This window comes from Amia ocellicauda, assembly GCF_036373705.1.
Source record: "Amia ocellicauda isolate fAmiCal2 chromosome 11 unlocalized genomic scaffold, fAmiCal2.hap1 SUPER_11_unloc_6, whole genome shotgun sequence".
In the NCBI taxonomy this organism is placed as follows: Eukaryota; Metazoa; Chordata; class Actinopteri; order Amiiformes; family Amiidae; genus Amia; species Amia ocellicauda.
Window position 1 is genome coordinate 125229 of NW_027102664.1, and position 72089 is coordinate 197317.

Consider the following 72089-nt stretch of genomic DNA (forward strand, 5'->3'; position numbering starts at 1 on the left):
GCGGTGGAGAAAGGTTACAGAGTCGGTAAGGTGTATGAGGTTTGGCATTTTTCTGAAAAATCTGATACTCTTTTTGCTGATTACATTATGACCCATCTGAAAGGGAAACAGGAGGCATCGGGCTATCCCTCATGGTGTGTTGTCTCCGCGGCCAAAGAGCGATACGTTCAGCAATATTTTGAAAAGGAAGGGATCCGTCTAGAGCTGGGGAACATAACTGTAAACCCCGCCAAGAGACAAATGTCCAAACTGATTTTAAACAGTCTGTGGGGTAAGTTTGGGGAAAGAAATTACCGTCTAAACACAACCTTGATTAAAACCCCTGAACAGTTTATAGAATTTATGTTTTCCAAACAACATGCAGTATCACACTTTCAATTCTTAAATGACCATGTGGCACAGGTCCAGTGGAGGGCCCCTAAAGATTTCCCCACCAAACAGGGGAACGTTAATGTTTTCATAGCGGTTTTTACCACGGCTTACGCCCGGCTTGAACTGTACAACTTAATGGATCAGTTGCAGGAACGCACGCTCTATCATGATACTGACTCTGTAATCTTTGTCACCAGGCCAGGGGATTGGGTCCCTCCCCTCGGGGACTACCTTGGGGAGTTAACGAGCGAACTAGATCCTCAGGACCACATAGTGGAGTTTGTTTCAGGGGGTCCTAAGACTTACGCATACAGAACGGCTGCGGGTAAGACCTGTATGAAAGTTAAGGGTTTCACTCTGAACCATTGTAACAACAAGCTCATTAACATCAAGTCTCTGACGACCCTGGTAGAAAGTTTTGTAACCGAGAAAGACGCGCCTCCTCGTGAGATTATTACAGCCGGAAATCAGATCTATCGCAATAAAAAGGGGTACACGTTGGAAAATAGATCACTAAACAAACGGTTCAGGGTGGTGTACAATAAAAGAGTGTTGAAGACTGATTATACCACTCTGCCTTATGGATATTAGCGGTGGTTTTGAAAACAAACTTCAACACCCATTCTCCTGTATTATAGCCGGTCCCTCCAATTCGGGGAAGAGCTATCTTATAAAGAACATCATAGAAGATGTGGACGCAACCGTGTCCCAAGCTCTTGACAACATAGTGTGGTGTTTCACTTGCTGGCAACCTCTCTACGATGATTTGGCTTCGAAAAAAAATAATCTGAAATTTGTGCAAGGTCTCCCCGCCTCGTTGTGTGACGATGACTTGTTCCCGCCCGGTCAAACTAATCTAGTGATCCTTGATGACCTGATGGAGCAGGCCGGTGACAACAGTGAAGTGGAAAAAGCTTTCACAAAGTACACTCATCATAGGAATTTAAGTATTATTTATTTAGTTCAAAATCTATTTTTTCAAGGTAAAAAAAGCCGCACTATTAATTTAAATGCCAATTATATAATTCTTTTTAAAAACCCCAGAGATAAACTACAGGTCACCGTCTTGGCTCGTCAAATGTACCCTAACCAGACCAAGTTCTTTTTGGAGGCATTTGAGGATGCCACCAAAAAACCCTACGGGTACTTGATTGCGGACTTAAAAGCACAAACCCCAGAAGACTTTCGCCTCAGAACAGGTTTGTGCCCGCCCGATTGGCCGGCAGTGTATGTGCTAAAGAAAAGGAAATAAATAAGAATGTCTGTTCGGATTAAAAGAAATCTGCCGCTTTTGCAAATGTTATTTGAGGGGAGCCCGCGCCATAGGAAAGCTGTGCTGGCAGGGGCCCCCTCGGATTTGATCGAGACCCTGTGTGAAATAGCTTTTAACATCTTACGCGGTAATATACCCCTAACCCCTTCTCAACATTCTAAACTCAAAAAACAAAAAGCGGTTATCAAGATCATCGCTAATAAGAAGTATTCTATTAAAAGAAAAAGAAAGAAGATTAATCAAACCGGGGGTTTTATAGGACCGCTGTTGAGCCAATCCGTGCCTTTCCTAACCAGTCTTCTAGCTTCCAGAGTGGGTTAATAATGGAATATGCTCAGAAAATGTTCTTGATCCCTCAGGAGCAGCTTGAGAAACTGAGAAAAAATGTTGTCGGGCCAGAGCCCATTAGACAAACGGCCGAAAACAACCTGGACTCTGAAATGAAAGCTATACAGGCCAGGGCCGATTTAAATCAGTATTCCAAAGCCCAGTTGTATACCAACACGTTACAGCGCTACCTCCGTCTGGTTAGACAGGGTGAAAAAGATCAAAACATTTTAACTTTAACCATGGCCTCTCAAGAAAATGGTTCTGGGGCTGATGCGGGGGGTACGGTTGATAAAGATGTTGCGGTGACCGAACCTGTTGAGAGTTCAGAGGGAGATGTTGTAACGGATGTTTTGAGAAACATGCCGGCCAGAAGCAAAAGACATGCACAATATATCCTGCACAAAATGGTTCAGAAACCGCGGGTAACGGCTTGGAATGAACAGGGTGAATTTGTTTTTAAAGGACAACTGATCAAAGGTTCACACATGTTTGATTTGTTGAAGAGTGTCACTAGCACTAATAAGGTACCCGATAGTCGCCGACCTGTAGGCTGGAATGCTTTCCTACAGGCGATGGCCTGTCTGAACATGCCCCAATCCACAGTTCCTAACCAGGTAACGCGACAAAAAATCTGTCTGTGTAAAGAGGTGGAGCCTGATCTGACTCCGATATCTCATTACTCTGACCGTGCTGAGCGACCATCCTCAGGATCTATCCATCGTTGGGAAGCTTATTAATCTCATGTTTTTATTTGTCTCCCCTGTAAATAATGACCCGACAAACAATTTTATTTTTTATTTTTTTTATTTTCAAATGTTGTACATTTATTTATAACATAACCTCTGCTTTGTATAAGAATTGTGTTGAATAAAAACAAAACTAATGATTCAAAGGCTGTTTTCATTATTTTTTCACCTTAACATGCATGACATCTTTTAAAATCCTCACAAGAACACCCCATCTGTATACATGGCTGGCTAGGGTTGTAAGTCATTGTGTTATAAGGGGGGGTCCACAGTGTCCTGACAAACTCTGCCACTTTTTTATCATTTTGGCCTAAATCCTCACTGTACAAGGCCATAATATCGGGGTATGACCTTCCTTTAGATCTATGATATAAGAAAAACACACAGTGCTGACCACAAGTGAAGGTCTGAAGACTTTGTATTTGACGACCGCTGTAAATGGTTTCTTGACAGTTGTTGAGCAGAAAGTTATTGATCTTCCGAGGGAAAGGTCTGAAATCCGGGGGGTTTGCATAGGAATCAAAAAATTCACCACGGTGGTCCTCCCTTAGATAAATAGCCAGCCAATGTTCTCCGGGCATATTTTTAGGGTGTGTGTTGATTATGTACATTGCAGGTAAATTCTTGATCTTAAATTTAGGCAGCTGATCGCAGGCGTAGACTCCTTGAAACAGTTTCCGTGAGCCGGCCAGGGCATTCATGATGTGGTTGAGCTCTCTGGTGTTCATTTTAATAATAATCATACGGAACGTTTCTCCTCTGATTCACCTCAATAATGTTGTCAAACACAGCATACACGACCATATTTACAGTGTGTGGTAGAGGCTGCTTGAAACGCATCTCCAAACGCATATTGCCCGTCATCATCAGTGAAATATGTTGTCCACACTCTTCGTCAGGGGTCAGGTTGAAACCGTACAGGGTGTAACCGCTGCAGTATTCCCGGCGATCGATCAGCAGAGTTTGATCCTTGAGATGGCGACCCGTAGCCAGTACTAGACTGTAATATTCACGAACCGCATTGCCGTTTTCAAAGTCAGGTTGAAAAGGTCTGGATGGAACCTGCACACCATCGACGTACAACGCTATAAATTCCGCGTTATAATGTTTAAAGTTAAAGGGGTTCTTGTTGTAAACCCCGGTAAATGCATCATTATCCACGAGACCTATAATAACCTGTTTTGGGAGCTGTCCTAGAAACAGATTTTCCTGGTTCATCACCCGTGTCACTGCGGGGATACTGTGGACTTTCATATAGACTCTTTCGATCGGGTACTTGGCGTTTGCCGTCATTAACGCCTGCGCGTATCCTAGTTTAACCGCCGGGGAGACGGACACTTTTTTCACAAACAGCGAGGCCGATAATATGGTCAGTTTATATTGTTCAGTATCAGGGGTCATCAGACAAAAAGCACTTTTACTACGGATCATTTTAATTTTAATGTCTACCCCGTTGAGCATGAGTTTTTCTTGGAAAAATATGTCTGCATGGATATGCCCCATTAGCTCAAAGGTCCTCCCTTCTGTTGAAGAGGCCGTTCTTTTTTGCAAACCCTTATTGAGTCCCTCTGGATCCTTGTCGTCCATAGCTTCCGGGATGTCTTTGACGAAAGGCTGAACTGTTTGCTTAGGGTCTCCTCATTATAATTAAGGATACACTCCATCATGGCTCTATAGGGGTAAGTATTGCTGCTTTGACTAATGAGCCGATCTCCCAGGGTCACATCCACCTGTGAAAATTGATGACCCCAGCGTTGGCCGTCTTCTCGACTGCATCGCCATCCTAATCAGTCACTTTACAGTTCATTAAAATAAATGTGTTATTCAAATCAATATAATCCTCGCCATTGCCAGCTATAAAAAACTCCAGAGGGGCCGTGTCTGAAATTGCAGAAAGAGGGGGAATCTCTACATATATGATCTTATCTATACTCGTTTGAGTGTATGGAACTGTAAACAGATCCAGTTCTGATTTGACGCATTCTTCCGATAGACTGTGGACAAAAGACATGTTTAAAAGATGTATCCTGAGGCTCTATTTTTCTTTCTTTGAGACTTTCTTTTTGCAGGTTTTTTCTTGTGCTGCTTCCTTCTCCGAGTGTTTCCACGATATGTTGGAGAATGAGAGATTCTTCGTTTTTTGTTAGCCACGGATCTTCGTCGCCCTGGTGGACACATGCTGTTTCTTCTTTTACCCCCCCTCCTCGCCATTACCATGAGACCCGAACCCTCCTGATGCTCATGGCTAGCTGCCCGGTTCATAACATTGGTGAACACGTCACTAACAATATTTTTAGCCGCTGATTTCAAGTGGGGTCTGGCTATAGCAAAGCCTCTCTTAAGCAGGGGTACGGCCATTCTAAAGAGACCATGAAAGAGTCCTCCTAGACCGGCGCCATACATTGTGGGGGCTCCTACAAAACCGGGCAAGCCGTTCCCGGCTTGCATCTTGTAATAATCCACATAGGCGCTAGGATCTACATAACCCCTCGAGGTAGCCATTTTAATAATGTACAAACTGTTTCAGGGGTCGAAAATGTAGTTTGACAATAACTTTACTGAAGCGGAAGGGTACGTTGATATTCTGATCCGATTTTACTTCGATCGTGATGTTGTCAAATTGGGTCTTTGAGACTGGTACGTAGTGTGGCTTGTCATAAGTAATTGTGACCATGTCATTGCTTTTACCTTTAATAAGTACATTTCTCAAAAGGGGGACATAACTATCCCCGACCCTCTGGTGGGTTATGATATCCGTATACACATAAAGAGTGTAAAAGCCGCCCCACCACTTCTGAGAACCTGCTCTCTGTGTCAGAATAGATCCCAAATATACGCCCCAGTTGGCCGCTGGTTTGAATGCTAATACCTGGTTTTGACACCTTGTACACTCTGTTTTTAATAGGGTTGTAATATAGCTTGATGTTGGGGGTGCCTTCTGAGAACTGTTTATGCATCTCATCTAATATTTTATCCACATTGTCATAATAACCTCCTTGTATCGTGAATGTCCATTGACTCTTTTTAACATCATCAAAAATGGCGAAGGTGGCATCCTTATCTTGTAATACAGCCCAAGTGTAAGGATACTGTATTTCCGCCAACCCCACTTCCCACGACCCCCTTAGATCTATAGATTTTCCAAATTGTACCGTGTAACTGGATATTTCATTTTTAGGGTATATATCGAGAGAGGCGTTACTGGGTAGAGTCACGTAGAAGCCTCCTGATTCCATCTTGAGTATCGAAAGTAATGCCCACAACACACCCGCGGGCAAGTTGTTATAAGGATTGAATATCGCAAACCTGTTGTTCCGGGACCCAACTATTGAACTTTTCAGGCCATCCAAGCCATTTCATCAACACATATTTTTTCCGGTTCTGGGTTTTTTCAGCTAATATCTTTTCAACTCTGTATACACTGTCTTTACCCACAATAATTTTTTGTAACTCGGCTTCGTAAAACGTTCCTTCTATATCCTCCCCGTCATAGTCTTTTAACCGGTACACGGGTGGGTCTCTAGCCAACTGTTCGGTAACTGTAAAATATTCGTCAGAAAATGTTTCTTCATAACCTTTGGCAAAAGTACTCCTTAGCTTTGAAACGCGAACCACATCACCGATGTTGAACTTATAAGTAGTTTTTCCCTTCTTAATAAATGGTCCGTATAATTTTTTATAGACCTTAAAAGAATTACTTTGATCAACATCTATAGGCTTCATTTTAATACTGGTGTGATACCCTTGGTTGTAAGCATCGATAAAATCCTGAACTTTATCAAAATACTTGAACGTGTTGACCGCTGTAAAATATCTCCACATTTTGGTCTTTATGGTGCGGTTAAACCTCTCCACTACCGATGCCCTAAGCTCATTACCGGTGGTGAAATGATGTATTTTGTGTCTCTTCAGTAGATTCTGAAATTCTCTGTTGAGAAACTCTTTTCCTTTATCAGTCTGCAGTTTTTTAGGACATCGACCCTGGGACAATATATCCTCAAAGGCCCTTGTCACCGCCCGACCTGTTTTATTATGTAGAATGCGAGCCCAGGCATATTTTGATAACACATCGATACACATCAACATCAATTTGTGACCATTGTTATGTTTTGATAAATTTGACATATCGACTAGATCCATTTGCCATTGTGAGTCTATGTCAGTTGCATATACGCGGTTTCTTTTAAAGTTAATCCTGAGAGGTTTATGTAAGGTATAGGCGTCTTGTTCCCGTAACCATTCTGAAACAACCACATCATTAACCTTCACTCCGGCCTCAGCGAGTCCTCTTTGAAAACCCTTCTTACCCGCCAAACCCCCAATCTTGGCTGGGTTGTAGTATAGTTCCTGCATTTGGGGAGCTTGCCGAGTCATTCTGTCAAATAACCACACAGACCCACACTATGCGCAAAGTTTTTATACAAGGTTTTTTATTCAACTTCAGGAGAGCAGATACCCCTTTTAAGACATTTGAGAAAAGTATAACATACACAACAATTTTTTCTACGGTCCAGACAAAATGAAATCAGATGATTGGTTACTTGATCTATATCAACAAATATACCTGTTTCTTTATCTTGTAGGCACACACCTCAGTTACATATGTAAATAAAACAACATTATGACCTATTTTAAAATTAAACAGAGGTGTATTAAACAGGCTCAGTAAAAGGTCATACAGATGTTGATGAAATGGCCTAATATCATTCTTGGCCCCCTTGAGCCCTTCATCCCAGTGTTCGTACCCCCCGGTCTTTGTTACAGCAGCCATTCACTTTTCCAGGTTTGAAAGTTGATCCTCATCGATGGTTAAATCTGTAGAGAAAAGGCTCGCGTTGGCTACTTTTCTGTCAAGCACATGGTGTAATAGCGCTCTCAGGTTAGCTGCAGAGTGTTGATGACAGAACCAGTTGCAGAAGCAGTCCAGAACATTCCCCATGTTCAAAGTCCCTTAGTTCAGGTCAGAGTCTGAATCAGTGGCGTAGATGTCGAATTCTTCGTCGCTGCCCCCAGCTTTAACTTCTTTACGGAAGAAATAAGCTTTTAGCTTGCCAGCGGTTTTTCTACTCGGCTCATCCAGGTCATTGAGCAGCTGCCCAAGTTTCTCTATTATAAACGGCTCCTTTTTCAGCTCCAGCAAAATCTCATCTATGATTTTCTGGACTTGTCCCACAGTGACATGTATGTGGGAGTAAGAGAGCGCCTTGATTAGTGCCGGTTTCAGCCACGGTTTGTTCAGTCTTCTGTAAAACACGTTGAAATAGAACAGGAAATAGTAACGGTCTGGTTCAAACAAACAACTGTGTCTCAACTGACTGGGGTGATTCACTTCACACCCCCGACAGACTTCTTTCAGAGCTCGGTCGATGAGAGCACTCAGAATATACACCAGGGTGCTTTTAACCACTCTGCTTACTTGGTCACATACCCCGGGCATAAATCCTGCGTCTTCATCACGCCCCCGGGACAGTCCGATGCTCATTGGGTCGCCTGGTGGTTTGTGGGGTGTTTCTCCATCCATTGGACTGACCCCCTCCTGAGACGCACAGACGGTAGACAGTTCGGCAAAATCGAGGCCCTCCATGAGCTCCAGAGGCTGGGGATCCCCGAGACTCATTTGGACATCCATCGCACCGCATGTTGTTTCGTCCTGAGGGACCGGGGTCTGAGGTCTTGGAGAGTAACCACAGTCAAAGGGTTCCAGAGTGTATACAAAATCTGGGGAATAGAACCAGGGGTGATCCCGGGTTTGAAGAGGCCTGTAGAGCCTGTCGACGTCCGCAGCTTTCGGGTAAGACATTCTCTTTAATTTTAAACCATGAATGAATTGTTGCACCTTTTATCCTATCTCTTCACTACGTCACGACACACCGCCCTCTTAGAAGAGAGTAGCCCCTGAGCCGTCAGACCCCCCTCCAAAACCCCACACGTCGTCTGTCGTAGTTCTGCAAGCTTTCCCATTCACACCTTTCAAAACCCTGAGTCGGAGACTCCATTTCGCATTCTCTTGGACCCTCTTGCAAGCCTTCTAGAGTCTTATCCACAAGCCCCAGATCTCTCCAGGCCATCACCTTCAACCAGTCCTCATAAGAGTATTCAATTACCGTCTCAAAAGGTTCCAACGTACCCTCCTTCTCTCCCAAAGCAAGAAGCTCCACTCCAACATAGCTGGGATCCCTTTTAAAGCGGTAACCCCGTCGAGCCCCCCAGAACAACACCCAGGAGCGTTCAATCTTCAAATTGGTGAGTACAGGAACCCTTGCCCGGGATTGTTTCTTGCGGGGTTTCATGTTGATGTCGCTGGACATGTTGAAGAAGCGGGATGTTTCAGAAGCTGAGAATTAAAGAGGTATTGCCTAAAAGAAGCGCGGGTTCTTAAATAGAGAGGAGAGTTTCGGGGCGTTGCCTTCAGAGGGGTGGGGGTATTTATGGGTGGCCTTGTTGTTCAGGGTTTTATGGGTGCACACTTTCTGACGGATATGACGTAGGAATAATTAAGGAAATAACTCTACCTAAAATCACGCCCCCCAATTATGACGTAGGAATATTAATAAGCTTAGGGCATACGTCATAACAAAATAGGCCGCGCCCAAAAAACCCTACTATCTACTCTTATGTAGTTGAAGGCGCAGTATAGCTCTCATAGTCTGGTGGTGACGGAAGACCACCAGCCGTTTGAACAAGCCATTCAGCATCACCTTGTTGGGTTAAGTGCAGGCACTGTCAGAGCGCAGGGCGTCCTGCCTTTGAAAGAGTTTCCGAAGTGTCCTGATGTGCCCTTTAGCAATGCCAAACAGGTCTGTGAAAATGGCATCCTTTCGCGGCACTTCAGACGCCATCTCACAGTCTAGCCGACCTGAAACGCCTGAGCCCGTTTTACCAGCAGGTTCCAACGGTAACCGTTTGAAGCAAGAGGCGGCGTTGTCAGTTTCTGTAGTGTAGCGGTTATCACATTTGCCTAACGCGCGAAAGGTCCCCGGTTCGAAACCGGGCGGAAACAGCCTGCTTTGGGCCGGCCCTTTTCGTCCTGCTTGCCCTCGTGGTTCCCTGCAGGCGGTGGGTGGCTTTTCTTCATTGGAGTGCCCGAAATCGGTGCTCTCAGAGCGTCCGTCCGTCGACAGGTTGAAATTGTAAACGCTGGTGTAGCCACTTTTAATTAAAATCTGATGATGATGATGATGATGATGTTGTTGTTGTTCTTGTTGTTCTTGTTGTCGTCGTAGTCGCTGTCATTATTATTGTTAAAGTAAAGCAGTAGTTAGATTTGTTGCTACCGTAAGGTGTAGAAGGCACAATAGCTCTGATAGTCTGGTGGTGAAGGAAGACCACCAGACGTTTGAACAAGCCATTCAGCATCACCTTGTTGGGCTAAGTGCAGGCACTGTCAGAGCGCAGGGCGTCCTGCCTTTGAAAGAGTTTCCAAAGTGTCCTGATGTGCCCTTTAGCAATGCAAAATAGGTCAGTGAAAATAGAAACCTTTATCTCACAGGCTGGCCCACGGGAAACGCCTGTGCGTGTTTTATCAGCCTGCTTCGATGGGAGCCATTCGAAACGCCAGGACGGGTCGTTTTCCGTAGTGTAGTGGCTATCACGTTTGCCTCACACGCGAAAAGTCCCCGGTTCGAAACCGGGCGGAAACAACCTGCGGTGCACTCGTGCCAGTGCCATGTTACCCGTCGCCATCTCTCTGCCCCAAGGCCGGCCGTCGTTTTCTCTTCCTCGGAGTGGCAAGAAATCCTGACCTTGAGAACAAACGATCGCAGAAGGGTAGCTTTGCGAGGCGCTGGAACTCACACTTTTAAAATCGATACATGTTGTAGCTGTTACAATACGACCGTAGCAGGATCAGCGACATTGCTGTTACTCTTATGTAGTCGAAGGCGCAGTATAGCTCTGATAGTCTGGTGGTGACGGAGGACCTCCAGCCGTTTGAACAAGCCATTCAGCATCACCTTGTTGGGCTAAGTGCAGGCACTGTCAGAGCGCAGGGCGACCTGCCTTTGATAGAGTTTCCTAAGTGTCCCGAAATCGGTGCACTCAGAGCGTCCGTCCGTCGACAGGTTGAAATTGTAAACGCTGGTGTAGCCACTTTTAATTAAAATATGATGATGATGTTGTTGTTCTTGTTCTTGTTGTTGTTGTTGTTCTTGTTTTTCTTGTTGTCGTCGTGGTCGCCGTCATTATTATTGTTAAAGTAAAGCAGTAGTTAGATTTGTTGCTACCGTCAGGTGTAGAAGGTACAATAGCTCAGTGATTGTCTGATGGTGGCACAAGACGAGCAGCAGCTGTTTGAACAAGCCATTGAGCATCACCTTGTTGGGGTAAGTGTAAGTCTTGTCATAGCTCAGGGCGTTCTTCCTTTGAAAGAGTTTCCAAAGTGTCCTGATGTGCCCTTGAGCAATGCAAAATAGGTCAGTGAAAATAGAAACCTTTATCTCACAGGCTGGCCCACGGGAAACCCCTGTGCGCGTTTTACCAGCCGGCTTCGATGGGAGCCATTCGAAACGCCAGGACGGGTCGGTTTTACCAGCAGTCTCCAACGGTAACCGTTCTAAGCAAGAGGTGACGGTGTCAGTTTCCGAAGTGTAGCGGTTATCATGTTCGCCTAACGCACGAAAGGTCCCCGGTTTGAAACCGGGCGGAAACAGCCTGCTGTGGGCCGGCCCTTTTCGTCCTGCTTACCCTCGTGGTTCCCCGGAGGCGGTAGGTGGCTTTTCTTCATTGGAGTGCCCGAAATTGGTGCACTCAGAGCGTCCGTCAATCGACAGGTTGAAATTGTAAATGCTGGTGTAGTCACTTTTAATTAAAATCTGATGATGATGTTATTGTTGTTGTTGTTGTTGTTCTTGTTGTCGTCGTGGTCGCCGTCATTATTATTGTTAAAGTAAAGCTACCGTAAGGTGTAGAAGGCACAATAGCTCTGTGATTGTCTGATGGTGGCACAAGACAAGCAGCAGCTGTTTGAACAAGCCATTGAGCATCACCTTGTTGGGGTAAGTGTAAGTCTTGTCATAGCTCAGGGCGTTCTTCCTTTGAAAGAGTTTCCAAAGTGTCCTGATGTGCCCTTGAGCAATGCAAAATAGGTCAGTGAAAATAGAAACCTTTATCTCACAGGCTGGCCCACGGGAAACGCCTGTGTGCGTTTTACCAGCCGGCTTCGATAGGAGTTATTCGAAACACCAGGACGGGTCGGTTTCCGTAGTGTAGTGGCTATCACGTTTGCCTCACACGCGAAAGGTCCCCGGTTCGAAACCGGGCGGAAACAACCCGTCCCCCATCTCTCTGCCCCAAGGGTGGCTGTCGTTTTCTCTTCCTCGGAGTGGCAAGAAATCCTGACCTTGAGAACAAACGATGTAAGAAGGGTAGCTTTGCGAGGCGCTGGAACTGACACTTTTAAAATCGATACATGTTGTTGCTGTTACAATACGACCGTAGCAGGATCGGCGACATTGCTGTTACTCTTATGTAGTTGAAGGCGCAAAATAGCTCTGATAGTCTGGTGGTGACGGAAGACCACCAGCCGTTTGAACAAGCCATTCAGCATCACCTTGTTGGGCTAAGTGCAGGCACTGTCTGATCGCAGGGCGTCCTGCCTTTGAAAGAGTTTCCGAAGTATCCCGAAATCGGTGCACTCAGAGCGTCCGTCCGTCGACAGGATGAAATTGTAAACGCTGGTGTAGCCACTTTTAATTAAAATCTGATGATGATGATGATGATGATGTTGTTGTTCTTGTTGTTGTTGTTGTTGTTCTTGTTGTCGTCGTGGTCGCCGTCATTATCATTGTTAAAGTAAAGCAGTAGTTAGATTTGTTGCTACCGTAAGGTGTAGAAGGCACAATAGCTCTGATAGTCTGGTGGTGAAGGAAGACCACCAGCCGTTTGAACAAGCCATTCAGCATCACCTTGTTGGGCTAAGTGCACGCACTGTCTGATCGCAGGGCGTCCTGCCTTTGAAAGAGTTTCCGAAGTATCCCGAAATCGGTGCACTCAGAGCGTCCGTCCGTCGACAGGTTGAAATTGTAAACGCTGGTGTAGCCACTTTTAATAAAAATCTGATGATGATGTTATTGTTCTTGTTGTTGTTGTTGTTCTTGTTTTTCTTTTTGTCGTCGAGGTCGCCGTCATTATTATTGTTAAAGTAAAGCTACCGTAAGGTGTAGAAGGCACAATAGCTCTGTGATTGTCTGATGGTGGCACAAGACGAGCAGCAGCTGTTTGAACAAGCCAGTGAGCATCACCTTGTTGGGGTAAGTGTAAGTCTTGTCATAGCTCAGGGCGTTCTTCCTTTGAAAGAGTTTCCAAAGTGTCCTGATGTGTCCTTGAGCAATGCAAAATAGGTCAGTGAAAATAGAAGCCTTTATCTCACAGGCTGGCCCACGGGAAACGCCTGTGCGCGTTTTACCAGCCGGCTTCGATGGGAGCCATTCGAAACACCACGACAGGTCGGTTTCCGTAGTGTAGTGGCTATCACGTTCGCCTCACACGCGAAAGGTCCCTGGTTCGAAACCGGGCGGAAACAACCCGCGGTGCACGCGTGCTAGTGCTTTGTTATCTGTCCCTGTAACGCGGCCGGCCATCGTTTTCTCTTCCTCGGAGTGTCAAGAAATCCTGACCTTGAGAACAAACGATCACAGAAGGGTAGCTTTGCGAGGCGCTGGAACTGACAGTTTTAAAATCGATACATGTTGTTGCTGTTACAATACGACCGTAGCAGGATCGGCGACATTGCTGTTACTCTTATGAGTAGATAGTAGGGTTTTATGGGCGCGGCCTATTTTCTTATGACGTATGCCCTAAGCTTATTAATATTCCTACGTCATAATTGGGGGGCGTGATTTTAGGTAGAGTTATTTCCTTAATTATTCCTACGTCATATCCGTCAGAAAGTGTACACCCATAAAACCCTGAACAACAAGGCCGCCCATAACCTGTTGTTCTTGTTGTTCTTGTTGGTCAACTGTAGAGTGTGAATGGGTCGGCTCTTCCTGTAGTGTTTGGGGGTCTTTTTTAAATATACATGTAATGGTTTAGTAAATCTAAACCGTTATAAGATCAACAAGTTCTGTTGTCTGTAATGGTCCCAGGTCTTAACAATGCCAGTTTTGAATAGTGCGTTTATCATATTCACACTGTCTCTGTCTGTCTCTCTCTCTCTCTCGCCCAATCATTTTATAAGATCAACAAGTTCTATTGTCTGTTATGATCCCAGGTCCTAACAATGCCTGTTTTGCATAGGGTACTTATGTTATCCACACTGTATCTGGCTCTGTCTCTCCCCTCAAATTTAATTAAAAATAAAATTAAAAAAGAGGGTGTGTGTGTGGGTGTTTGTGTGTATAGGTTAATTGTTTTTGTAAAAAAAAAAAAAAAAAGCTGTGGTTATATTTTATCTCTCACATAATGTGTTCAGTCGTTTTACTTAAATACATTCTAGGGTCTTAAAGCTCATAAGAGTTAGACTTAAGATAAGGATATGCTTTTAAGGTATTTTAGCAGTCTCAATCCCTGATGATAAGGAATCGTTTAAAAAATAAAAACAACTGATCACTCAATGCTAAATAGATCACAACACTCAAGGCTAAATCACTCACACCATGGGTGGCGGGGGTGGGCTCAGACAACAGTACGTATGGCATGTGGTATCAAAACATTCAGAATACTTTTAACCTATATAATTTATAAGCTTTGTAAAATAAACCCAAATATCTCTTTTGCGGGGATAAACGCTGTTCTGAGTAGTTTGTGACTTGTTTAATACCAAACAAAGCATCGCTATTAAAAAAAAAAAAAAAAACACTGTAAAAGCGCTAGTTATTTTAGATCTTTATAGTTATTTTCTTGGCTCAGGTTGTTTTTTAGCGCTTATAAAGGCCTGAAATATTCTTAGTGGTTTGTTGACTATAGGTCTTGATGCACAAAGGCCAGACCAGAACAATGCCTTACACGCAGATCCGGCATGTGGCCATCAGTATAAGTATGAAGGTCTGGTCTTCAGCTCGACAGACTCTTACTGACCTTTCGATTTAAGACTAAAGATCAACAATGTCCGGAAACAACATCAGCGACTTCGATTTAAATGAGTTTTTAGGCAAGTCTTCAGATTATTTTCATTGACTCAGAGCGTGTTGTGTGCATGTATTGTAAATAAGGCTATAACATCTGTTTTAAGTTCTGTAAAATTATTTTTCAGCCAGTCAACAGGAGTTAATTCCCAACGCTGAGGAGATCATCTGGAACAACGACGGTAAGATTTTTGTGTTTGCGCTCATGGGTTCTTATGTATGGGTGTGTGTGGTTTTGAAGCGGCTCATTAGAGTTATGAAAACGTTTTAATATATATTAATGCCGGTCTCTTTAATTACACAGAAACTATCGAAAGGCCTGTGATTAATGTCTCCGAGGATCGACCAAGAGAAGTGGTTGTCCCTAGACAGACTGTCTGCCGACCGGGTAAGAACTAAACCCCTGTTTGTTTGTATAACGTTTCTGTAAGATGTTTGAGTCCAGTTTTGTTAATTTTAAAAAATTATCCTGTCTAACAGTATTAAGAAACGTGGTTCGAGACAACGAAAGGCCTTCCACATCGAGGGCTTGTTTCGTTTTACCTTCGAGAACCGTAACCTTTCAAGAATCTGAAAGGCCGTCAGCCCCGGTATCTGATAGCTGTGAGTATATGTCTGCAGCCTGTAAGAGGATAAAGCTTTTTATAAAGCGGTGTGGTTAAAGGTTAAACATGTCTCTTACCTTCACAGCGGTGCAAAAAGCTAAACCAGCCGAAAAAAATAAGAAACGATTATTCTGTGGAGGTAAGTAAGATCTTTCAAACTTTAATGTTTTTAAAAGGGCTTTGTTTGCCCGTTGAGGGCTAATATTTAAGCGATGGGTGACCGTTTCCTGTAGGGCGGGGGGTTCTGGGAAAGATCTTTAGAAGTCCGGACAGGTCTAGGCTTGTTTCTGGGGAATGTGTTTAGAAATGACCGATTGCCGTACCGTCTGGTTAGGAAGTAAAGCCGTCCGAAAGGGTTTAGTAAGTTGTTTGACTTATCTCCCGCTATTATACTTCTGTTTTAAAGTGGTTGTAGGAAAAGGCTTGAAGGTGTTCATTGTATTTAATATTTAAACAGATCGTGAAAACGTTTGTGAAACAGGAAGTCCCGGGATCAGGAATCGTTTACACTTGGAAGGTTCGTTTAAAAATGAAATGTTGTTGTGTGTGTGTGTGTTTTATTAACAATATTACAGTTTTTAAAGAAACATTTAAGAAACAGTTTATTTACAGCGGCTTCTCTGTTTTACATTTATTATCAAGTCCTAATAAATATATTGTCTGTAAATAATATTGCGTTGTAGTGAATGTCTAAGGCTATTTTCAAAGGTCTAAAAAAGCTAAAGGTTTTGAATGTCCTGGACATGTTGTTTTAAGTTTGATTTCTGTCGCCGTTTAAAGATGTAAATGTAATGTATATTTTTATTCTTCCCAAGACTATTGGGATAGTCATTCTGTGGATGAGCTATTGAGAACAATTACCCCGTCTAAGTGGGATCAAACATCTTCCCCGGTGAGATCACCGAGAGGATCCCCCACGGTGGTCTTGGAGACCCCCCAACATCTACTCAGGCCACAGCCTTCTGGGGGTAATTCAACACCCCAGATTCAGCCCGCCGCATTGTCGGGCGGAACAAATACAGGCATCCAACAACCTCATGGGTCGCCGTCAGTCAGGGCTGACACACCACCCAACGACGGCCTGGTTTCAACATCGTTCCCCCAGACCCATTTCTTGGCTACAGAAACGCGGAACAGTTCCCCGCGCTTGGCCAGGGTGTCACCGCAAAGGCCTTCTTGGTCTCCGTCCATGAGTATACGCTCGCTCCCTGCCTCCTTCGACCGAGATTTACCGGAGCGACCATCCTTTGAAGCTGAGCCAGGCCACCAGCCCCCGGAGCCACTTCCTGAAGGTCGGCATGAGTTGCTACATACTTTGTTACAAAATCAAAGACTTGTGTTAGTGGGGCAAAACCTGGTGATAGAGAGCCAAAACACCCTTATTAATACCCTTACTAACGAATTGTACAGTATTTAATGTTTTAATAGACACAAAACGCCTTACTATTGTGGGTTGTTGGAAAAATAAAAAATAAATTAAAAAATGTCCTGACTTGGTAAAAGAACTCACAAACTAAAGGATTATGAACAAGCTAGGGCCCCAAAAAGACCTTCCCGAGAGAACATCCCCGGCCCTGTTGTGAACTCCTCTGATGTCCCAATGAACCTGGAACTATTACAAATGATAAATGATTTAAATAACCCCCAATTACCACCGATAGAATGTGAATTAACAGACTTACCGGTGAACCCCGACCTGTTACAGATGGTCAATGATCTAAATAACCACCTCCCACCGGTAGCGCTTATAGAGGCTCACCCCCTAGTTCACCCCGATTTGTTTGAAATGGTGGAGGCTTTGGAGGAGCTACCCCGACCAAATTCTGCCCCTATTATAAATGATTTGAGACAATTAGAACACAGGATGGCGGCAGAAGCAGCCATCACTATAGAGGAGGGTCTTGACATTAACCGGTTGGATATCTTTGAAGGACTTTTACAGGCTTTAAATGAGCCTCCTCAAAAAGGGGGTTTTGTAGATGTCAGCAGTGGGGGTGTTCGGAATGTGGAGGGTTCTGAGACTGATAAGGCTGTGGAGGACATGCTCTGTGAGAATGTAGGGGGTGAAGGCTTTGTTCAAAATGATGATGTGTCCAAGAGTACCAGTGATCCCGTGATTATAGATAGACCGGCCTATAACAATTTTGAAATGATTCAGCGTTTTAATTTTGCAGAACTTTTAAATTGTGACAATTATGCAGAAATATTTGTCAACATACACGAGGCCTTGCAGAAAATGCTTGAACAGGTTGCTGAAAGTGTCAGACCTCGAGATGTTGTACAGTTAGAAATCAGAGGGGATGATTTGTTTAGCAACCTATCTGTAATGCTGAGTGGAGATAATTTAGATGTCTGGCTAAAATCGAAGCGTTATTGCAAAGTAACGCAGCCATCTTAGCTGATGAAAGTCTGTCTCTGGTAATGAATGTGGTTCGTAACCCTGAGGGTGGGGCGCTTAGAAGACTGTCGAAATGCTTGAAGAACGACATAATTAGGACCAAGCTCAGGCAATTAGTGGTGAGTTCCAGTGGGGACAATAAGCTCTGTTTTGCTTACAGTTTAATAAAACTACTCACCCCCGACATGCCTGAACCCCAAGCTCTGCAAGAGGCTTTAATGCTTCATCAGAGGGCCGGCTTAAACTCTCAACAGATGGTTGCCTTTTCAGACATCACCAAGTTTGAGGAGTTGTTGTCTTTAAAAATTGTTGTGTGGTACCGTTGTGAGGTAAAGGAAGTATTTGTGAAATTTCAGATACATCCTGAAACCCATACACAGACACTGTTTCTCTTCCTAAGTGATCGTCATTACTTTGGAATAAAGAGTTTGACGGCTTTTTTGGGTTGTTCGTATGTTTGTCATTGGTGTTATAAGGCCTTCAATGATAAGCTTAAGCACCGCTGTGACGGTTACTGTAACGTCTGTTTCAATCCGCAATGTCGTAAGGGTTTGGCCCCTACCATCCGATGTAAAGATTGCTTAAGGATTTGTCTCTCAGCGTTCTGTTTTTCCGAGCATAAGGTACAGAGGGCCGCTGCTGAGGGGGTTAAAAAACTGAGTTATTGTCATCAAACTAAATATTGCCCGCAGTGTTGCCTCCAGTACCGTTTTCATGAGGTTAAACCACACAAATGTCTGGAGCCGAGATGCAGGATCTGTAATGCTGATTTAACCCCGGGGTCCGAACACCAGTGCTTTATTCAGCCGGTTAAAAAGGAGCCGCCGCACAACCGGTATGTCTTTTTTGATTTTGAATGCCGGCAAGAAAACGGGGTCCACGTTGCTAATTATATACACTGTATTGACATGTTGGATCGTGAGTGGTCAGCTAGCGGTGAGAGTTGTGTCAGGGATTTCTTTACGCGGTATCGCGGTCCAAAATACCTCAATTACACATTTGTTGCCCACAATGCTAAGGGTTATGATTCTTACATTTTGATGAAGTATCTGGTGGAAAATGGGGTGACCCCAAAAATAATAGCTCAGGGTAGCAAGATCATGTGTTTCACCGACGAAGCTTTCAACTAACGTTACATAGACTCGTTAAATTTCCTCCCCATGAAATTGAGCGCTTTGCCTAAGGCTCTGGGTTTTGAGGCTCAGAAGAAAGGTTGGTTCTGCCATTTTTTTAATACTAAGGACACTCAAAATTATCGAGGGTCCTACCCGCCCGCCTCTTATTATGGGGTTGATACTATGATGTCTCATGAGAGGGAGGAATTCTTTAAATGGTACAATACGGTTAAGGGAGGTGTTTTTGATTTCCGAGAAGAGATGGCCGCTTATTGTAAAAATGATGTGGTGATCCTTAAAGAAGCCTGTGTGCGTTTCCGCGCCGAGGTTATCAACACATCGGGTCTCGACCCTTTGCAAAGTGTGACCATAACGTCTCTCTGCATGAAAATGTATCGGTCCAATTTCTTGCAGAAAAACACTATAGCGGTCACCACTTCTGACAACTATCGTGCTAGACAAAAGAACTTTTCGACTGTCTCCATACAGTGGCTGGAATACCTGAGTGCCCGGGATAACATCTTCATCAGACATGCTTTAAATCAAGGGGAAGTCAAAATGGGGCCTTACTACTTAGACGGTTTTAGCGACGTGTTCGGGCGGCGTACCGCTTATGAGTTTGCAGGTTGTATTTACCATGGCTGTCCTCAGTGCTTCGACCCAAACACCTTTAACCCCGTAACACAAAAACTCTGCGGTGATATGTACTATGATTTCCAGGAACGAATTGATACTTTAAAAAACACCTATGGTTTGAACGTGCTGGTGATTTGGAAACACGAGTGGACGACCCTGAAGCAACAGGAAGCGGGGGTACAACGGTTTATGGAAACCTTGGACTTTCCTGAACGTCTAGAGCCCCGGGATGCGTTATTTGGGGGTCGAACCAACGCCCTCTGTTTACATTATGAGGTAAAGGAGGGTGAGAGAGTAGATTACTATGATTTCACCAGTCTGTACCCTTATGTCAACAAGACCAAAATGTACCCGGTGGGGCGTCCAACCATTGTTTATCGTGACTTTCTCGAAATTGGACATTACTTTGGTTTGATCAAAGTCACCATGTACCCTCCTCGCGAGCTGTTCTTACCCGTGTTGCCTTACAGGTGTTCGGGAAAATTGATGTTCCCTCTGTGTAGAACGTGTGTGGAAACTGAAAATCAAACTACCTCTTGTCTGCACAGTGATGAAGATAGAGCGCTGACGGGTGTCTGGTGTAGCATTGAGCTTGACAAGGCGGTGTAGAAAGGTTACAGAGTCGGTAAGGTGTATGAGGTTTGGCATTTTTCTGAAAAATCTGATACTCTTTTTGCTGATTACATTATGACCCATCTGAAAGGGAAACAGGAGGCATCGGGCTATCCCTCATGGTGTGTTGACTCCGCGGCCAAAGAGCGATACGTTCAGCAATATTTTGAAAAGGAAGGGATCCGTCTAGAGCCGGGGAACATAACTGTAAACCCCGCCAAGAGACAAATGTCCAAACTGATTTTAAACAGTCTGTGGGGTAAGTTTGGGGAAAGAAATTACCGTCTAAACACAACCTTGATTAAAACCCCTGAACAGTTTATAGAATTTACGTTTTCCAAACAACATGCAGTATCACACTTTCAATTCTTAAATGACCACGTGGCACAGGTCCAGTGGAGGGCCCCTAAAGATTTCCCCACCAAACAGGGGAACGTTAATGTTTTCATAGCGGTTTTTACCACGGCTTACGCCCGGCTTGAATTGTACAACTTAATGGATCAGTTGCAGGAACGCACGCTCTATCATGATACTGACTCTGTAATCTTTGTCACCAGGCCAGGGGATTGGGTCCCTCCCCTCGGGGACTACCTTGGGGAGTTAACGAGCGAACTAGATCCTCAGGACCACATAGTGGAGTTTGTTTCAGGGGGTCCTAAGACGCATACAGAACGGCTGCGGGTAAGACCTGTATGAAAGTTAAGGGTTTCACTCTGAACCATTGTAACAACAAGCTCATTAACATCAAGTCTCTGACGACCCTGGTAGAAAGTTTTGTAACCGAGAAAGACGCGCCTCCTCGTGAGATTATTACAGCCGGAAATCATATCTATCGCAATAAAAAGGGGTACACGTTGGAAAATAGATCACTAAACAAACGGTTCAGGGTGGTGTACAATAAAAGAGTCTTGAAGACTGATTATACCACTCTGCCTTATGGATATTAGTGGTGGTTTTGATAACAGACTTCAACACCCTTTCTCCTGTATTATAGCCGGTCCCTCCAATTCGGGGAAGAGCTATCTTATAAAGAACATCATAGAAGATGTGGACGCAACCGTGTCCCAAGCTCTTGACAACATAGTGTGGTGTTACTCTTGCTGGCAACCTCTCTACGATGATTTGGCTTCGAAAAAAAATAATCTGTAATTTGTGCAAGGTCTCCCCGCCTCGTTGTGTGACGATGACTTGTTCCCGCCCGGTCAAACTAATCTAGTGATCCTTGATGACCTGATGGAGCAGGCCGGTGACAACAGTGAAGTGGAAAAAGCTTTCACAAAGTACACTCATCATAGGAATTTAAGTATTATTTATTTAGTTCAAAATCTATTTTTTCAAGGTAAAAAAAGCCGCACTATTAATTTATATGCCAATTATATAATTCTTTTTAAAAACCCCAGAGATAAACTACAGGTCACCGTCTTGGCTCGTCAAATGTACCCTAACCAGACCAAGTTCTTTTTGGAGGCATTTGAGGATGCCACCAAAAAACCCTACGGGTACTTGATTGCGGACTTAAAAGCACAAACCCCAGAAGACTTTCGCCTCAGAACAGGTTTGTGCCCGCCCGATTGGCCGGCAGTGTATGTGCTAAAGAAAAGGAAATAAATAGGAATGTCTGTTCGGATTAAAAGAAATCTGCCACTTTTGCAAATGTTATTTGAGGGGAGCCCGCGCCATAGGAAAGCTGTGCTGGCAGGGGCCCCCTCGGATTTGATCGAGACCCTGTGTGAAATAGCTTTTAACATCTTACGCGGTAATATACCCCTAACCCCTTCTCAACAATCTAAACTCAAAAAACAAAAAGCGGTTATCAAGATCATCGCTAATAAGAAGTATTCTATTAAAAGAAAAAGAAAGAAGATTAATCAAACCGGGGGTTTTATAGGACCGCTGTTGAGCATAGCCGTGCCTTTCCTAACCAGTCTTCTAGCTTCCAGAGTGGGTTAATAATGGAATATGCTCAGAAAATGTTTTTGATCCCTAAGGAGCAGCTTGAGAAACTGAGAAAAAATGTTGTCGGGCCAGAGCCCATTAGACAAATGGCCGAAAACAACCTGGACTCTGAAATGAAAGCTATACAGGCCAGGGCCGATTTAAATCAGTATTCCAAAGCCCAGTTGTATACCAACATGTTACAGCGCTACCTCCGTCTGGTTAGACAGGGTGAAAAAGATCAATACATTTTAACTTTAACCATGGCCTCTCAAGAAAATGGTTCTGGGGCTGATGCGGGGGGTTCGGTTGATAAAGATGTTGCGGTGACCGAACCTGTTGAGAGTTCAGAGGGAGATGTTGTAACGGATGTTTTGAGAAACATGCCGGCCAGAAGCAAAAGACATGCACAATATATCCTGCACAAAATGGTTCAGAAACCGCGGGTAACGGCTTGGAATGAACAGGGTGAATTTGTTTTTAAGGGACAACTGATCAAAGGTTCACACGTTTGATTTGTTGAAGAGTGTCACTAGCACTAATAAGGTACCCGATAGTCGCCGACCTGTAGGCTGGAATGCTTTCCTACAGGCGATGGCCTGTCTGAACATGCCCCAATCAACAGTTCCTAACCAGGAAACGCGATAAAAAATCCATCTGTGTAAAGAGGTGGAGCCTGATCTGACTCCGATATCTCATTACTCTGACCGTGCTGAGCGACCATCCTCAGGATCTATCCATCGTTGGGAAGCTTATTAATCTCATGTTTTTATTTGTCTCCCCTGTAAATAATGACCCGACAAACAATTTTTTTTTTTTTTTTTTTTTTTTTTCAAATGTTGTACATTTATTTATACCATAACCCCTGCTTTGTATAAGAATTGTGTTGAATAAAAACAAAACTAATGATTCAAAGGCTGTTTTCATTATTTTTTCACCTTAACACGCATGACATCTTTTAAAATCCTCACAAGAACACCCCATCTGTATACATGGCTGGCTAGGGTCGTAAGTCATTGTGTTATAAGGGGGGTCCACAGTGTACTGACAAACTCTGCCACTTTTTTATCATTTTGGCCTAAATCCTCACTGTACAAGGCCATAATATCGGGGTATGACCTTCCTTTAGATCTATGATATAAGAAAAACACACAGTGCTGACCACAAGTGAAGGTCTGAAGACTTTGTACTTGACGACCGCTGTAAATGGTTTCTTGACAGTTGTTGAGCAGAAAGTTATTGATCTTCCGAGGGAAAGGTCTGAAATCCGGGGGGTTTCCATAGGAATCAAAAAATTCACCACGGTGGTCCTACCTTAGATAAATAGCCAGCCAATGTTCTCCGGGCATATTTTTAGGGTGTGTGTTGATTATGTACATTGCAGGTAAATTCTTGATCTTAAATTTAGGTAGCTGATCGCAGGCGTAGACTCCTTGAAACAGTTTCCGTGAGCCGGCCAGGGCATTCATGATGTGGTTGAGCTCTCTGGTGTTCATTTTAATAATAATCATACAGAACGTTTCTCCTCTGATTCACCTCAATAATGTTGTCAAACACAGCATACACGACCATATTTACAGTGCGTGGTAGAGGCTGCTTGAAACGCATCTCCAAACGCATATTGCCCGTCTTCATCAGTGAAAAATGTTGTCCACACTCTTCGTCAGGGGTCAGGTTGAAACCGTACAGGGTGTAACCGCTGCAGTATTCCCGGCGATCGATCAGCAGAGTTTGATCCTTGAGATGGCGACCCGTAGCCAGTACTACACTGTAATATTCACGAACCGCATTGCCGTTTTCAAAGTCAGGTTGAAAAGGTCTGGATGGAACCTGCACACCATCGACGTACAACGCTATAAATTCCGCGTTATAATGTTTAAAGTTAAAGGGGTTCTTGTTGTAAACCCCGGTAAATGCATCATTATCCACGAGACCAATAATAACCTGTTTTGGGAGCTGTCCTAGAAACAGATTTTCCTGGTTCATCACCCGTGTCCCTGCAGTCATATAGACTCTTTCGATCGGGTACTTAACGCCTGCGCGTGTCCTAGTTTAACCGCCGGGGAGACGGACACTTTTTTCACAAACAGCGAGGCCGATAATATGGTCAGTTTATATTTTTCAGTATCAGGGGTCATCAGATAAAAAGCACTTTTACTACGGATCATTTTAATTTTAATGTCTACCCCGTTGAGCATGAGTTTTTCTTGGAAAAATATGTCTGCATTGATATGCCCCATTAGCTCAAAGGTCCTCCCTTCTGTTGAAGAGGCCGTTCTTTTTTGCAAACCCTTATTGAGTCCCTCTGGATCCTTGTCGTCCATAGCTTCCGGGTTGTCTTTGAAGAAAAGGCCGGGGCTGAACTGTTTGCTTAGGGTCTCCTCACTATAATTAAGTTTACACTCCATCATGGCTCTATAGGGGTAAGTATTGCTGCTTTGACTAATGAGCCGATCTCCCAGGGTCACATCCACCTGTGAAAACATGGTGGCCACCGGGTAATTGATGACCCCAGCGTTGGCCGTCTTCTCGATTGCATCGCCATCCTCATTAGTCACTTTACAGTTCATTAAAATAAATGTGTTATTCAAATCATTATAATCCTCGCCATTGCCAGCTATAAAAAACTCCAGAGGGGCCATGTCTGAAATTGCAGAAAGAGGGGGAATCTCTACATATATGCTCTTATCTATACTCGTTTGAGTGTATGGAACTGTAAACAGATCCAGTTCTGATTTGACGCATTCTTCCAATAGACTGTGGACAAAAGACATGTTTAAAAGATATATCCTGAGGCTCTATTTTTCTTTCTTTGAGACTTTCTTTTTGCAGGTTTTTTCTTGTGCTGCTTCCTTCTCCGAGTGTTTCCACGATATGTTGGAGAATGAGAGATTCTTCGTTTTTTGTTAGCCACGGATCTTCGTCGCCCTGGTGGACACATGCTGTTTCTTCTTTTACCCCCCCTCCTCGCCATTACCATGAGACCCGAACCCTCCTGATGCTCATGGCTAGCTGCCCGGTTCATAACATTGGTGAACACGTCACTAACAATATTTTTAGCCGCTGATTTCAAGTGGGGTCTGGCTATAGCAAAGCCTCTCTTAAGCAGGGGTACGGCCATTCTAAAGAGACCACGAAAGAGTCCTCCTAGACCGGCGCCATACATTGTGGGGGCTCCTACAAAACCGGGCAAGCCGTTCCATCTTGCATCTTGTAATAATCCACATTGGCGCTAGGATCTACATAACCCCTCGAGGTAGCCATTTTAATAATGTACACACTGTTTCAGGGGTCGAAAATGTAGTTTGACAACTTAACTTTACCGAAGCGGAAGGGTACGTTGATATTCTGATCCGATTTGTCTTCGATCGTGATGTTGTCAAAGTGGGTCTTTGAGACTGGTACGTAGTGTGGCTTGTCATAAATAATTGTGACCATGTCATTGCTTTTACCTTTAATAAGTACATTTCTCAAAAGGGGGACATAACTATCCCCGACCCTCTGGTGGGTTATGATATCCGTATACACATAAAGAGTGTAAAAGCCGCCCCACCACTTCTGAGAACCTGCTCTCTGTGTCAGAATAGAACCCTAATATACGCCCCAGTTGGCCGCTGGTTTGAATGCTAATACCTGGTTTTGACACCTTGTACACTCTGTTGTTAATAGGGTTGTAATATAGCTTGATGTTGGGGGTGCCTTCTGAGAACTGTTTATGCATCTCATCTAATATTTTATCTACATTGTCATAATAACCTCCTTGTATCGTGAATGTCCATTGACTCTTTTTAACATCATCAAAAATGGCGAAGGTGGCATCCTTATCTTGTAAAACAGCCCAAGTGTAAGGATACTGTATTTCCGCCAACCCCACTTCCCACGACCCTCTTAGATCTATAGATTTTCCAAATTGTACCGTGTAACTGGATATTTCATTTTTAGGGTATATATCGAGAGAGGCGTTACTGGGTAGAGTCACGTAGAAGCCTCCTGATTCCATCTTGAGTATCGAGAGTAATGCCCCCAACACACCCGCGGGCATGTTGTTATAAGGATTGAATATCGCAAACCTGTTGTTCCGGGACCCAACTATTGAACTTTTCAGGCCATCCAAGCCATTTCACCAACACATATTTTTTCCGGTTCTGGGTTTTTTCAGCTAATATCTTTTCAACTCTGTATACACTGTCTTTACCCACAATAATTTTTTGTAACTCGGCTTCGTAAAACGTTCCTTCTATATCCTCCCCGTCATAGTCTTTTAACCGGTACACGGGGGGGGCTCTAGCCAACTGTTCGGTAACTGTAAAATATTCGTCAGAAAATGTTTGTTCATAACCTTTGGCAAAAGTACTCCTTAGCTTTGAAACGCGAACCACATCACCGATGTTGAACTTATAAGTAGTTTTTCCCTTCTTAATAAATGGTCCGTATAATTTTGTATAGACCTGAAAAGAATTACTTTGATCAACATCTATAGACTTCATTTTAATACTGGTGTGATACCCTTGGTTGTAAGCATCAATAAAATCCTGAACTTTATCAAAATACTTGAACGTGTTGACCGCTGTAAAATATCTCCACATTTTGGTCTTTATGGTGCGGTTAAACCTCTCCACTACCGATGCTTTAAGCTCATTTCCGGTGGTGAAATGATGTATTTTGTGTCTCTTCAGTAGATTCTGAAATTCTCTGTTGAGAAACTTTTTTCCTTAATCAGTCTGCAGTTTTTTAGGACATCGACCCTGGGACAATATATCCTCAAAGACCCTCGTCACCGCTCAACCTGTTTTATTATGTAGAATTCGAGCCCAGGCATATTTTGATTAAACATCGATACACATCAACATCAATTTGTGACCATTGTTATGTTTTGATAAATTTGACATATCGACTAGATCCATTTGCCATTGTGAGTCTATGTCAGTTGCATATACGCGGTTTCTTTTAAAGTTAATCCTGAGAGGTTTATGTAAGGTATAGGCGTCTTGTTCCCGTAACCATTCTGAAACAACCACATCATTAACCTTCACTCCGGCCTCAGCGAGTCCTCTTTGAAAACCCTTCTTACCCGCCAAACCCCCAATCTTGGCTGGGTTGTAGTATAGTTCCTGCATTTGGGGAGCTTGCCGAGTCATTCTGTCAAATAACCACACAGACCCACACTATGCGCAAAGTTTTTATACAAGGTTTTTTATTCAACTTCAGGAGAGCAGATACCCCTTTTTAGACATTTGAGAAAAGTATAACATACACAACAATTTTTTCTACGGTCCAGACAAAAAGAAATCAGATGATTGGTTACTTGATCTATATCAACAAATATACCTGTTTCTTTATCTTGTAGGCACACACCTCAGTTACATATGTAAATAAAACAACAATATGACCTATTTTAAAATTAAACAGAGGTGTATTAAACTTGCTCAGTAAAAGGTCATACAGATGTTGATGAAATGGCCTAATATCATTCTTGGCCCCCTTGAGCGCTTCATCCCAGTGTTCGTACCCCCCGATCTTTGTTACAGCAGCCATTAACTTTTCCAGGTTTGAAAGTTGATCCTCATCGATGGTTAAATCTGTAGAGAAAAGGCTCGCGTTGGCTACTTTTCTGTCAAGCACATGGTGTAATAGCGCTCTCAGGTTAGCTGCAGAGTGTTGATGACAGAACCAGTTGCAGAAGCAGTCCAGAACATTCCCCATGTTCAAAGTCCCTTAGTTCAGGTCAGAGTCTGAATCAGTGGCGTAGATGTCGAATTCTTCGTCGCTGTCCCCAGCTTTAACTTCTTTACGGAAGAAATAAGCTTTTAGCTTGCCAGCGGTTTTTCTACTCGGCTCATCCAGGTCATTGAGCAGCTGCCCAAGTTTCTCTATTATAAACGGCTCCTTTTTCAGCTCCAGCAAAATCTCATCTATGATTTTCTGGACTTGTCCCGCAGTGACATGTATGTGGGAGTAAGACAGCGCCTTGATTAGTGCCGGTTTCAGCCACGGTTTGTTCAGTCTTCTGTAAAACACGTTGAAATAGAACAGGAAATAGTAACGGTCTGGTTCAAACAAACAACTGTGTCTCAACTGACTGGGGTGATTCACTTCACACCCCCGACAGACTTCTTTCAGAGCTCGGTCGATGAGAGCACTCAGAATATACACCAGGGTGCTTTTAACCACTCTGCTTACTTGGTCACATACCCCGGGCATAAATCCTTCATCTTCATCACGCCCCCGGGACTGTCCGATGCTCATTGGTTCGCCTGGTGGTTTGTGGGGTGTTTCTACATCCATTGGACTGACCCCCTCCTGAGACGCACAGACGGTAGACAGTTCGGGAAAATCGAGGCCCTCCATGAGCTCCAGAGGCTGGGGATCCCCGAGACTCATTTGGACATCCATCGCACCGCATGTTGTTTCGTCCTGAGGGACCGGGGTCTGAGGTCTTGGAGAGTAACCGCAGTCAAAGGGTTCCAGAGTGTATACAAAATCTGGGGAATAGAACCAGGGGTGATCCCGGGTTTGAAGAGGCCTGTAGAGCCTGTCGACGTCCGCAGCTTTCGGGTAAGACATTCTCTTTAATTTTAAACCATGATTGAATTGTTGCGCCTTTTATCCTATCTCTTCACTACGTCATGACACACCGCCCTCTTAGAAGAGAGTAGCCCCTGAGCCGTCAGACCCCCCTCCAAAACCCCACACGTCGTCTGTTTTATCATCGTCGTCGTCATTCAAGGGGGATATATAATCCATAATCCAGCATATTCTCCTTCTAACCAAATCCAGTTGCGAACATTTGGTCAAGATGTCAAATCCATCATTTATACAGTTTATGACCTCTTTCAAGAACGGCCAGTCCACGGCGTCAAACATCATTTCAGTAACCTGTTTTTCTGGATCCTCTTGCCCTTGAGCAATGCAAAATAGGTCAGTGAAAATAGAAACCTTTATCTCACAGGCTGGCCCACGGGAAACACCTGTGCGCGTTTTACCAGCCTGCTTCGATGGGAGCCATTCGAAACGCTAGGACAGGTCGGTTTCCGTAGTGTAGTGGCTATCACGTTCGCCTCACACGCGACAGGTCCCCGGTTCGAAACTGGGTGGAAACAACCCGCGGTGCACATATGCCAGTGCCGTGTTACCCGTCCTCATCTCTCTGCCCCAAGGCCGGCCGTTGTTTTCTCTTCCTCGGAGTGGCAAGAAATCCTGACCTTGAGAACTAATGATCGAAGAAGGGTAGCTTTGCGAGGCGCTGGAACTGACACTTTTAAAATCGATACATGTTGTTGCTGTTACAATACGACCGTAGCAGGATCGGCGACATTGCTGTTACTCTTATGTAGTTGAAGGCGCAGTATAGCTCTGATAGTCTGGTGGTGAAGGAAGACCACCAGCCGTTTGAACAAGCCATTCAGCATCACCTTGTTGGGCTAAGTGCAGGCACTGTCAGAGCGCAGGGCGTCCTGCCTTTGAAAGAGTTTCCAAAGTGTCCTGATGTGCCCTTGAGCATTGCAAAATAGGTCAGTGAAATTAGAAACCTTTATCTCACAGGCTGGCCCAAGGGAAACGCCTGTGCACGTTTTACCAGCCTGCTTCGATGGGAGCCATTCGAAACACCAGGACAGGTTGGTTTCCGTAGTGTAGTGGCTATCACGTTCGCCTCACACGCGAAAGGTCCCTGGTTCGAAACCGGGCGGAAACAACCCGCGGTGCATGTGTGCTAGTGCTGTGTTACCTGTCCCTGTAACGCGGCCGGCCATCGTTTTCTCTTCCTCGGAGTGTCAAGAAAGCCTGACCTAGAGAACAAACGATCACAGAAGGGTAGCTTTGCGAGGCGCTGGAACTGACACTTTTAAAATCGATACATGTTGTTGCTGTTACAATACGACCGTAGCAGGATCGGCGACATTGCTGTTACTCTTATGAGTAGATAGTTGGGTTTTTTGGGCGCGGCCTATTTTGTTATGACGTATGCCCTAAGCTTATTAATATTCCTACGTCATAATTGGGGGGCGTGATTTTAGGTAGAGTTATTTCCTTAATTATTCCTACGTCATATCCGTCAGAAAGTGTACACCCATAAAACCCTGAACAACAAGGCCGCCCATAACCTGTTGTTCTTGTTGTTCTTGTTGGTCAACTGTAGAGTGTGAATGGGTCGGCTCTTCCTGTAGTGGTTGGGGGTCTTTTTTAAATATACATTTAATGGTTTAGTAAATCTAAACCGTTATAAGATCAACAAGTTCTGTTGTCTGTAATGGTCCCAGGTCTTAACAATGCCAATTTTGAATTGTGCGTTTATCATATTCACACTGTCTCTGTCTGTCTTTCTCTCTCTCTCGCCCAATCATTTTATAAAATTCAACAAGTTCTGTTGTCTGTTATGATCCCAGGTCCTAACAATGCCTGTTTTGCATAGGGTACTTATGTTATCCACACTGTATCTGGCTCTGTCTCTCTCCTCAAATTTAATTAAAAATTAAATTAAAAAAGAGGGTGTGTGTGTGGGTGTTTGTGTGTATAGGTTAATTGTTTTTGTAAAAAAAAAAAAAAAAAGCTGTGGTTATATTTTATCTCTCACATAATGTGTTCAGTCGTTTTACTTAAATACATTCTAGGGTCTTAAAGCTCATAAGAGTTAGACTTAAGATAAGGATATGCTTTTAAGGTATTTTAGCAGTCTCAATCCCTGATGATAAGGAATCGTTTAAAAAATGAAAACAACTGATCACTCAATGCTAAATAGATCACAACACTCAAGGCTAAATCACTCACACCATGGGGGGCGGGGGTGTGCTCAGACAACAATAGGTATGGCGTGTGGTATCAAAACATTCAGAATACTTTTAACCTATATAATTTATAAGCTTTGTAAAATAAACCCAAATATCTCTTTTGCGGGGATAAACGCTGTTCTGAGTAGTTTGTGACTTGTTTAATACCAAACAAAGCATCGCTATAAAAAAAAAAAAAAAAATCACTGTAAAAGCGCTAGTTATTTTTGATCTTTATAGTTATTTTCTAGGCTCAGGTTGTTTTTTAGCGCTTATAAAGGCCTGAAATATTCTTAGTGGTTGTTGACTATAGGTCTTGATGCTTAAAAATGTTTTTTTGAGAGACCAAAAGGTTCTAATAAAAGTTTAGAGTAGAGAGGAGAGAGATCGTCTCCATCTTGGTTTCTATTTGAAATTTGATGCAGTGTCATTTTATTGGTTGGTTTTGATATGTTAATTGGTAACAGGGTGGCACAAAGGCCAGACCAGAACAATGCCTTACAAGCAGATCCGGCATGTGGCCATCATTTTAAGTATGAAGGTCTGGTCTTCAGCTCGACAGACTCATACTGACCTTTCGATTTAAGACTAAAGATCAACAATGTCTGGAAACAACATCAGCGATTCGATTTAAACGAGTTTTTAGGCAAGTCTTCAGATTATTTTCATTGACTCAGAGCGTGTTGTGTGCATGTATTGTAAATAAGGCTATAACATCTGTTTTAAGTTCTGTAAAATTATTTTTCAGCCAGTCAACAGGAGTTAATTCCCAACGCTGAGGAGATCATCTGGAACAACGACGGTAAGATTTTTGTGTTTGCGCTCATGGGTTCTTATGCATGGGTGTGTGTGGTTTTGAAGCGGCTCATTAGAGTTATGAAAACGTTTTAATATATATTAATGCCGGTCTCTTTAATTACACAGAAACTATCGAAAGGCCTGTGATTAATGTCTCCGAGGATCGACCAAGAGAAGTGGTTGTCCCTAGACAGGCTGTCTGCCGACCGGGTAAGAACTAAACCCCTGTTTGTTTGTATAACGTTTCTGTAAGATGTTTGAGTCCAGTTTTGTTAATTTAAAAAAATTATCCTGTCTAACAGTATTAAGAAACGTGGTTCGAGACAACGAAAGGCCTTCCACATCGAGGGCTTGTTTCGTTTTACCTTCGAGAACCGTAACCTTTCAAGAATCTGAAAGGCCGTCAGCCCCGGTATCTGATAGCTGTGAGTATATATCTGCAGCCTGTAAGAGGTTAAAGCTTTTTATAAAGCGGTGTGGTTAAAGGTTAAACATGTCTCTTACCTTCACAGCGGTGCAAAAAGCTAAACCAGCCGAAAAACATAAGAAACGATTATTCTGTGGAGGTAAGTAAGATCTTTCAAACTTTAATGTTTTTAAAAGGGCTTTGTTTGCCCGTTGAGGGCTAATATTTAAGCGATGGGTGACCGTTTCCTGTAGGGCGGGGGGTTCTGGGAAAGATCTTTAGAAGTCCGGACAGGTCTAGGCTTGTTTCTGGGGAACGTGTTTAGAAATGACCGATTGCCGTACCGTCTGGTTAGGAAGTAAAGCCGTCCGAAAGGGTTTAGTAAGTTGTTTGGCTTATCTCCCGCTATTATACTTCTGTTTTAAAGTGGTTGTAGGAAAAGGCTTGAAGGTGTTCATTGTATTTAATATTTAAACAGATCGTGAAAACGTTTGTGAAACAGGAAGTCCCGGGATCAGGAAGCGTTTACACTTGGAAGGTTCGTTTAAAAATGAAATGTTGTTGTGTGTGTGTGTGTTTTATTAACAATATTACAGTTTTTAAAGAAACATTTAAGAAACAGTTTATTTACAGCGGCTTCTCTGTTTTAAATTTATTATCAAGTCCTAATAAATATATTGTCTGTAAATAATAAGGCGTTGTAGTGAATGTCTAAGGCTATTTTCAAAGGTCTAAAAAAGCTAAAGGTTTTGAATGTCCTGGACATGTTGTTTTAAGTTTGATTTCTGTCGCCGTTTAAAGATGTAAATGTAATGTATATTTTTATTCTTCCCAAGACTCTTGGGATAGTCATTCTGTGAATGAGCTATTGAGGACAATTACCCCGTCTAAGTGGGATCAAACATCTTTCCCGGTGAGATCACCGAGAGGATCCCCCACGGTGGTCTTGGAGACCCCCCAACATCTACTCAGGCCACAGCCTTCTGGGGGTAATTCTACACCCCAGATTCAGCCCGCCGCATTGTCGGGCGGAACAAATACAGGCATCCAACAACCTCAGGGGTCGCCGTCAGTCAGGGCTGACACACCACCCAACGACGGCCTGGTTTCAACATCGTCCCCCCAGACCCGTTTCTTGGCTACAGAAACGCGGAACAGTACCCCGCGCTTGGCCAGGGTGTCACCGCAAAGGCCTTCTTGGTCTCCGTCCATGAGTATACACTCGCTCCTTACCTCCTTCGACCGAGATTTACCGGAGCGACCATCCTTTGAAGCTGAGCCAGGCCACCAGCCCCCGGAGCTTCTTCCTGAAGGTCGGCATGAGTTGCTACATACTTTGTTACAAAATCAAAGACTTGTGTTAGTGGGGCAAAACCTGCTGATAGAGAGCCAAAACACCCTTATTAATACCCTTACTAACGAATTGTACCGTATTTAATGTTTTAATAGACACAAAACGCCTTACTATTGTGTGTTGTTGGAAAAATAAAAAATAAATTAAAAAATGTCCTGACTTGGTAAAAGAACTCACAAACTAAAGGATTATGAACAAGCTAGGGCCCCAAAAAGACCTTCCCGAGAGAACATCCCCGGCCCTGTTGTGAACTCCTCTGATGTCCCAATGAACCTGGAACTATTACAAATGATAAATGATTTAAATAACCCCCAATTACCACCGATAGAATGTGAATTAACAGACTTACCGGTGAACCCCGACCTGATACAGATGGTCAATGATCTAAATAACCACCTCCCACCGGTAGCGCTTATAGAGGTTCACCCCCTAGTTCACCCCGATTTGTTTGAAATGGTGGAGGCTTTGGAGGAGCTACCCCGACCAAATTCTGCCCCTATTATAAATGATTTGAGACAATTAGAACACAGGATGGCGGCAGAAGCAGCCATCACTATAGAGGAGGGTCTTGACATTAACCGGTTGGATATCTTTGAAGGACTTTTACAGGCTTTAAATGAGCCTCCTCAAAAAGGGGGTTTTGTAGATGTCAGCAGTGGGGGTGTTCGGAATTTGGAGGGTTCTGGGACTGATAAGGCTGTGGAGGACATGCTCTGTGAGAATGTAGGGGGTGAAGGCTTTGTTCAAAATGATGATGTGTCCAAGAGTACCAGTGATCCCGTGATTATAGATAGACCGGCCTATAACAATTTTGAAATGATTCAGCGTTTTAATTTTGCAGAACTTTTAAATTGTGACAATTATGCAGAAATATTTGTCAACATATACGAGGCCTTGCAGAAAATGCTTGAACAGGTTGCTGAAAGGGTCAGACCTCGAGATGTTGTACAGTTAGAACTCAGAGGGGATGATTTGTTTAGCAACCTATCTGTAATGCTGAGTGGAGATAATTTAGACGTCTGGCTAAAATCGAAGCATTATTGCAAAGTAACGCAGCCATCATAGCTGATGAAAGTCTGTCTCTAGTAATGAATGTGGTTCGTAACCCTGAGGGTGGGGTGCTTAGAAGTCTGTCGAAATGCTTGAAGAACGACATAATTAGGACCAAGCTCAGGCAATTAGTGGTGAGTTCCAGTGGGGACAATAAGCTCTGTTTTGCTTACAGTTTAATAAAACTACTCACCCCCGACATGCCTGAACCCCAAGCTCTGCAAGAGGCTTTAATGCTTCATCAGAGGGCCGGCTTAAACTCTCAACAGATGGTTGCCTTTTCAGACATCACCAAGTTTGAGGAGTTGTTGTCTTTAAAAATTGTTGTGTGGTACCATTGTGAGGTAAAGGAAGTATTTGTGAAATTTCAGACACATGCTGAAACCCATACACAGACACTGTTTCTCTTCCTAAGTGATAGTCATTACTTTGGAATAAAGAGTTTGACGGCTTTTTTGGGTTGTTCGTATGTTTGTCATTGTTGTTATAAGGCCTTCAATGATAAGCTTAAGCACCGCTGTGACGGTTACTGTAACGTCTGATTCAATCCCCAATGTTGTAAGGGTTTGGCCCCTACCATCCGATGAAAAGATTGCTTAAGGATTTGTCTCTCTGCGTTCTGTTTTTCCGAGCATAAGGTACAGAGGGCCGCTGCTGAGGGGGTTAAAAAACTGAGTTATTGTGATCAAACTAAATATTGCCCGCAATGTTGCCTCCAGTACCGTTTTCATGAGGTTAAACCACACAAATGTCTGGAGCCGAGATGCAGGATCTGTAATGCTGATTTAACCCCGGGGTCCGAACACCAGTGCTTTATTCAGCCGGTTAAAAAGGAGCCGCCGCACAACCGGTATGTCTTTTTTGCTTTTGAATGCCGGCAAGAAAACGGGGTCCACGTTGCTAATTATATACACTGTATTGACATGTTGGATCGTGAGTGGTCAGCTAGCGGTGAGAGTTGTGTCAGGGAAATCATTACGCGGTATCGCGGTCCAAAATACCTCAATTACACATTTATTGCCCACAATGCTAAGGGTTATGATTCTTACATTTTGATGAAGTATCTGGTGGAAAATGGGGTGACCCCAAAAATAATAGCTCAGGGTAGCAAGATCATGTGTTTCACCGACGAAGCTTTCAACTAACGTTACATAGACTCGTTAAATTTCCTCCCCATGAAATTGAGCGCTTTGCCTAAGGCTCTGGGTTTTGAGGCTCAGAAGAAAGGTTGGTTCTGCCATTTTTTTAATACTAAGGACACTCAAAATTATCGAGGGTCCTACCCGCCCGCCTCTTATTATGGGGTTGATACTATGATGTCTCATGAGAGGGAGGAATTCTTTAAATGGTACAATACGGTTAAGGGAGGTGTTTTTGATTTCCGAGAAGAGATGGCCGCTTATTGTAAAAATGATGTGGTGATCCTTAAAGAAGCCTGTGTGCGTTTCTGCGCCGAGGTTATCAACACATCGGGTCTCGACCCTTTGCAAAGTGTGACCATAGCGTCTCTCTGCATGAAAATGTATCGGTCCAATTTCTTGCAGAAAAACACTATAGCGGTCACCACTTCTGACAACTATCGTGCTAGACAAAAGAACTTTTCGACTGTCTCCATACAGTGGCTGGAATACCTGAGTGCCCGGGATAACATCTTCATCAGACATGCTTTAAATCAAGGGGAAGTCAAAATGGGGCCTTACTACTTAGACGGTTTTAGCAACGTGTCCGGGCGGCGTACCGCTTATGAGTTTGCTGGTTGTATTTACCATGGCTGTCCTCAGTGCTTCGACCCAAACACCTTTAACCCCGTAACACAAAAACTCTGCGGTGATATGTACTATGATTTCCAGGAACGAATTGAAACTTTAAAAAACACCTATGGTTTGAACGTGCTGGTGATTTGGGAACACGAGTGGACGACCCTGAAGCAACAGGATGCGGGGGTACAACGGTTTATGGAAACCTTGGACTTTCCTGAACGTCTAGAGCCCCGGGATGCGTTATTTGGGGGTCGTACCAACGCCCTCTGTTTACATTATGAGGTAAAGGAGGGTGAGAGAGTAGATTACTATGATTTCACCAGTCTGTACCCTTATGTCAACAAGACCAAAATGTACCCGGTGGGGCGTCCAACCATTGTTTATCGTGACTTTCTCGAAATCGGACATTACTTTGGTTTGATCAAAGTCACCATGTACCCTCCTCGCGAGCTGTTCTTACCCGTGTTGCCTTACAGGTGTTCGGGAAAATTGATGTTCCCTCTGTGTAGAACGTGTGTGGAAACTGAAAATAAAACTACCTCTTGTCTGCACAGTGATGAAGAGAGAGCGCTGACGGGTGTCTGGTGTAGCATTGAGCTTGACAAGGCGGTGGAGAAAGGTTACAGAGTCGGTAAGGTGTATGAGGTTTGGCATTTTTCTGAAAAACCTGATACTCTTTTTGCTGATTACATTATGACCCATCTGAAAGGGAAACAGGAGGCATCGGGCTATCCCTCATGGTGTGTTGACTCCGCGGCCAAAGAGCGATACGTTCAGCAATATTTTGAAAAGGAAGGGATCCGTCTAGAGCCGGGGAACATAACTGTAAACCCCGCCAAGAGACAAATGTCCAAACTGATTTTAAACAGTCTGTGGGGTAAGTTTGGGGAAAGAAATTACCGTCTAAACACAACCTTGATTAAAACCCCTGAACAGTTTATAGAATTTATGTTTTCCAAACAACATGCAGTATCACACTTTCAATTCTTAAATGACCACGTGGCACAGGTCCAGTGGAGGGCCCCTAAAGATTTCCCCACCAAACAGGGGAACGTTAATGTTTTCATAGCGGTTTTTACCACGGCTTACGCCCGGCTTGAACTGTACAACTTAATGGATCAGTTGCAGGAACGCACGCTCTATCATGATACTGACTCTGTAATCTTTGTCACCAGGCCAGGGGATTGGGTCCCTCCCCTCGGGGACTACCTTGGGGAGTTAACGAGCGAACTAGATCCTCAGGACCACATAGTGGAGTTTGTTTCAGGGGGTCCTAAGACTTACGCATACAGAACGGCTGCGGGTAAGACCTGTATGAAAGTTAAGGGTTTCACTCTGAAACATTGTAACAACAAGCTCATTAACATCAAGTCTCTGACGACCCTGGTAGAAAGTTTTGTAACCGAGAAAGACGCGCCTCCTCGTGAGATTATTACAGCCGGAAATCAGATCTATCGCAATAAAAAGGGGTACACGTTGGAAAATAGATCACTAAACAAACGGTTCAGGGTGGTGTACAATAAAAGAGTCTTGAAGACTGATTATACCACTCTGCCTTATGGATATTAGCGGTGGTTTTGATAACAGACTTCAACACCCTTTCTCCTGTATTATAGCCGGTCCCTCCAATTCGGGGAAGAGCTATCTTATAAAGAACATCATAGAAGATGTGGACGCAACCGTGTCCCAAGCTCTTGACAACATAGTGTGGCGTTACTCTTGCTGGCAACCTCTCTACGATGATTTGGCTTCGAAAAAAAATAATCTGAAATTTGTGCAAGGTCTCCCCGCCTCGTTGTGTGACGATGACTTGTTCCCGCCCGGTCAAACTAATCTAGTGATCCTTGATGACCTGATGGAGCAGGCCGGTGACAACAGTGAAGTGGAAAAAGCTTTCACAAAGTACACTCATCATAGGAATTTAAGTATTATTTATTTAGTTCAAAATCTATTTTTTCAAGGTAAAAAAAGCCGCACTATTAATTTAAATGCCAATTATATAATTATTTTTAAATACCCCAGAGATAAACTACAGGTCACCGTCTTGGCTCGTCAAATGTACCCTAACCAGACCAAGTTCTTTTTGGAGGCATTTGAGGATGCCACCAAAAAACCCTACGGGTACTTGATTGCGGACTTAAAAGCACAAACCCCAGAAGACTTTCGCCTCAGAACAGGTTTGTGCCCGCCCGATTGGCCGGCAGTGTATGTGCTAAAGAAAAGGAAATAAATAAGAATGTCTGTTCGGATTAAAAGAAATCTGCCGCTTTTGCAAATGTTATTTGAGGGGAGCCCGCGCCATAGGAAAGCTGTGCTGGCAGGGGCCCCCTCGGATTTGATCGAGACCCTGTGTGAAATAGCTTTTAACATCTTACGCGGTAATATACCCCTAACCCCTTCTCAACATTCTAAACTCAAAAAACAAAAAGCGGTTATCAAGATCATCGCTAATAAGAAGTATTCTATTAAAAGAAAAAGAAAGAAGATTAATCAAACCGGGGGTTTTATAGGACCGCTGTTGAGCATAGCCGTGCCTTTCCTAACCAGTCTTCTAGCTTCCAGAGTGGGTTAATAATGGAATATGCTCAGAAAATTTTTTTGATCCCTCAGGAGCAGCTTGAGAAACTGAGAAAAAATGTTGTCGGGCCAGAGCCCATTAGACAAACGGCCGAAAACAACCTGGACTCTGAAATGAAAGCTATACAGGCCAGGGCCGATTTAAATCAGTATTCCAAAGCCCAGTTGTATACCAACACGTTACAGCGCTACCTCCGTCTGGTTAGACAGGGTGAAAAAGATCAAAACATTTTAACTTTAACCATGGCCTCTCAAGAAAATGGTTCTGGGGCTGATGCGGGGGGAACGGTTGATAAAGATGTTGCGGTGACCGAACCTGTAGAGAGTTCAGAGGGAGATGTTGTAACGGATGTTTTGAGAAACATGCCGGCCAGAAGCAAAAGACATGCAGAATATATCCTGCACAAAATGGTTCAGAAACCGTGGGTAACGGCTTGGAATGAACAGGGTGAATTTGTTTTTAAAGGACAACTGATCAAAGGTTCACACATGTTTGATTTGTTGAAGAGTGTCACTAGCACTAATAAGGTACCCGATAGTCGCCGACCTGTAGGCTGGAATGCTTTCCTACTGGCGATGGCCTGTCTGAACATGCCCCAATCCACAGTTCCTAACCAGGAAACGCGACAAAAAATCCGTCTGTGTAAAGAGGTGGAGCCTGATCTGACTCCGATATCTCATTACTCTGACCGTGCTGAGCGACCATCCTCAGGATCTATCCATCGTTGGGAAGCTTATTAATCTCATGTTTTTATTTGTCTCCCCTGTAAATAATGACCCGACAAACAATTTTTTATTTTATTTTTTTTATTTTCAAATGTTGTACATTTATTTATAACATAACCCCTGCTTTGTATAAGAATTGTGTTGAATAAAAACAAAACTAATGATTAAAAGGCTGTTTTCATTATTTTTTCACCTTAACACGCATGACATCTATTAAAATCCTCACAAGAACACCCCATCTGTATACATGTCTGGCTAGGGTCGTAAGTCATTGTGTTATAAGGGGGGGTCCACAGTGTCCTGACAAACTCTGCCACTTTTTTATCATTTTGGCCTAAATCCTCACTGTACAAGGCCATAATATCGGGGTATGACCTTCCTTTAGATCTATTATATAAGAAAAACACACAGTGTTGACCACAAGTGAAGGTCTGAAGACTTTGTACTTGACGACAGCTGTAAATGGTTTCTTGACAGTTGTTGAGCAGAAAGTTATTGATCTTCCGAGGGAAAGGTCTGAAATCTGGGGGGTTTCCATAGGAATCAAAAAATTCACCACGTTGGTCCTCCCTTAGATAAATAACCAGCCAATGTTCTCCGGGCATATTTTTAGGGTGTGTGTTGATTATGTACATTGCAGGTAAATTCTTGATCTTAAATTTAGGCAGCTGATCGCAGGCGTAGACTCCTTGAAACAGTTTCCGTGAGCCGGCCAGGGCATTCATGATGTGGTTGAGCTCTCTGGTGTTCATTTTAATAATAATCATACAGAACGTTTCTCCTCTGATGCACCTCAATAATGTTGTCAAACACAGCATACACGACCATATTTACAGTGCGTGGTAGAGGCTGCTTGAAACGCATCTCCAAACGCATATTGCCCGTCTTCATCAGTGAAAAATGTTGTCCACACTCTTCGTCAGGGGCCAGGTTGAAACCGTACAGGGTGTAACCGCTGCAGTATTCCCGGCGATCGATCAGCAGAGTTTGATCCTTGAGATGGCGACCCTTAGCCAGTACTAGACTGTAATATTCACGAACCGCATTGCCGTTTTCAAAGTCAGGTTGAAAAGGTCTGGATGGAACCTGCACACCATCGACGTACAATACTATAAATTCCACGTTATAATGTTTAAAGTTAAAGGGGTTCTTGTTGTAAACCCCGGTAAATGCATCATTATCCACAAGACCTATAATAACCTGTTTTGGGAGCTGTCCTAGAAACAGATTTTCCTGGTTCATCACCCGTGTCCCTGCGGGGATACTGTGGACTTTCATATAGACTCTTTCGATCGGGTACTCGGCGTTTGCCGTCATTAACGCCTGCGCGTGTCCTAGTTTAACCGCCGGGGAGACGGACACTTTTTTCACAAACAGCGAGGCCGATAATATGGTCAGTTTATATTTTTCCGTATCAGGGGTCATCAGACAAAAAGCACTTTTACTACGGATCATTTTAATTTTTATGTCTACCCCGTTGAGCATGAGTTTTTCTTGGAAAAATATGTCTGCATGGATATGCCCCATTAGCTCAAAGGTCCTCCCTTCTGTTGAAGAGGCAGTTCTTTTTTGCAAACCCTTATTGAGTCCCTCTGGATCCTTGTCGTCCATAGCTTCCGAGATGTCTTTGAAGAAAAGGCCGGGGCTGAACTGTTTGCTTAGGGTCTCCTCACTATAATTAAGTTTACACTCCATCATGGCTCTATAGGGGTAAGTATTGCTGCTTTGACTAATGAGCCGATCTCTTAGGGTCACATCCACCTGTGAAAACATGGTGGCCACCGGGTAATTGATGACCCCAGCGATGGCCGTCTTCTCGATTGCATCGCCATCCTAATCAGTCACTTTACAGTTCATTAAAATAAATGTGTTATTCAAATCAGTATAATCCTCGCCATTGCCAGCTATAAAAAACTCCAGAGGGGCCGTGTTTGAAATTGCAGATAGAGGGGGAATCTCTACATATATGATCTTATCTATACTCGTTTGAGTGTATGGAACTGTAAACAGATCCAGTTCTGATTTGACGCATACTTCCGATAGACTGTGGAAAAAAGACATGTTTAAAAGATGTATCCTGAGGCTCTATTTTTCTTTCTTTGAGACTTTCTTTTTGCAGGTTTTTTCTTGTGCTGCTTCCTTCTCCGAGTGTTTCCACGATATGTTGGAGAATGAGAGATTCTTCGTTTTTTGTTAGCCACGGATCTTCGTCGCCCTGGTGGACACATGCTGTTTCTTCTTTTACCCCCCCTCCTCGCCATTACCATGAGACCCGAACCCTCCTGATGCTCATGGCTAGCTGCCCGGTTCATAACATTGGTGAACACGTCACTAACAATATTTTTAGCCGCTGATTTCAAGTGGGGTCTGGCTATAGCAAAGCCTCTCTTAAGCAGGGGTACGGCCATTCTAAAGAGACCACGAAAGAGTCCTCCTAGACCGGCGCCATACATTGTGGGGGCTCCTACAAAACCGGGCAAGCCGTTCCATCTTGCATCTTGTAATAATCCACATAGGCGCTAGGATCTACATAACCCCTCGAGGTAGCCATTTTAATAATGTACACACTGTTTCAGGGGTCGAAAATGTAGTTTGACATTAACTTTACCGAAGCGGAAGGGTACGTTGATATTCTGATCCGATTTTACTTCGATCGTGATGTTGTCAAAGTGGGTCATTGAGACTGGTACGTAGTGTGGTTTGTCATAAGTAATTGTGACCATGTCATTGCTTTTACCTTTAATAAGTACATTTCTCAAAAGGGGGACATAACTATCCCAGACCCTCTGGTGGGTTATGATATCCGTATACACATAAAGAGTGTAAAAGCAGCCACACCACTTCTGAGAACCTGCTCTCTGTGTCAGAATAGAACCCTAATATACGCCCCAGTTGGCCGCTGGTTTGAATGCTAATACCTGGTTTTGACACCTTGTACACTCTGTTTTTAATAGGGTTGTAATATAGCTTGATGTTGGGGGTGCCTTCTGAGAACTGTTTATGCATCTCATCTAATATTTTATCCACATTGTCATAATAACCTCCTTGTATCGTGAATGTCCATTGACTCTTTTTAACATCATCAAAAATGGCGAAAGTGGCATCCTTATCTTGTAAAACAGCCCAAGTGTAAGGATACTGTATTTCCGCCAACCCCACTTCCCACGACCCCCTTAGATCTATAGATTTTCCAAATTCCAAATATTTCATTTTTAGGGTATATATCGAGAGAGGCGTTACTGGGTAGAGTCACGTAGAAGCCTCCTGATTCGATCTTGAGTATCGAAAGTAATGCCCCCAACACACCCGCGGGCATGTTGTTATGAGGATTGAATATCGCAAACCTGTTGTTCCGGGACCCAACTATTGAACTTTTCAGGCCATCCAAGCCATTTCATCAACACATATTTTTTCCGGTTCTGGGTTTTTTCAGCTAATATCTTTTCAACTCTGTATACACTGTCTTTACCCACAATAATTTTTTGTAACTCGGCTTCGTAAAACGTTCCTTCTATATTCTCCCCGTCATAGTCTTTTAACCGGTACACGGGGGGGTCTCTAGCCAACTGTTTGGTAACTGTAAAAGTACTCCTTAGCTTTGAAACGCGAACCACATCACAGATGTTGAACTTATAAGTAGTTTTTCCCTTCTTAATAAATGGTCCGTATAATTTTTTATAGACCTTAAAAGAATTACTTTGATCCACATCTATAGGCTTCATTTTAATACTGGTGTGATACCCTTGGTTGTAAGTATCGATAAAATCCTGAACTTTATCAAAATACTTGAACGTGTTGACCGCTGTAAAATATCTCCACATTTTGGTCTTTATGGTGCGGTTAAACCTCTCCACTACCGATGCCTTAAGCTCATTACCGGTGGTGAAATGATGTATTTTGTGTCTCTTCAGTAGATTCTGAAATTCTCTGTTGAGAAACTCTTTTCCTTTATCAGTCTGCAGTTTTTTAGGACATCGACCCTGGGACAATATATCCTCAAAGGCCCTTGTCACCGCCCGACCTGTTGTATTATGTAGAATGCGAGCCCAGGCATATTTTGATAACACATCGATACACATCAACATCAATTTGTGACCATTGTTATGTTTTGATAAATTTGACATATCGACTAGATCCATTTGCCATTGTGAGTCTATGTCAGTTGCATATACGCGGTTTCTTTTAAAGTTAATCCTGAGAGGTTTATGTAAGGTATAGGCGTCTTGTTCCCGTAACCATTCTGAAACAACCACATCATTAACCTTCACTCCGGCCTCAGCGAGTCCTCTTTGAAAACCCTTCTTACCCGCCAAACCCCCAATCTTGGCTGGGTTGTAGTATAGTTCCTGCATTTGGGGAGCTTGCCGAGTCATTCTGTCAAATAACCACACAGACCCACACTATGCGCAAAGTTTTTATACAAGGTTTTTTATTCAACTTCAGGAGAGCAGATACCCCTTTTTAGACATTTGAGAAAAGTATAACATACACAACAATTTTTTCTACGGTCCAGACAAAAAGAAATCAGATGATTGGTTACTTGATCTATATCAACAAATATACCTGTTTCTTTATCTTGTAGGCACACACCTCAGTTACATATGTAAATAAAACAACAATATGACCTATTTTAAAAGTAAACAGAGGTGTATTAAACATGCTCAGTAAAAGGTCATACAGATGTTGATGAAATGGCCTAATATCATTCTTGGCCCCCTTGAGCGCTTCATCCCAGTGTTCGTACCCCCCGGTCTTTGTTACAGCAGCCATTAACTTTTCCAGGTTTGAAAGTTGATCCTCATCGATGGTTAAATCTGTAGAGAAAAGGCTCGCGTTGGCTACTTTTCTGTCAAGCACATGGTGTAATAGCGCTCTCAGGTTAGCTGCAGAGTGTTGATGACAGAACCAGTTGCAGAAGCAGTCCAGGGTCTGAGGTCTTGGAGAGTAACCGCAGTCAAAGGGTTCCAGAGTGTATACAAAATCTGGGGAATAGAACCAGGGGTGATCCCGGGTTTGAAGAGGCCTGTAGAGCCTGTCGACGTCCGCAGCTTTCAGGTAAGACATTCTCTTTAATTTTCAACCATGATTGAATTGTTGCGCCTTTTATCCTATCTCTTCACTACGTCACGACACACCGCCCTCTTAGAAGAGAGTAGCCCCTGAGCCGTCAGACCCCCCTCCAAAACCCCACACGTCGTCTGTTTTATCATCGTCGTCGTCATTCAAGGGGGATATATAATCCATAATCCAGCATATTCTCCTTCTAACCAAATCCAGTTGCGAACATTTGGTCAAGATGTCAAAACCATCATTTATACAGTTTATGACCTCTTTCAAGAACGGCCAGTCCACGGCGTCAAACATAATTTCAGTAACCTGTTTTTCTGGATCCTCCACACCCCCTTCAATAGGGTTTGTAATCAGGGTACTGCTAAACAAAACCTTACGATCTGTAGTTAGAGATAGACTCTTCACCACTCTACCGTAGTTCTGCAAGCTTTCCCATTCACACCTTTCAAAACCCTGAGTCGGAGACTCCATTTCGCATTCTCTTGGACCCTCTTGCAAGCCTTCTAGAGTCTTATCCACAAGCCCCAGATCTCTCCAGGCCATCACCTTCAACCAGTCCTCATAAGAGTATTCAATTACCGTCTCAAAAGGTTCCAACTTACCCTCCTTCTCTCCCAAAGCAAAAAGCTCCACTCCAACATAGCTGGGATCCCTTTTAAAGCGGTAACCCCGTCGAGCCCCCCAGAACAACACCCAGGAGCATTCAATCTTCAAATTGGTGAGTACAGGAACCCTTGCCCGGGATTGTTTCTTGCGGGGTTTCATGTTGATGTCGCTGGACATGTTGAAGAAGCGGGATGTTTCTGATGCTGAGAATTAAAGAGGTATTGCCTAAAAGCAGCGCGGGTTCTTAAATAGAGAGGAGAGTTTCGGGGCGTTGCCTTCAGAGGGGTGGGGGTATTTATGGGTGGCCTTGATGTTCAGGGTTTTATGGGTGTACACTTTCTGACGGATATGACGTAGGAATAATTAAGGAAATAACTCTACCTAAAATCACGCCCCCCAATTATGACGTAGGAATATTAATAAGCTTAGGGCATACGTCATAACAAAATAGGCTGCGCCCAAAAAACCCTACTATCTACTCTTATGTAGTTGAAGGCGCAGTATAGCTCTGATAGTCTGGTGGTGACGGAAGACCACCAGCCGTTTGAACAAGCCATTCAGCATCACCTTGTTGGGCTAAGTGCAGGCACTGTCAGAGCGCAGGGCGTCCTGCCTTTGAAAGAGTTTCCGAAGTGTCCTGATGTGCCCTTTAGCAATGCCAAACAGGTCTGTGAAAATGGCATCCTTTCGCGGCACTTCAGACGCCATCTCACAGTCTAGCCGACCTGAAATGCCTGAGCCCGTTTTACCAGCAGGCTTCAACGGTAACCGTTTGAAGCAAGACGTGGCGGTGTCAGTTTCCGTAGTGTAGCGGTTATCACGTTCGCCTAACACGCGAAAGGTCCCCGGTTCGAAACCGGGCGGAAACAGCCTGCTGTGGGCCGGCCCTTTTCGTCCTGTTTGCCCTCGTGGTTCCCCGGAGGCGGTGGGTAGCTTTTCTTCATTGGAGTGCCCGAAATCGGTGCTCTCAGAGCGTCCGTCCGTCGACAGGTTGAAATTGTAAACGCTGGTGTAGCCACTTTTAATTAAAATCTGATGATGATGATGATGATGATGTTGTTGTTGTTGTTCTTGTTGTCATCGTGATCGCCGTCATTATTATTGTTAAAGTAAAGCAGTAGTTAGATTTGTTGCTATCGTAAGGTGTAGAAGGCACAATAGCTCTGTGATTGTCTGATGGTGGCACAAGACGAGCAGCAGCTGTTTGAACAAGCCATTGAGCATCACCTTGTTGGGGTAAGTGTAAGTCTTGTCATAGCTCAGGGCATTCTTCCTTTAAAAGAGTTTCCAAAGTGTCCTGATGTGCCCTTGAGCAATGCAATATAGGTCAGTGAAAATAGAAACCTTTATCTCACAGGCAGGCCCACGGGAAACGCCTGTGCGCGTTTTACCAGCCTGCTTCGATGGGAGCCAATCGAAACCCCAGGACAGGTTGGTTTCTGTAGTGTAGTGGCTATCATGTTCGCCTCACACGCGAAAAGTCCCCGGTTCGAAACTTGGCAGAAACAACCCGCGGTGCACGCGTGCCAGTGCCGTGTTACCCGTCCTCATCTCTCTGCCCCATGGCCGGCTGTCGTTTTCTCTTCCTCGGAGTGGCAAGAAATCCTGACCTTGAGAACAAATGATCGCAGAAGGGTAGCTTTGCGAGGCGCTGGAACTGACACTTTTAAAATCGATACATGTCGTTGCTGTTGCAATACGACCGTAGCAGGATCGGTGACATTGCTGTTACTCTTATGTAGTTGAAGGCACAAAATAGCTCTGATAGTCTGGTGGTGACGGAAGACCACCAGCCGTTTGAACAAGCCATTCAGCATCACCTTGTTGGGCTAAGTGCAGGCACTGTCTGATCGCAGGGCGTCCTGCCTTTGAAAGAGTTTCCGAAGTATCCCGAAATCGGTGCACTCAGAGCGTCCGTCCGTCGACAGGTTGAAATTGTAAACGCTGGTGTAGCCACTTTTAATTAAAATCTGATGATGATGATGATGATGTTGTTGTTGTTCTTGTTGATGTTGTTGTTGTTGTTGTTGTTCTTGTTGTCGTCGTAGTCGCCGTCATTATTAATGTTAAAGTAAAGCAGTAGTTAGATTTGTTGCTACCGTAAGGTGCAGAAGGCACAATAGCTCTGTGATTGTCTGATGGTGGCACAAGACGAGCAGCAGCTGTTTGAACAAGCCATTGAGCATCACCTTGTTGGGGTAAGTGTAAGTCTTGTCATTGCTCAGGGCGTTCTTCCTTTGAAAGAGTTTCCAAAGTGTCCTGATGTGCCCTTGAGCAATGCAAAATAGGTCAGTGAAAATAGAAACCTTTATCTCACAGGCTGGCCCACGGGAAACGCCTGTGTGCATTTTACCAGCCGGCTTCGATAGGAGTTATTCGAAACACCAGGACGGGTTGGTTTCCGTAGTGTAGTGGCTATCACGTTCGCCTAACGCACGAAAGGTCCCCGGTTTGAAACCGGGCGGAAAGAGCCTGCTGTGGGCCGGCCCTTTTCGTCCTGCTTGCCCTCGTGGTTCCCCGGAGGTGGTAGGTGGCTTTCCTTCATTGGAGTTCCCGAAATTGTTGGACTCAGAGCGTCCGTCCGTCGACAGGTTGAAATTGTAAACGCTGGTGTAGCCACTTTTAATTAAAATCTGATGATGATGTTATTGTTGTTGTTGTTGTTGTTGTTGTTCTTGTTTTTCTTTTTGTCGTCGTGGTCGCCGTCATTATTATTGTTAAAGTAAAGCTACCGTAAGGTGTAGAAGGCACAATAGCTCTGTGATTGTCTGATGGTGGCACAAGACGAGCAGCAGCTGTTTGAACAAGCCATTGAGCATCACCTTGTTGGGGTAAGTGTAAGTCTTGTCATAGCTCAGGGCGTTCTTCCTTTGAAAGAGTTTCCAAAGTGTCCTGATGTGTCCTTGAGCAATGCAAAATAGGTCAGTGAAAATAGAAACCTTTATCTCACAGGCTGGCCCACGGGAAACGCCTGTGCGCGTTTTACCAGCCGGCTTCGATGGGAGCCATTCGAAACACCAGGACAGGTCGGTTTCCGTAGTGTAGTGGCTATCACGTTCGCCTCACACGCGAAAGGTCCCTGGTTCGAAACCGGGCGGAAACAACCCGCGGTGCACGCGTGCTAGTGCCGTGTTATCTGTCCCTGTAACGCGGCCGGCCATCCCTCGGAGTGTCAAGAAATCCTGACCTTGAGAACAAACAATCACAGAAGGGTAGCTTTGCGAGGCGCTGGAACTGACAGTTTTAAAATCGATACATGTTGTTGCTGTTACAATACGACCGTAGCAGGATCGGCGACATTGCTGTTACTCTTATGAGTAGATAGTAGGGTTTTATGGGCGCGGCCTATTTTGTTATGACGTATGCCCTAAGCTTATTAATATTCCTACGTCATAATTGGGAGGCGTGATTTTAGGTAGAGTTATTTCCTTAATTATTCCTACGTCATATCCGTCAGAAAGTGTACACCCATAAAACCCTGAACAACAAGGCCGCCCATAACCTGTTGTTCTTGTTGTTCTTGTTGGTCAACTGTAGAGTGTGAATGGGTCGGCTCTTCCTGTAGTGTTTGGGGGTCTTTTTTAAATATACATGTAATGGTTTAGTAAATCTAAACCGTTATAAGATCAACAAGTTCTGTTGTCTGTAATGGTCCCAGGTCTTAACAATGCCAGTTTTGAATAGTGCGTTTATCATATTCACACTGTCTCTGTCTGTCTCTCTCTCTCTCTCGCCCAATCATTTTATAAGATCAACAAGTTCTGTTGTCTGTTATGATCCCAGGTCCTAACAATGCCTGTTTTGCATAGGGTACTTATGTTATCCACACTGTATCTGGCTCTGTCTCTCCCCTCAAATTTAATTAAAAATAAAATTAAAAAAGAGGGTGTGTGTGTGGGTGTTTGTGTGTATAGGTTAATTGTTTTTGTAAAAAAAAAAAAAAAAAGCTGTGGTTATATTTTATCTCTCACATAATGTGTTCAGTCGTTTTACTTAAATACATTCTAGGGTCTTAAAGCTCATAAGAGTTAGACTTAAGATAAGGATATGCTTTTAAGGTATTTTAGCAGTCTCAATCCCTGATGATAAGGAATCGTTTAAAAAATAAAAACAACTGATCACTCAATGCTAAATAGATCACAACACTCAAGGCTAAATCACTCACACCATGGGTGGCGGGGGTGGGCTCAGACAACAGTACGTATGGCATGTGGTATCAAAACATTCAGAATACTTTTAACCTATATAATTTATAAGCTTTGTAAAATAAACCCAAATATCTCTTTTGCGGGGATAAACGCTGTTCTGAGTAGTTTGTGACTTGTTTAATACCAAACAAAGCATCGCTATTAAAAAAAAAAAAAAATCACTGTAAAAGCGCTAGTTATTTTAGATCTTTATAGTTAGTTTCTTGGCTCAGGTTGTTTTTTAGCGCTTATAAAGGCCTGCAATATTCTTAGTGGTTTGTTGACTATAGGTCTTGATGCACAAAGGCCAGACCAGAACAATGCCTTACAAGCAGATCCGGCATGTGGCCATCAGTATAAGTATGAAGGTCTGGTCTTCAGCTCGACAGACTCATACTGACCTTTCGATTTAAGACTAAAGATCAACAATGTCCGGAAACAACATCAGCGACTTCGATTTAAACGAGTTTTTAGGCAAGTCTTCAGATTCTTTTCATTGACTCAGAGCGTGTTGTGTGCATGTATTGTAAATAAGGCTATAACATCTGTTTTAAGTTTTGTAAAATTATTTTTCAGCCAGTCAACAGGAGTTAATTCCAAACGCTGAGGAGATCATCTGGAACAACGACGGTAAGATTTTTGTGTTTGCGCTCATGGGTTCTTATGTATGGGTGTGTGTGGTTTTGAAGCGGCTCATTAGAGTTATGAAAACGTTTTAATATATATTAATGCCGGTCTCTTTAATTACACAGAAACTATCGAAAGGCCTGTGATTAATGTCTCGACCAAGAGAAGTGGTTGTCCCTAGACAGGCTGTCTGCCGACCGGGTAAGAACTAAACCCCTGTTTGTTTGTATAACGTTTCTGTAAGATGTTTGAGTCCAGTTTTGTTAATTTTAAAAAAATTATCCTGTCTAACAGTATTAAGAAACGTGGTTCGAGACAACGAAAGGCCTTCCACATCGAGGGCTTGTTTCGTTTTACCTTCGAGAACCGTAACCTTTCAAGAATCTGAAAGGCCGTCAGCCCCGGTATCTGATAGCTGTGAGTATATGTCTGCAGCCTGTAAGAGGTTAAAGCTTTTTATAAAGCGGTGTGGTTAAAGGTTAAACATGTCTCTTACCTTCACAGCGGTGCAAAAAGCTAAACCAGCCGAAAAACATAAGAAACGATTATTCTGTGGAGGTAAGTAAGATCTTTCAAACTTTAATGTTTTTAAAAGGGCTTTGTTTGCCCGTTGAGGGCTAATATTTAAGCGATGGGTGACCGTTTCCTGTAGGGCGGGGGGTTCTGGGAAAGATCTTTAGAAGTCCGGACAGATCTAGGCTTGTTTCTGGGGAACGTGTTTAGAAATGACCGATTGCCGTACCGTCTGGTTAGGAAGTAAAGCCGTCCGAAAGGGTTTAGTAAGTTGTTTGGCTTATCTCCCGCTATTATACTTCTGTTTTAAAGTGGTTGTAGGAAAAGGCTTGAAGGTGTTCATTGTATTTAATATTTAAACAGATCGTGAAAACGTTTGTGAAACAGGAAGTCCCGGGATCAGGAAGCGTTTACACTTGGAAGGTTCGTTTAAAAATGAAATGTTGTTGTGTGTGTGTGTGTTTTATTAACAATATTACAGTTTTTAAAGAAACATTTAAGAAACAGTTTATTTACAGCGGCTTCTCTGTTTTACATTTATTATCAAGTCCTAATAAATATATTGTCTGTAAATAATAAGGCGTTGTAGTGAATGTCTAAGGCTATTTTCAAAGGTCTAAAAAAGCTAAAGGTTTTGAATGTGCTGGACATGTTGTTTTAAGTTTGATTTCTGTCTCCGTTTAAAGATGTAAATGTAATGTATATTTTTATTCTTCCCAAGACTCTTGGGATAGTCATTCTGTGGATGAGCTATTGAGGACAATTACCCCGTCTAAGTGGGATCAAACATCTTCCCCGGTGAGATCACCGATAGGATCCCCCACGGTGGTCTTGGAGACCCCCCAACATCTACTCAGGCCACAGCCTTCTGGGGGTAATTCAACACCCCAGATTCAGCCCGCCGCATTGTCGGGCGGAACAAATACAGGCATCCAACAACCTCAGGGGTCGCCGTCAGTCAGGGCTGACACACCACCCAACGACGGCCTGGTTTCAACATCGTCCCCCCAGACCCGTTTCTTGGCTACAGAAACGCGGAACAGTACCCCGCGCTTGGCCAGGGTGTCACCGCAAAGGCCTTCTTGGTCTCCGTCCATGAGTATACGCTCGCTCCCTGCCTCCTTCGACCGAGATTTACCGGAGCGACCATCCTTTGAAGCTGAGCCAGGCCACCAGCCCCCGGAGCTACTTCCTGAAGGTCGGCATGAGTTGCTACATACTTAGTTACAAAATCAAAGACTTGTGTTAGTGGGGCAAAACCTGGTGATAGAGAGCCAAAACACCCTTATTAATACCCTTACTAACGAATTGTACCGTATTTAATGTATTAATAGACACAAAACGCCTTACTATTGTGGGTTGTTGGAAAAATAAAAAATAAATTAAAAAATGTCCTGACTTGGTAAAAGAACTCACAAACTAAAGGATTATGAACATGCTAGGGCCCCAAAAAGACCTTCCCGAGAGAACATCCCCGGCCCTGTTGTGAACTCCTCTGATGTCCCAATGAACCTGGAACTATTACAAATGATAAATAATTTAAATAACCCCCAATTACCACCGATAGAATGTGAATTAACAGACTTACCGGTGAACCCCGACCTGTTACAGATGGTCAATGATCTAAATAACCACCTCCCACCGGTAGCGCTTATAGAGGTTCACCCCCTAGTTCACCCCGATTTGTTTGAAATGGTGGAGGCTTTGGAGGAGCTACCCCGACCAAATTCTGCCCCTATTATAAATTATTTGAGACAATTAGAACACAGGATGGCGGCAGAAGCAGCCATCACTATAGAGGAGGGTCTTGACATTAACCGGTTGGATATCTTTGAAGGACTTTTACAGGCTTTAAATGAGCCTCCTCAAAAAGGGGGTTTTGTAGATGTCAGCAGTGGGGGTGTTCGGAATGTGGAGGGTTCTGAGACTGATAAGGCTGTGGAGGACATGCTCTGTGAGAATGTAGGGGGTGAAGGCTTTGTTCAAAATGATGATGTGTCCAAGAGTACCAGTGATCCCGTGATTATAGATAGACCGGCCTATAACAATTTTGAAATGGTTCAGCGTTTTAATTTTGCAGAACTTTTAAATTGTGACAATTATGCAGAAATATTTGTCAACATACACGAGGCCTTGCAGAAAATGCTTGAACAGGTTGCTGAAAGGGTCAGACCTCGAGATGTTGTACAGTTAGAACTCAGAGGGGATGATTTGTTTAGCAACCTATCTGTAATGCTGAGTGGAGATAATTTAGATGTCTGGCTAAAATCGAAGCGTTATTGCAAAGTAACGCAGCCATCTTAGCTGATGAAAGTCTGTCTCTGGTAATGAATGTGGTTCGTAACCCTGAGGGTGGGGCGCTTAGAAGACTGTCGAAATGCTTGAAGAACGACATAATTAGGACCAAGCTCAGGCAATTAGTGGTGAGTTCCAGTGGGGACAATAAGCTCTGTTTTGCTTACAGTTTAATAAAACTACTCACCCCCGACATGCCTGAACCCCAAGCTCTGCAAGAGGCTTTAATGCTTCATCAGAGGGCCGGCTTAAACTCTCAACAGATGGTTACCTTTTCAGACATCACCAAGTTTGAGGAGTTGTTGTCTTTAAAAATTGTTGTGTGGTACCGTTGTGAGGTAAAGGAAGTATTTGTGAAATTTCAGATACATCCTGAAACCCATACACAGACACTGTTTCTCTTCCTAAGTGATAGTCATTACTTTGGAATAAAGAGTTTGACGGCTTTTTTGGGTTGTTCGTATGTTTGTCATTGGTGTTATAAGGCCTTCATTGATAAGCTTAAGCACCGCTGTGACGGTTACTGTAACGTCTGTTTCAATCCGCAATGTCGTAAGGGTTTGGCCCCTACCATCCGATGTAAAGATTGCTTAAGGATTTGTCTCTCAGCGTTCTGTTTTTCCGAGCATAAGGTACAGAGGGCCGCTGCTGAGGGGGTTAAAAAACGGAGTTATTGTGATCAAACTAAATATTGCCCGCAGTGTTGCCTCCAGTACCGTTTTCATGAGGTTAAACCACACAAATGTCTGGAGCCGAGATGCAGGATCTGTAATGCTGATTTAACCCCGGGGTCCGAACACCAGTGCTTTATTCAGCCGGTTAAAAAGGAGCCGCCGCACAACCGGTATGTCTTTTTTGCTTTTGAATGCCGGCAAGAAAACGGGGTCCACGTTGCTAATTATATACACTGTATTGACATGTTGGATCGTGAGTGGTCAGCTAGCGGTGAGAGTTGTGTCAGGGATTTCTTTACGCGGTATCGCGGTCCAAAATACCTCAATTACACATTTATTGCCCACAATGCTAAGGGTTATGATTCTTACATTTTGATGAAGTATCTGGTGGAAAATGGGGTGACCCCAAAAATAATAGCTCAGGGTAGCAAGATCATGTGTTTCACCGACGAAGCTTTCAACTAACGTTACATAGACTCGTTAAATTTCCTCCCCATGAAATTGAGCGCTTTGCCTAAGGCTCTGGGTTTTGAGGCTCAGAAGAAAGGTTGGTTCTGCCATTTTTTTAATACTAAGGACACTCAAAATTATCGAGGGTCCTACCCGCCCGCCTCTTATTATGGGGTTGATACTATGATGTCTCATGAGAGGGAGGAATTCTTTAAATGGTACAATACGGTTAAGGGAGGTGTTTTTGATTTCCGAGAAGAGATGGCCTCTTATTGTAAAAATGATGTGGTGATCCTTAAAGAAGCCTGTGTGCGTTTCTGCGCCGAGGTTATCAACACATCGGGTCTCGACCCTTTGCAAAGTGTGACCATAACGTCTCTCTGCATGAAAATGTATCGGTCCAATTTCTTGCAGAAAAACACTATAGCGGTCACCACTTCTGACAACTATCGTGCTAGACAAAAGAACTTTTCGACTGTCTCCATACAGTGGCTGGAATACCTGAGTGCCCGGGATAACATCTTCATCAGACATGCTTTAAATCAAGGGGAAGTCAAAATGGGGCCTTACTACTTAGACGGTTTTAGCGACGTGTCCGGGCGGCGTACCGCTTATGAGTTTGCAGGTTGTATTTACCATGGCTGTCCTCAGTGCTTCGACCCAAACACCTTTAACCCCGTAACACAAAAACTCTGCGGTGATATGTACTATGATTTCCAGGAACGAATTGAAACTTTAAAAAACACCTATGGTTTGAACGTGCTGGTGATTTGGAAACACGAGTGGACGACCCTGAAGCAACAGGAAGCGGGGGTACAACGGTTTATGGAAACCTTGGACTTTCCTGAACGTCTAGAGCCCCGGGATGCGTTATTTGGGGGTCGTACCAACGCCCTCTGTTTACATTATGAGGTAAAGGAGGGTGAGAGAGTAGATTACTATGATTTCACCAGTCTGTACCCTTATGTCAACAAGACCAAAATGTACCCGGTGGGGCGTCCAACCATTGTTTATCGTGACTTTCTCGAAATCGGACATTACTTTGGTTTGATCAAAGTCACCATGTACCCTCCTCGCGAGCTGTTCTTACCCATGTTGCCTTACAGGTGTTCGGGAAAATTGATGTTCCCTCTGTGTAGAACGTGTGTGGAAACTGAAAATCAAACTACCTCTTGTCTGCACAGTGATGAAGAGAGAGCGCTGACGGGTGTCTGGTGTAGCATTGAGCTTGACAAGGCGGTGTAGAAAGGTTACAGAGTCGGTAAGGTGAATGAGGTTTGGCATTTTTCTGAAAAATCTGATACTCTTTTTGCTGATTACATTATGACCCATCTGAAAGGGAAACAGGAGGCATCGGGCTATCCCTCATGGTGTGTTGACTCCGCGGCCAAAGAGCGATACGTTCAGCAATATTTTGAAAAGGAAGGGATCCGTCTAGAGCCGGGGAACATAACTGTAAACCCCGCCAAGAGACAAATGTCCAAACAGATTTTAAACAGTCTGTGGGGTAAGTTTGGGGAAAGAAATTACCGTCTAAACACAACCTTGATTAAAACCCCTGAACAGTTTATAGAATTTATGTTTTCCAAACAACATGCAGTATCACACTTTCAATTCTTAAATGACCACGTGGCACAGGTCCAGTGGAGGGCCCCTAAAGATTTCCCCACCAAACAGGGGAACGTTAATGTTTTCATAGCGGTTTTTACCACGGCTTACGCCCGGCTTGAACTGTACAACTTAATGGATCAGTTGCAGGAACGCACGCTCTATCATGATACTGACTCTGTAATCTTTGTCACCAGGCCAGGGGATTGGGTCCCTCCCCTCGGGGACTACCTTGGGGAGTTAACGAGCGAACTAGATCCTCAGGACCACATAGTGGAGTTTGTTTCAGGGGGTCCTAAGACTTACGCATACAGAACGGCTGCGGGTAAGACCTGTATGAAAGTTAAGGGTTTCACTCTGAACCATTGTAACAACAAGCTCATTAACATCAAGTCTCTGACGACCCTGGTAGAAAGTTTTGTAACCGAGAAAGACGCGCCTCCTCGTGAGATTATTACAGCCGGAAATCAGATCTATCGCAATAAAAAGGGGTAAATGTTGGAAAATAGATCACTAAACAAACGATTCAGGGTGGTGTACAATAAAAGAGTGTTGAAGACTGATTATACCACTCTGCCTTATGGATATTAGCGGTGGTTTTGATAACAGACTTCAACACCCTTTCTCCTGTATTATAGCTGGTCCCTCCAATTCGGGGAAGAGCTATCTTATAAAGAACATCATAGAAGATGTGGACGCAACCAAGTCCCAAGCTCTTGACAACATAGTGTGGTGTTACTCTTGCTGGCAACCTCTCTACGATGATTTGGCTTCGAAAAAAAATAATCTGAAATTTGTGCAAGGTCTCCCCGCCTTGTTGTGTGACGATGACTTGTTCCCGCCCGGTCAAACTAATCTAGTGATCCTTGATGACCTGATGGAGCAGGCCGGTGACAACAGTGAAGTGGAAAAAGCTTTCACAAAGTACACTCATCATAGGAATTTAAGTATTATTTATTTAGTTCAAAATCTATTTTTTCAAGGTAAAAAAAGCCGCACTATTAATTTAAATGCCAATTATATAATTCTTTTTAAAAACCCCAGAGATAAACTACAGGTCACCGTCTTGGCTCGTCAAATGTACCCTAACCAGACCAAGTTCTTTTTGGAGGCATTTGAGGATGCCACCAAAAAACCCTACGGGTACTTGATTGCAGACTTAAAAGCACAAACCCCAGAAGACTTTCGCCTCAGAACAGGTTTGTGCCCGCCCGATTGGCCGGCAGTGTATGTGCTAAAGAAAAGGAAATAAATAAGAATGTCTGTTCGGATTAAAAGAAATCTGCCACTTTTGCAAATGTTATTTGAGGGGAGCCCGCGCCATAGGAAAGCTGTGCTGGCAGGGGCCCCCTCGGATTTGATCGAGACCCTGTGTGAAATAGCTTTTAACATCTTACGTGGTAATATACCCCTAACCCCTTCTCAACATTCTAAACTCAAAAAACAAAAAGCGGTTATCAAGATCATCGCTAATAAGAAGTATTCTATTAAAAGAAAAAGAAAGAAGATTAATCAAACCGGGGGTTTTATAGGACCGCTGTTGAGCATAGCCGTGCCTTTCCTAACCAGTCTTCTAGCTTCCAGAGTGGGTTAATAATGGAATATGCTCAGAAAATGTTTTTGATCCCTCAGGAGCAGCTTGAGAAACTGAGAAAAAATGTTGTCGGGCCAGAGCCCATTAGACAAACGGCCGAAAACAACCTGGACTCTGAAATGAAAGCTATACAGGCCAGGGCCGATTTAAATCAGTATTCCAAAGCCCAGTTGTATACCAACACGTTACAGCGCTACCTCCATTTGGTTAGACAGGGTGAAAAAGATCAAAACATTTTAACTTTAACCATGGCCTCTCAAGAAAATGGTTCTGGGGCTGATGCGGGGGGTACGGTTGATAAAGATGTTGCGGTGACCGAACCTGTTGAGAGTTCAGAGGGAGATGTTGTAACGGATGTTTTGAGAAACATGCCGGCCAGAAGCAAAAGACATGCAGAATATATCCTGCACAAAATGGTTCAGAAACCGCGGGTAACGGCTTGGAATGAACAGGGTGAATTTGTTTTTAAAGGACAACTGATCAAAGGTTCACACATGTTTGATTTGTTGAAGAGTGTCACTAGCACTAATAAGGTACCCGATAGTCGCCGACCTGTAGGCTGGAATGCTTTCCTACAGGCGATGGCCTGTCTGAACATGCCCCAATCCACAGTTCCTAACCAGGAAACGCGACAAAAATTCCATCTGTGTAAAGAGGTGGAGCCTGATCTGACTCCGATATCTCATTACTCTGACCGTGCTGAGCGACCATCCTCAGGATCAATCCATCGTTGGGAAGCTTATTAATCTCATGTTTTTATTTGTCTCCCCTGTAAATAATGACCCGACAAACAATTTTTTATTTAATTTTTTTTATTTTCAAATGTTGTACATTTATTTATAACATAACCCCTGCTTTGTATTAGAATTGTTTTGAATAAAAACAAAACTAATGATTCAAAGGCTGTTTTCATTATTTTTTCACCTTAACACGCATGACATCTTTTAAAATCCTCACAAGAACACCCCATCTGTATACATGGCTGGCTAGGGTCGTAAGTCATTGTGTTATAAGGGGGGGTCCACAGTGTACTGACAAACTCTGCCACTTTTTTATCATTTTGGCCTAAATCCTCACTGTACAAGGCCATAATATCGGGGTATGACCTTCCTTTAGATCTATGATATAAGAAAAACACACAGTGTTGACCACAAGTGAAGGTCTGAATACTTTGTACTTGACGACCGCTGTAAATGGTTTCTTGACAGTTGTTGAGCAGAAAGTTATTGATCTTCCGAGGGAAAGGTCTGAAATCCGGGGGGTTTCCATAGGAATCAAAAAATTCACCACGGTGGTCCTCCCTTAGATAAATAGCCAGCCAATGTTCTCCGGGCATATTTTTAGGGTGTGTGTTGATTATGTACATTGCAGGTAAATTCTTGATCTTAAATTTAGGCAGCTGATCGCAGGCGTAGACTCCTTGAAACAGTTTCCGTGAGCCGGCCAGGGCATTCATGATGTGGTTGAGCTCTCTGGTGTTCATTTTAATAATAATCATACAGAACGTTTCTCCTCTGATTCACCTCAATAATGTTGTCAAACACAGCATACACGACCATATTTACAGTGCGTGGTAGAGGCTGCTTGAAACGCATCTCCAAACGCATATTGCCCGTCTTCATCAGTGAAAAATGTTGTCCACACTCTTCATCAGGGGTCAGGTTGAAACCGTTCAGGGTGTAACCGCTGCAGTATTCCCGGCGATCGATCAGCAGAGTTTGATCCTTGAGATGACGACCCGTAGCCAGTACTAGACTGTAATATTCACGAACCGCATTGCCGTTTTCAAAGTCAGGTTGAAAAGGTCTGGATGGAACCTGCACACCATCGACGTACAACGCTATAAATTCCGCGTTAAAATGTTTAAAGTTAAAGGGGTTCTTGTTGTAAACCCCGGTAAATGCATCATTATCCACGAGACCTATAATAACCTGTTTTGGGAGCTGTCCTAGAAACAGATTTTCCTGGTTCATCACCCGTGTCCCTGCGGGGATACTGTGGACTTTCATATAGACTCTTTCGATCGGGTACTTGGCGTTTGCCGTCATTAACGCCTGCGTGTGTCCTAATTTAACCGCCGGGGAGACGGACACTTTCTTCACAAACAGCGAGGCCAATAATATGGTCAGTTTATATTTTTCAGTATCAGGGGTCATCAGACAAAAAGCACTTTTACTACGGATCATTTTAATTTTAATGTCTACCCCGTTGAGCATGAGTTTTTCTTGGAAAAATATGTCTGCATGGATATGCCCCATTAGCTCAAAGGTCCTCCCTTCTGTTGAAGAGGCCGTTCTTTTTTGAAAACCCTTATTGAGTCCCTCTGGATCCTTGTCGTCCATAGCTTCCGGGATGTCTTTGAAGAAAAGGCCGGGGCTGAACTGTTTGCTCAGGGTCTCCTCACTATAATTAAGGATACACTCCATCATGGCTCTATAGGGGTAAGTATTGCTGCTTTGACTAATGAGCCGATCTCCCAGGGTCACATCCACCTGTGAAAACATGGTGGCCACCGGGTAATTGATGACCCCAGCGTTGGCCGTCTTCTCGATTGCATCGCCATCCTCATCAGTCACTTTACAGTTCATTAAAATAAATGTGTTATTCAAATCAATATAATCCTCGCCATTGCCAGCTATAAAAAACTCCAGAGGGGCCGTGTCTGAAATTTCCACGATATGTTGGAGAATGAGAGATTCTTCGTTTTTTGTTAGCCACGGATCTTCGTCGCCCCCTGGTGGACACATGCTGTTTCTTCTTTTACCCCCCCTCCTCGCCATTACCATGAGACCCGAACCCTCCTGATGCTCATGGCTAGCTGCCCGGTTCATAACATTGGTGAACACGTCACTAACAATATTTTTAGCCGCTGATTTCAAGTGGGGTCTGGCTATAGCAAAGCCTCTCTTAAGCAGGGGTACGGCCATTCTAAAGAGACCACGAAAGAGTCCTCCTAGACCGGCGCCATACATTGTGGGGGCTCCTACAATACCGGGCAAGCCGTTCCCGGCTTGCATCTTGTAATAATCCACATAGGCGCTAGGATCTACATAACCCCTCGAGGTAGCCATTTTAATAATGTACACACTGTTTCAGGGGTCGAAAATGTAGTTTGACAATAACTTTACCGAAGCGGAAGGGTACGTTGATATTCTGATCCGATTTGACTTCGATCGTGATGTTGTCAAAGTGGGTCTTTGAGACTGGTACGTAGTGTGGCTTGTCATAAGTAATTGTGACCATGTCATTGCTTTTACCTTTAATAAGTACATTTCTCAAAAGGGGGACATAACTATCCCCGACCCTCTGGTGGGTTATGATATCCGTATACACATAAAGAGTGTAAAAGCCGCCCCACCACTTCTGAGAACCTGCTCTCTGTGTCAGAATAGAACCCTAATATACGCCCCAGTTGGCCGCTGGTTTGAATGCTAATACCTGGTTTTGACACCTTGTACACTCTGTTTTTAATAGGGTTGTAATATAGCTTGATGTTGGGGGTGCCTTCTGAGAACTGTTTATGCATCTCATCTAATATTTTATCCACATTGTCATAATAACCTCCTTGTATCGTGAATATCCATTGATTTTAACATCATCAAAAATGGCGAAGGTGGCATCCTTATCTTGTAAAACAGCCCAAGTGTAAGGATACTGTATTTCCGCCAACCCCACTTCCCACGACCCCCTTAGATCTATAGATTTTCCAAATTGTACCGTGTAACTGGATATTTCATTTTTAGGGTATATATCGAGAGAGGCGTTACTGGGTAGAGTCACGTAGAAGCCTCCTGATTCCATCTTGAGTACCGAAAGTAATGCCCCCAACCTACCCACGGGCATGTTGTTATAAGGATTGAATATCGCAAACCTGTTGTTCCGGGACCCAACTATTGAACTTTTCAGGCCATCCAAGCCATTTCACCAACACGTATTTTTTCCGGTTCTGGGTTTTTTCAGCTAATATCTTTTCAACTCTGTATACACTGTCTTTACCCACAATCATTTTTTGTAACTCGGCTTCGTAAAACGTTCCTTCTATATCCTCCCCGTCATAGTCTTTCAACCGGTACACGGGGGGGTCTCAAGCCAACTGTTCGGTAACTGTAAAATATTCGTCAGAAAATGTTTGTTCATAACCTTTGGCAAAAGTACTCCTTAGCTTTGAAACGCGAACCACATCACCGATGTTGAACTTATAAGTAGTTTTTCCCTTCTTAATAAATGGTCCGTATAATTCTTTATAGACCTTAAAAGAATTACTTTGATCAACATCTATAGGCTTCATTTTAATACTGGTGTGATACCCTTGGTTGTAAGCATCGATAAAATCCTGAACTTTATCAAAATACTTGAACGTGTTGACCGCTGTAAAATATCTCCAGATTTTGGTCTTCATGGTGCGGTTAAACCTCTCCACTACCAATGCCTTAAGCTCATTACCGGTGGTGAAATGATGTATTTTGTGTCTCTTCAGTAGATTCTGAAATTCTCTGTTGAGAAACTCTTTTCCTTTATCAGTCTGCAGTTTTTTAGGACATCGACCCTGGGACAATATATCCTCAAAGGCCCTTGTCACCGCCCGACCTGTTTTTTTATGTAGAATGCGAGCCCAGGCATATTTTGATAACACATCGATACACATCAACATCAATTTGTGACCATTGTTATGTTTTGATAAATTTGACATATCGACTAGATCCATTTGCCATTGTGAGTCTATGTCAGTTGCATATACACGGTTTCTTTTAAAGTTAATCCTGAGAGGTTTATGTAAGGTATAGGCGTCTTGTTCCCGTAACCATTCTGAAACAACCACATCATTAACCTTCACTCCGGCCTCAGCGAGTCCTCTTTGAAAACCCTTCTTACCCGCCAAACCCCCAATCTTGGCTGGGTTGTAGTATAGTTCCTGCATTTGGGGAGCTTGCCGAGTCATTCTGTCAAATAACCAAACAGACCCACACTATGCGCAAAGTTTTTATACAAGGTTTTTTATTCAACTTCAGGAGAGCAGATACCCCTTTTTAGACATTTGAGAAAAGTATAACATACACAACAATTTTTTCTACGGTCCAGACAAAAAGAAATCAGATGATTGGTTACTTGATCTATATCAACAAATATACCTGTTTCTTTATCTTGTAGGCACACACCTCAGTTACATATGTAAATAAAACAACAATATGACCTATTTTAAAAGTAAACAGAGGTGTATTAAACATGCTCAGCAAAAGGTCATACAGATGTTGATGATATGGCCTAATATCATTCTTGGCCCCCTTGAGCGCTTCATCCCAGTGTTCGTACCCCCCGGTCTTTGTTACAGCAGCCATTCACTTTTCCAGGTTTGAAAGTTGATCCTCATCGATGGTTAAATCTGTAGAGAAAAGGCTCGCGTTGGCTACTTTTCTGTCAAGCACATGGTGTAATAGCGCTCTCAGGTTAGCTGCAGAGTGTTGATGACAGAACCAGTTGCAGAAGCAGTCCAGAACATTCCCCATGTTCAAAGTCCCTTAGTTCAGGTCAGAGTCTGAATCAGTGGCGTAGATGTCGAATTCTTCGTCGCTGTCCCCAGCTTTAACTTCTTTACGGAAGAAATAAGCTTTTAGCTTGCCAGCGGTTTTTCTACTCGGCTCATCCAGGTCATTGAGCAGCTGCCCAAGTTTCTCTATTATAAACGGCTCCTTTTTCAGCTCCAGCAAAATCTCATCTATGATTTTCTGGACTTGTCCCGCAGTGACATGTATGTGGGAGTAAGACAGCGCCTTGATTAGTGCCGGTTTCAGCCACGGTTTGTTCAGTCTTCTGTAAAACACGTTGAAATAGAACAGGAAATAGTAACGGTCTGGTTCAAACAAACAACTGTGTCTCAACTGACTGGGGTGATTCACTTCACACCCCCGACAGACTTCTTTCAGAGCTCGGTCGATGAGAGCACTCAGAATATACACCAGGGTGCTTTTAACCACTCTGCTTACTTGGTCACATACCCCGGGCATAAATCCTGCGTCTTCATCACGCCCCTGGGACAGTCCGATGCTCATTGGGTCGCCTGGTGGTTTGTGGGGTGTTTCTACATCCATTGGACTGACCCCCTCCTGAGACGCACAGACGGTAGACAGTTCGGCAAAATCGAGGCCCTCCATGAGCTCCAGAGGCTGGGGATCCCCGAGACTCATTTGGACATCCATCGCACCGCATGTTGTTTCGTCCTGAGGGACCGGGGTCTGAGGTCTTGGAGGGTAACCGCAGTCAGAGGGTTCCAGAGTGTATATAAAATCTGGGGAATAGAACCAGGGGTGATCCCGGGTTTGAAGAGGCCTGTAGAGCCTGTCGACGTCCGCAGCTTTCGGGTAAGACATTCTCTTTAATTTTAAACCATGAATGAATTGTTGCGCCTTTTATCCTATCTCTTCACTACGTCACGACACACCGCCCTCTTAGAAGAGAGTAGCCCCTGAGCCGTCAGACCCCCCTCCAAAACCCCACACGTCGTCGGTTTTATCATCGTCGTCGTCATTCAAGGGGGATATATAATCCATAATCCAGCATATTCTCCTTCTAACCAAATCCAGTTGCGAACATTTGGTCAAGATGTCAAAACCATCATTTATACAGTTTATGACCTCTTTCAAGAACGGCCAGTCCACGGCGTCAAACATAATTTCAGTAACCTGTTTTTCTGGATCCTCCACACCCCCTTCAATAGGGTTTGTAATCAGGGTACTGCTAAACAAAACCTTACGATCTGTAGTTTGAGATAGACTCTTCACCACTCTACCGTAGTTCTGCAAGCTTTCCCATTCACACCTTTCAAAACCCTGAGTCGGAGACTCCATTTCGCATTCTCTTGGACCCTCTTGCAAGCCTTCTAGAGTCTTATCCACAAGCCCCAGATCTCTCCAGGCCATCACCTTCAACCAGTCCTCATAAGAGTATTCAATTACCGTCTCAAAAGGTTCCAACGTACCCTCCTTCTCTCTTAAAGCAAAAAGCTCCACTCCAACATAGCTGGGATCCCTTTTAAAGCGCAGGGCGACCTGCCTTTGAAAGAGTTTCCAAAGTGTCCTGATGTGCCCTTTAGCAATGCCAAACAGGTCTGTGAAAATGGCATCCTTTCGCGGCACTTCAGACGCCATCTCACAGTCTAGCCGACCTGAAATGCGTGAGCCCGTTTTACCAGCAGGCTTCAACGGTAACCGTTTGAAGCAAGACGTGGCGGTGTCAGTTTCCGTAGTGTAGCGGTTATCACGTTCGCCTAACGCGCGAAAGGTCCCCGGTTCGAAACCGGGCGGAAACAGCCTGCTGTGAGCCGGTCCATTTCATCCTGTTTGCCCTTGTGGTTCCCCGGAGGCGGTGGGTAGCTTTTCTTCATTGGAGTGCCCGAAATCGGTGCTCTCAGAGCGTCCGTCCGTCGACAGGTTGAAATTGTAAACGCTGGTGTAGCCACTTTTAATTAAAATCTGATGATGATGATGATGATGATGTTGTTGTTGTTGTTCTTGTTGTTGTTCTTGTTGTCATCGTGGTCGCCGTCATTATTATTGTTAAAGTAAAGCAGTAGTTAGATTTGTTGCTACCGTAAGGTGCAGAAGGCACAATAGCTCTGTGATTGTCTGATGGTGGCACAAGACAAGCAGCAGCTGTTTGAACAAGCCATTGAGCATCACCTTGTTGGGGTAAGTGTAAGTCTTGTCATAGCTCAGGGCGTTCTTCCTTTGAAAGAGTTTCCAAAGTGTCCTGATGTGCCCTTTAGCAATGCCAAACAGGTCAGTGAAAATGGCATCCTTTCGCCGCACTTCAGACGACATCTCACAGCCTAGCCGACCTGAAACACCTGAGCCCGTTTTACCAGCAGGCTTTAACGGTAACCATTTGAAGCAAGAGGCAGCGGTGTCAGTTTCCGTAGTGTAGCGGTTATCACGTTCGCCCAACGCGCGAAAGGTCCCCGGTTCGAAACCGGGCGGAAACAGCCTACTGTGCCCTTTTCGTCATGCTTGCCCTCGTGGTTCCCCGGAGGCGGTGGGTGTCTTTTCTTCATTGGAGTGCCCGCAATCGATGCACTCAGAGCGTCCGTCCGTCGACAGGTTGAAATTGTAAACGCTGGTGTAGCCACTTTTAATTAAAATCTGATGATGATGATGATGATGATGTTGTTGTTTTGTTCTTGTTGTCATCGTGGTCGCCGTCATTATTATTGTTAAAGTAAAGCAGTAGTTAGATTTGTTGCTACCGTAAGGTGTAGAAGACAACAGTAGGTATGGCGTGTGATATCAAAACATTCAGAATACTTTTAACCTATATAATTTATAAGCTTTGTAAAATAAACCCAAATATCTCTTTTGCGGGGATAAACGCTGTTCTGAGTAGTTTGTGACTTGTTTAATACCAAACAAAGCATCGCTATAAAAAATAAATAAAAAAATCACTGTAAAAGCGCTAGTTATTTTTGATCTTTATAGTTATTTTCTAGGCTCAGGTTGTTTTTTAGCGCTTATAAAGGCCTGAAATATTCTTAGTGGTTGTTGACTATAGGTCTTGATGCTTAAAAATGTTTTTTTGAGAGACCAAAAGGTTCTAATAAAAGTTTAGAGTAGAGAGGAGAGAGATCGTCTCCATCTTGGTTTCTATTTGAAATTTGATGCAGTGTCATTTTATTGGTTGGTTTTGATATGTTAATTGGTAACAGGGTGGCACAAAGGCCAGACCAGAACAATGCCTTACAAGCAGATCCGGCATGTGGCCATCAGTATAAGTATGAAGGTCTGGTCTTCAGCTCGACAGACTCACACTGACCTTTCGATTTAAGACTAAAGATCAACAATGTCCGGAAACAACATCAGCGATTCGATTTAAACGAGTTTTTAGGCAAGTCTTCAGATTATTTTCATTGACTCAGAGCGTGTTGTGTGCATGTATTGTAAATAAGGCTATAACATCTGTTTTAAGTTCTGTAAAATTATTTTTCAGCCAGTCAACAGGAGTTAATTCCCAACGCTGAGGAGATCATCTGGAACAACGACGGTAAGATTTTTGTGTTTGCGCTCATGGGTTCTTATGCATGGGTGTGTGTGGTTTTGAAGCGGCTCATTAGAGTTATGAAAACGTTTTAATATATATTAATGCCGGTCTCTTTAATTACACAGAAACTATCGAAAGGCCTGTGATTAATGTCTCCGAGGATCGACCAAGAGAAGTGGTTGTCCCTAGACAGGCTGTCTGCCGACCGGGTAAGAACTAAACCCCTGTTTGTTTGTATAACGTTTCTGTAAGATGTTTGAGTCCAGTTTTGTTAATTTAAAAAAATTATCCTGTCTAACAGTATTAAGAAACGTGGTTCGAGACAACGAAAGGCCTTCCACATCGAGGGCTTGTTTCGTTTTACCTTCGAGAACCGTAACCTTTCAAGAATCTGAAAGGCCGTCAGCCCCGGTATCTGATAGCTGTGAGTATATATCTGCAGCCTGTAAGAGGTTAAAGCTTTTTATAAAGCGGTGTGGTTAAAGGTTAAACATGTCTCTTACCTTCACAGCGGTGCAAAAAGCTAAACCAGCCGAAAAACATAAGAAACGATTATTCTGTGGAGGTAAGTAAGATCTTTCAAACTTTAATGTTTTTAAAAGGGCTTTGTTTGCCCGTTGAGGGCTAATATTTAAGCGATGGGTGACCGTTTCCTGTAGGGCGGGGGGTTCTGGGAAAGATCTTTAGAAGTCCGGACAGGTCTAGGCTTGTTTCTGGGGAACGTGTTTAGAAATGACCGATTGCCGTACCGTCTGGTTAGGAAGTAAAGCCGTCCGAAAGGGTTTAGTAAGTTGTTTGGCTTATCTCCCGCTATTATACTTCTGTTTTAAAGTGGTTGTAGGAAAAGGCTTGAAGGTGTTCATTGTATTTAATATTTAAACAGATCGTGAAAACGTTTGTGAAACAGGAAGTCCCGGGATCAGGAAGCGTTTACACTTGGAAGGTTCGTTTAAAAATGAAATGTTGTTGTGTGTGTGTGTGTTTTATTAACAATATTACAGTTTTTAAAGAAACATTTAAGAAACAGTTTATTTACAGCGGCTTCTCTGTTTTAAATTTATTATCAAGTCCTAATAAATATATTGTCTGTAAATAATAAGGCGTTGTAGTGAATGTCTAAGGCTATTTTCAAAGGTCTAAAAAAGCTAAAGGTTTTGAATGTCCTGGACATGTTGTTTTAAGTTTGATTTCTGTCGCCGTTTAAAGATGTAAATGTAATGTATATTTTTATTCTTCCCAAGACTCTTGGGATAGTCATTCTGTGAATGAGCTATTGAGGACAATTACCCCGTCTAAGTGGGATCAAACATCTTTCCCGGTGAGATCACCGAGAGGATCCCCCACGGTGGTCTTGGAGACCCCCCAACATCTACTCAGGCCACAGCCTTCTGGGGGTAATTCAACACCCCAGATTCAGCCCGCCGCATTGTCGGGCGGAACAAATACAGGCATCCAACAACCTCAGGGGTCGCCGTCAGTCAGGGCTGACACACCACCCAACGACGGCCTGGTTTCAACATCGTCCCCCCAGACCCGTTTCTTGGCTACAGAAACGCGGAACAGTACCCCGCGCTTGGCCAGGGTGTCACCGCAAAGGCCTTCTTGGTCTCCGTCCATGAGTGTACGCTCGCTCCCTGCCTCCTTCGACCGAGATTTACCGGAGCGACCATCCTTTGAAGCTGAGCCAGGCCACCAGCCCCCGGAGCTACATCCTGAAGGTCGGCATGAGTTGCTACATACTTTGTTACAAAATCAAAGACTTGTGTTAGTGGGGCAAAACCTGGTGATAGAGAGCCAAAACATCCTTATTAATACCCTTACTAACGAATTGTACCGTATTTAATGTTTTAATAGACACAAAACGCCTTACTATTGTGGGTTGTTGGAAAAATAAAAAATAAATTAAAAAATGTCCTGACTTGGTAAAAGAACTCACAAACTAAAGGATTATGAACAAGCTAGGGCCCCAAAAAGACCTTCCCGAGAGAACATCCCCAGCCCTGTTGTGAACTCCTCTGATGTCCCAATGAACCTGGAACTATTACAAATGATAAATTATTTAAATAACCCCCAATTACCACCGATAGAATGTGAATTAACAGACTTACCGGTGAACCCCGACCTGTTACAGATGTTCAATGATCTAAATAACCACCTCCCACCGGTAGCGCTTATAGAGGTTCACCCCCTAGTTCACCCCGATTTGTTTGAAATGGTGGAGGCTTTGGAGGAGCTACCCCGACCAAATTCTGCCCCTATTATAAATGATTTGAGACAATTAGAACACAGGATGGCGGCAGAAGCAGCCATCACTATAGAGGAGGGTCTTGACATTAACCGGTTGGATATCTTTGAAGGACTTTTACAGGCTTTAAATGAGCCTCCTCAAAAAGGGGGTTTTGTAGATGTCAGCAGTGGGGGTGTTCGGAATGTGGAGGGTTCTGAGACTGATAAGGCTGTGGAGGACATGCTCTGTGAGAATGTAGGGGGTGAAGGCTTTGTTCAAAATGATGATGTGTCCAAGAGTACCAGTGATCCCGTGATTATAGATAGACCGGCCTATAACAATTTTGAAATGATTCAGCGTTTTAATTTTGCAGAACTTTTAAATTGTGACAATTATGCAGAAATATTTGTCAACATACACGAGGCCTTGCAGAAAATGCTTGAACAGGTTGCTGAAAGGGTCAGACCTCGAGATGTTGTACAGTTAGAACTCAGAGGGGATGATTTGTTTAGCAACCTATCTGTAATGCTGAGTGGAGATAATTTAGACGTCTGGCTAAAATCGAAGCGATATTGCAAAGTAACGCAGCCATCATAGCTGATGAAAGTCTGTCTCTGGTAATGAATGTGGTTCGTAACCCTGAGGGTGGGGCGCTTAGAAGACTGTCGAAATGCTTGAAGAACGACATAATTAGGACCAAGCTCAGGCAATTAGTGGTGAGTTCCAGTGGGGACAATAAGCTCTGTTTTGCTTACAGTTTAATAAAACTACTCACCCCCGACATGCCTGAACCCCAAGCTCTGCAAGAAGCTTTAATGCTTCATCAGAGGGCCGGCTTAAACTCTCAACAGATGGTTGCCTTTTCAGACATCACCAAGTTTGAGGAGTTGTTGTCTTTAAAAATTGTTGTGTGGTACCGTTGTGAGGTAAAGGAAGTATTTGTGAAATTTCAGACACATCCTGAAACCCATACACAGACACTGTTTCTCTTCCTAAGTGATAGTCATTACTTTGGAATAAAGAGTTTGACGGCTTTTTTGGGTTGTTCGTATGTTTGTCATTGGTGTTATAAGGCCTTCAATGATAAGCTTAAGCACCGATGTGACGGTTACTGTAACGTCTGTTTCAATCCGCAATGTCGTAAGGGTTTGGCCCCTACCATCCGATGTAAAGATTGCTTAAGGATTTGTCTCTCAGCGTTCTGTTTTTCCGAGCATAAGGTACAGAGGGCCGCTGCTGAGGGGGTTAAAAAACGGAGTTATTGTGATCAAACTAAATATTGCCCGCAGTGTTGCCTCCAGTACCGTTTTCATGAGGTTAAACCACACAAATGTCTGGAGCCGAGATGCAGGATCTGTAATGCTGATTTAACCCCGGGGTCCGAACACCAGTGCTTTATTCAGCCGGTTAAAAAGGAGCCGCCGCACAACCGGTATGTCTTTTTTGCTTTTGAATGCCGGCAAGAAAACGGGGTCCACGTTGCTAATTATATACTCTGTATTGACATGTTGGATCGTGAGTGGTCAGCTAGCGGTGAGAGTTGTGTCAGGGATTTCTTTACGCGGTATCGCGGTCCAAAATACCTCAATTACACATTTATTGCCCACAATGCTAAGGGTTATGATTCTTACATTTTGATGAAGTATCTGGTGGAAAATGGGGTGACCCCAAAAATAATAGCTCAGGGTAGCAAGATCATGTGTTTCACCGACGAAGCTTTCAACTAACGTTACATAGACTCGTTAAATTTCATCCCCATGAAATTGAGCGCTTTGCCTAAGGCTCTGGGTTTTGAGGCTCAGAAGAAAGGTTGGTTCTGCCATTTTTTTAATACTATGGACACTCAAAATTATCGAGGGTCCTACCTGCCCGCCACTTATTATGGGGTTGATACTATGATGTCTCATGAGAGGGAGGAATTCTTTAAATGGTACAATACGGTTAAGGGAGGTGTTTTTGATGACCGAGAAGAGATGGCTGCTTATTGTAAAAATGATGTGGTGATCCTTAAAGAAGCCTGTGTGCGTTTCCGCGCCGAGGTTATCAACACATCGGGTCTCGACCCTTTGCAAAGTGTGACCATAGCGTCTCTCTGCATGAAAATGTATCGGTCCGATTTCTTGCAGAAAAACACTATAGCGGTCACCACTTCTGACAACTATCGTGCTAGACAAAAGAACTTTTCGACTGTCTCCATACAGTGGCTGGAATACCTGAGTGCCCGGGATAACATCTTCATCAGACATGCTTTAAATCAAGGGGAAGTCAAAATGGGGCCTTACTACTTAGACGGTTTTAGCGACGTGTCCGGGCGGCGTACCGCTTATGAGTTTGCAGGTTGTATTTACCATGGCTGTCCTCAGTGCTTCGACCCAAACACCTTTAACCCCGTAACACAAAAACTCTGCAGTGATATGTACTATGATTTCCAGGAACGAATTGAAACTTTAAAAAACACCTATGGTTTGAACGTGCTGGTGATTTGGGAACACGAGTGGACGACCCTGAAGCAACAGGAAGCGGGGGTACAACGGTTTATGGAAACCTTGGACTTTCCTGAACGTCTTGAGCCCCGGGATGCGTTATTTGGGGGTCGTACCAACGCCCTCTGTTTACATTATGAGGTAAAGGAGGGTGAGAGAGTAGATTACTATGATTTCACCAGTCTGTACCCTTATGTCAACAAGACCAAAATGTACCCGGTGGGGCGTCCAACCATTGTTTAACGTGACTTACTCGAAATCGGACATTACTTTGGTTTGATCAAAGTCACCATGTACCCTCCTCGCGAGCTGTTCTTACCCGTGTTGCCTTACAGGTGTTCGGGAAAATTGATGTTCCCTCTGTGTAGAACGTGTGTGGAAACTGAAAATCAAACTACCTCTTGTCTGCACAGTGATGAAGAGAGAGCGCTGACGGGTGTCTGGTGTAGCATTGAGCTTGACAAGGCGGTGGAGAAAGGTTACAGAGTCGGTAAGGTGTATGAGGTTTGGCATTTTTCTGAAAAATCTGATACTCTTTTTGCTGATTACATTATGACCCATCTGAAAGGGAAACAGGAGGCATCGGGCTATCCCTCATGGTGTGTTGACTCCGCGGCCAAAGAGCGATACGTTTAGCAATATTTTGAAAAGGAAGGGATCCGTCTAGAGCTGGGGAACATAACTGTAAACCCCGCCAAGAGACAAATGTCCAAACTGATTTTAAACAGTCTGTGGGGTAAGTTTGGGGAAAGAAATTACCGTCTAAACACAACCTTGATTAAAACCCCTGAACAGTTTATAGAATTTATGTTTTCCAAACAACATGCAGTATCACACTTTCAATTCTTAAATGACCACGTGGCACAGGTCCAGTGGAGGGCCCCTAAAGATTTCCCCACCAAACAGGGGAACGTTAATGTTTTCATAGCGGTTTTTACCTCGGCTTACGCCCGGCTTGAACTGTACAACTTAATGGATCAGTTGCAGGAACGCACGCTCTATCATGATACTGACTCTGTAATCTTTGTCACCAGGCCAGGGGATTGGGTCCCTCCCCTCGGGGACTACCTTGGGGAGTTAACGAGCGAACTAGATCCTCAGGACCACATAGTGGAGTTTGTTTCAGGGGGTCCTAAGACTTACGCATACAGAACGGCTGCGGGTAAGACCTGTATGAAAGTTAAGGGTTTCACTCTGAACCATTGTAACAA

General features: G+C 43.7%; 8 non-coding genes across 8 annotated transcripts; all 8 read left to right on the plus strand.

Moving 5' to 3' along the window:
* Nucleotides 1–9648: 9648 nt before the first annotated feature.
* Nucleotides 9649–9721, plus strand: trnav-aac (transfer RNA valine (anticodon AAC)). Its single transcript has one exon. It is a non-coding gene; the product is annotated as a tRNA-Val (tRNA).
* A 2192-nt stretch (nt 9722–11913) lies between these two features.
* trnav-cac (transfer RNA valine (anticodon CAC)) lies at nt 11914–11986 on the plus strand. Its single transcript has one exon. It is a non-coding gene; the product is annotated as a tRNA-Val (tRNA).
* Nucleotides 11987–13167: 1181 nt separating this feature from the next.
* On the plus strand, nt 13168–13240 carry trnav-cac (transfer RNA valine (anticodon CAC)). The gene has a single exon. It is a non-coding gene; the product is annotated as a tRNA-Val (tRNA).
* Nucleotides 13241–29704: 16464 nt separating this feature from the next.
* On the plus strand, nt 29705–29777 carry trnav-cac (transfer RNA valine (anticodon CAC)). Its single transcript has one exon. It is a non-coding gene; the product is annotated as a tRNA-Val (tRNA).
* Nucleotides 29778–45992: 16215 nt separating this feature from the next.
* Nucleotides 45993–46065, plus strand: trnav-aac (transfer RNA valine (anticodon AAC)). Its single transcript has one exon. It is a non-coding gene; the product is annotated as a tRNA-Val (tRNA).
* A 2161-nt stretch (nt 46066–48226) lies between these two features.
* On the plus strand, nt 48227–48299 carry trnav-cac (transfer RNA valine (anticodon CAC)). Its single transcript has one exon. It is a non-coding gene; the product is annotated as a tRNA-Val (tRNA).
* Nucleotides 48300–64374: 16075 nt separating this feature from the next.
* On the plus strand, nt 64375–64447 carry trnav-aac (transfer RNA valine (anticodon AAC)). Its single transcript has one exon. It is a non-coding gene; the product is annotated as a tRNA-Val (tRNA).
* A 599-nt stretch (nt 64448–65046) lies between these two features.
* Nucleotides 65047–65119, plus strand: trnav-aac (transfer RNA valine (anticodon AAC)). The gene has a single exon. It is a non-coding gene; the product is annotated as a tRNA-Val (tRNA).
* The last annotated feature ends 6970 nt before the right edge of the window (nt 65120–72089 follow it).